At 46.6% G+C, this 67,767-nt stretch overlaps 2 protein-coding genes across 3 annotated transcripts in view; both read right to left on the reverse strand.

The window, feature by feature from the left end:
- Positions 1 to 7,898: 7,898 nt before the first annotated feature.
- On the reverse strand, positions 7,899 to 59,116 carry ARID3B (AT-rich interaction domain 3B). 2 transcript variants are annotated; one of them, XM_053402055.1, is made up of 9 exons: positions 58,990 to 59,116; positions 53,131 to 53,786; positions 37,131 to 37,202; positions 36,619 to 36,691; positions 16,131 to 16,314; positions 15,049 to 15,308; positions 13,416 to 13,676; positions 11,765 to 11,869; positions 7,899 to 11,232 (listed from the first exon to the last, which is right to left on the reverse strand). In XM_053402055.1, the coding sequence occupies exons 2-9, from the start codon at positions 53,704 to 53,706 to the stop codon at positions 11,075 to 11,077; spliced, it is 1,689 nt and encodes a 562-aa protein (XP_053258030.1). In that variant the 5' UTR covers positions 53,707 to 53,786; positions 58,990 to 59,116; the 3' UTR covers positions 7,899 to 11,074. The 2 variants fall into 2 exon arrangements, with proteins under 2 accessions (XP_053258030.1, XP_053258031.1); XM_053402056.1 differs by lacking the exon at positions 58,990 to 59,116 and adding an exon at positions 58,479 to 58,641.
- Positions 59,117 to 64,281: 5,165 nt separating this feature from the next.
- Positions 64,282 to 67,767, reverse strand: part of LOC128420837 (actin, cytoplasmic 3-like) — a 6,254-nt gene continuing 2,768 nt past the window's right edge. The window contains exon 2 of the mRNA XM_053402825.1: positions 64,282 to 65,623. Coding sequence (XP_053258800.1) covers positions 64,482 to 65,612 — 1,131 coding nt within the window. The 5' untranslated portion in view covers positions 65,613 to 65,623 and the 3' untranslated portion in view covers positions 64,282 to 64,481. The remainder of the gene's footprint in view (positions 65,624 to 67,767) is intronic.

The raw sequence follows: 67,767 nt of genomic DNA on the forward strand, positions 1-67,767 counted from the left end.
GTAAGCCAATCAGGTCGTGGATTCACTTCCATCTGGAGCTGGATTGGGTGGCTCCTGCAGACCAATCATACTGCTGCATTGTTCTAGGACCAATCAGACTGCTGCATTCTGAATCCTATTGTTCTAGGACCAATCAGACTGCTGCATTTTGGATCCTATTCAACTCAGTACATAACAAGCATCTTAGTGCGCATTTCACCTAAAAGGCACCTTTTTTTGGAAGCAATTTTGCCTAAAGCACATATTTTTTGCAAAGCACCCCCCCTCCTGCCAAATATAATGCATTTTTGGGTACCGTATTTTTTGCTCCATAAGACGCACCTTTTTCCTCCTAAAAAGTAAGGGGAAATGTGTGTGCGTCTTATGGAGCAAATGCAGGCTGCGCAGCTATCCCAGAAGCCAGGACAGCAAGAGGGAGAGCTGCGCAGCACCTCTTGGTCTGCTGGCTTCCCAGCGAAGCAGGATGAGGGATGGAAGGGGCTCGTGTAAGGGCACCCTTCTGTCCCTCATCCTGCTTTGCCGGGAAGGCAGCACAGCAAGAGGCGCTGTGCAGCTCTCCCTCTTGCTGTGCTGGCTTCAGAGATAGCTGCACAGCTTGCTCTGGCTTTTCAGGGAGGTGGGAGAAAGGACGGAGGGCAGCCCGTCAGTCCCTTCTCCCACCTCCCGGAAAAGCCAGCAAGAGCTGCTCTATCTTTAAAGAGAGTGTGTCTGCGGCTCTTGCTGGCTTTTCTTGTTTTCCTCCTCTAAAAACTAGGTGCATCTTATGGTCAGGTGCATCTTATAGAGCGAAAAATACAGTATGTTATTTTTACTCACAGTTTCATTTTTCTGCACACTTTAACCTAGTGCATACCTTTGTGTACACAATACCTGGCTGGAGAACTGCACGGCAAAATTCAGAAAAGGGCAGATCATGAAGGGTGGCTGTGCTTCAGTCCGTGGATTGTTTGTTGTTGTTGTTTAGTCATTTAGTCGTGTCCGACTCTTCGTGACCCCCTGGACCAGAGCATGCCAGGCACCTCTGTCTTCCACTGCCTCCTGCAGTTTGGTCAAACTCATGCTGGTAGCTTCGAGAACACTGGCCAACCATCTCGTCCTCTGTCATCCCCTTCTCCTTGTGCCCTCCATCTTTCCCAACATCAGGGTCTTTTCCAAGGAGTCTTCTCTTCTCATGAGGTGGCCAAAGTATTGGAGCCTCAGCTTCAGGATCTGCCCTTCCAGTGAGCACTCAGGGCTGATTTCCTTCAGAATGGATAGGTTTGATCTTCTTGCAGTCCATGGGACTCTCAAGAGTCTCCTCCAGCACCATAATTCATAGTGGATTGTTTGAGATGGTGCAAATGAGGCAGGTTTGCCTTTCAATGTGAAATGAGTCAAATTTCTCCCTGATCTCCAATAATGGGGCATTACTGGAAGGCGATTTTGGGAGGGCCACAATTGGGGACTGTGCCTTTAACAGACCTCCCCCAACTTTCTGAGTGCACATTGTATGCAGAAAGAAAAGCTGGCAAAAGGGCAGAGTGGGGGTGTTTCATGCTGGTCCCAATTCTCCCTGCCCTCATTTTGCAATGCACCCGTTTGCTTCCATAGCAAACTCTCCACCAGGGTACCACTGGCTCATTACTGAAAAAAGGAGGCACTAATTTGCATAAACTTTGCATATGCTGATGTATATGTACTGATGCAAATTTAGAAATGGCTATAATTTATATATCAGCATTCGTCTTGATTTGAGCACACAAGGCTTACACAGAGGTTAGACCATGGGTAGTCAAACTAAGGCCTGGGGGCCGAATCCGGCCCAATCGCCTTCCAAATCCGGCCCGCGGACGGTCCGGGAATCAGCATGTTTTTACATGAGTAGAATGTGCCCTTTTATTTAAAATGCATCTCTAGGTTATTTGTGGGGCATCGGAATTTGTTCATTTCCCCCCCAAAAAAGGTCCGCCCCCCCATAAGGTCTGAGGGACAGTTGACCGGCCCCCTGCTGAAAAGGTTTGCTGACCCCTGGGTAGACTATCTCTGGTCTTTGAGTTTTGACTTGTTTGCGGGAAGGTCATACGACAAGGGGTGCTCATTCGGCACGCACCCCGATTTCCCTTTTTATATTCATCCATCCCAGGTTTCAATTTATTTCCCTGTCACTTTCCAAACTGCAAAAAGAAAAGCCAGCTTCTTTTTAAAAGTGGATTTACTGCACAATTGCTGTAGTTTTAGTTGTTGTTAATTCATTGTAAGGTCCCAGGGCAGGATACAACATTAAGACACAGTATTAAATTAATTGTGGGGGTTAAATGAGGAGGCAGAGAATTATATACAGTGGTAACTCCGGTTGCGGACGGGATCCGTTCTGGAGCTCCAGTCGGATCCCAAGGTTTCCGCAACTGGAGGTGCCTGTTCTGTGCATACATGCAGCGCAATAGAGCGCTACTGCGCATGCATGCGCGGTGAACCCTGAAAATATACTTCGGGGTTTGCCACGTGCGTATCCCGAAGGATGCATAACAAGAGGGGCACATAAGTAGAGGTACCACTATACTTGAGCTCCTTGGAGGAAACAAAGGTGGGTTAGAAATGCAACCAATCAATTCATAGAATCATAGAATTGGGACCCCGCGGGTCATCTAGTCCAACCCCCTGCAATGCAGGAATCTTAGCTAAAGTGTCCATGATAGATGGCCATCCAACCTCTGCTTAAAAACCTCCAAGGAAGACAGTCTTCACTGGTCACCACCTTTATTGATTCAAGCCACCTTGATTAATTCAATCAGTCAAGGGAAGAAACATGGGTGCAAAAAGGAGCAACACTCCTAGCAGGAGTTCCTTCAAGTTCCTCGCCAGTACTGCCATCTAGTGATAAGCGTAGAGAACTGCAAGCCAAGAGGGCTTCTAACATGCTCTGAAATTGATCAGGGAAGAAGGCCTGCAAAGTAGGTCAGGCCCAAAGAGCTGGTCACTGGTTCGAGGTCACTCATCGAGAGCTGTGCAGCCATTTGGGGTTTCTGAACCAAGCCTTCCACATCCTCCTACAAGCCTCTTAACCACAGCACCGCAGGGACTCAGATCTGTGTTTCCTTATTGACACTTTCTTTTTGGCAATAAAGCCTAAGGCATGGGTAGGCAGGCAAACTAAGGCCCGGGGCTTTTACTGGGTTTTTTTATTTACTGACTTTAAAGTTGTCAGCTCATAAGATGTATTTATAGGTCAACAATTTTTGATAGAGATAGCTCTCTGCTTAGTCTATCTCATAGTTTTGGTGTGAAGATAAAATGGACGGGAAGTGGGAACCCTGGGCACCACCGAAATTTCCCAAGCGCAGGGCTAGGAAGCATGTGTCCGTCCAGACCATGGGCAGGCAAACTAAGGCCCAGGGGCCGGATCCAGCCCAATCGCCTTCTCAATCTGACCCGCAGACACTCCAGGAATCAGCGTGTTTTTACATGAGTAGAATGTGTCCTTTTATTTAAAATGCATCTCTGGGTTATTTGTGGGGCATAGGAATTCGTTCATCCCCCCCCCCAAAAAAAATAGTCCGGCCCCCCACAAGGTCTGAGGGACAGTGGACCGGCCCCCTGCTGAAAAAGTTTGCTGACCCCTGGTCCAGACGATGCTCGGCTCCAACTCGCACCCTCACTGGCCACTGGCTATGTTGGCTGGGGTCCAACAACATGTGAAAGTCCCCCCACTCTCTTAAGAGCGCAGAATGCAAATGCAATAGAGAGCAAATCAAGAGGTGGCAGCTCTGGCCATTGCTCCCTGGATGGGAGACCCCTTTGGGCCTCTATGGCACCTTGAGCTTCACGAAGAAGAAAGCAGGATGTTCTGCGCCTGGGAGCAGAGAAGAGGAAAGACTCATCTCTGTCCAAGACCCAGCTGTCAAAGCAAGCCAGGGACAGGGAACCTGTGGACTTTCCAGATGTTGCCACAATCCCGACCATCAGCCATGCAGAGAACGCCAATCCTGGCCCGACTACACTGGCTGCCAGTTAGCTTCCGGGCCCAATTCAAAGTGCTGCTTTTGACCTATAAAGCCTTAAACAGCTCAGGACCACAATACCTCAAGGACCACCTCTCTCCATATGAACCTACCCAAGATAAGCCTCTGAGGCCCTCCTTTGTGTGCCTACTCGTCTGGAAGATGGCAACATGAGAACGGGCCTTTTCTGTGGTGGCTCCCTAGCACCTCCATTACATATCTTTAGGTGCCAGGCAAAAGCTTTCCTCTTCAGGCAGGCCTTGGGCTAATAAAACAATTTATGGCCTTTTAAACTGTGTGTATGGGTGTGTTTTGTTTTGTTTGATATTATGTTATGTATTTTAGGTTCTGTGTTGTAAACTGCCCCGTGGTCTCCTGATGAAGGGCAGTACATAAATTTAAATAACAACAAGAACAATGTCCGCTTCCTGGAAGGGCTTTTAAATCCTTTCCCACAACAGGATTCTGCCAAAGTGTTGGAATGGAAGAGCTGCTGTTTGGCTTTTCCAGGGAATTACAAAAGGGGAAGCAGCAGTGGGGGGGAAACAAACAAAAAACGGCACAAAGAGGAAGCAGTGCATAGCCGTTGTATGAAGAGGTAGAAGTTTATTGGAATATAAACATTCAGATAACATGTAAGATAGAAAATAAAAACCCACCAACAACATATACAGACACTTGCTGGAAGGAAACATCTGAGGTATTTATTTATTCACCATCTAGGCTATCACATTTTATTTCTTCCTTTAAATAGTTAAGAGAGAGAGAGAGAGAGAGAAAACACCCCTAGCTGTGCAGCTGCTGCAAAAGTGGTGGCAGATTTCAGAACCACCTGCCTCCTTCCCTCCTTTGGATCCGCCTGGAAGAGGCAGCCGCTAAGAAAGGGCTCTGTGTGACAGCAAACCCGCTTCCACCTCCACGGCTGAAGGGACCTTGTCCTGGAGTCTTCTGGTGCCACCTGAAAAGCACTGGGCCCTCTTTCCCAGGGCAACAGAAAGGAGGGGTGTTTGTTTTTTAAAAGACTTGGTGAGAGAGGGGCTGTAGTTCAGTGGCAGAGCACAGGCTGTGTGTGTGCAGAAAGTCCCAGGTCTGCAACCCTTTGCACAATCCAGAGCTAAGCCAAGGGGGCCCTGGAAGATCCTTTCTTGTGGGGACACACCTCACCCACAAGACCAGCATCTCTGCTGTGGGATTTCGTGCTTGAGCTGGGGGTGGAAAGGAAACTGCCTCTGCAAATGAAACTAAGACCAGGGTGGAGGAGCAGCAGCCCTTTCTGTCATATCAAAAGCCCTGAGCGTCATACAATCTTTCAATATTCAGAATTGGGTACGGTGGAGTAAATGCCCCTCCTGCACCTCACCGAGCCAAAAATCTGCTGCTGGTTTCTCCACCGACCTGGCAAAGCACAGCACAAACAGCGATACAACCCAGCCCATCAAAAAGAGGGGAGGGAAGGAGAGGGGGTGGATTTCTACAACCTGGAATGGCTGACCCAGAAAACAGCCAAGGGCCTGAAGTTTGATGCTGTAGCTTATTTTAATGAGGTATATACTTACGTATGTCGTTACAAATCCCAAAATCTACCCTTTTCCCTGAACTGGATTCTGAACGACCCTTTAGCTCCCTGCCTGCTTTCAGTTTAGCTGAGTGAGGAAACTGATGGGCCTGGAGGGCAGAGGCCGCCCCAGCGCTCCAAGCACCTTCCTGTGCAAGAAATGCAAATGGTATTGAGTGCAATGGGACCAAACTGGACAGAGCAGTGAGAGACCCGTTGGCGGAAATTCAGCTCTGCCTGAAACTCCAGGTAATGCAGATGACTGGGAGGAGTGGGCTCCTTTTTAAATCAATTGGGGCACATGGGTTTGGAGGTTGCCCCACAGTTTATCCTTCTTCCAAGCCAGTTCCTATCACCCTGCAGCTGTTCCCCGTGCCCAGAGCCAAACTCTGACACCCAGGAGAGTGTGGTTGAGAGGAAAGTGCTGGAGGGTGAAGGTTCATCTCCCAGTAACTGTATGAACTTTTATGCTTTCAGTGATTTATTATTAAATCAGGCCCCTTACCCTCCCAAGCCTGCTTCACACATAAATCAGAACAGACCCAAGTTCTCTCTGCCACTTCTGTGTCTAGCTTGGTACACGTTAAAGCAAGGAATCTCAGAATCCACTGCTAACAGAGCTTGGGGGGGTGTTTAGGAAAAGCCTCTCCCTGCCTTCATCCCCCCTTCCCAACTTAGAACTCTGCACTAGGGTAAAAAAGAAAAGAAAAGCTGAAGCCACAAGTTCTGAAACCAGGAAACCGAGTTATGCAGATCAAGCAACTCTGCACAATATTCACATGTTTATATGGTTACAGGATTTTGTTCTGTGTGTTCCACTTGGTCAGGGATTGGGAGAGGAAGTGTCAGAGTCACGTGACTATTGGGGAAATTGGTGCAGGAAAGGTTAGAGCCGTATTAAATGCAGAAACCATACTGGACACCTTCAAGTGCTCATCCACCACCCCCACCCCCCAAAACTGAGGCCTGGAAACCTACGCTTACAAGACAAAAGCAGTCTTATCAGGATTCCTTAGAATTACTCAGCGGATCTCAACTTCCTAACGGAAGGGGAACAGCTCAGTGCTGCAGCACCTGTTTTGCTTGAGGCCTGCCTGAAACCCTGGAGAGCTGCTTCCAGTTGGTGCAGAGGATGCTGAGCTCAATGGACCCACGGCCTGGCTTTGCATGAAGCAGCCTTGTAGGACCCTAAGCTAGAAAACAACCACCACTGCAAATAGGACAATCTTCCATTGCTGGGAGTGGTGGTGGTGGGGGAAACACACACACACAATAAAGAAAGAAAAAGAATTAGCCAGCAAAACGCCCGAGAAGATTCACACCCAACCCTGGTTGTGGTGTAGGCTCTGCTTAAAAGCGAAGGAGGCCTGAGGCAATGAGCCAAGAGGCCCACGGGGAAAAATCTCATGCCAAGTTTGGCAACCTTCCTGCCTGCTAGAATAAAGTCAGCCAGCTGCCTTTACAACCAGACCATCTCTGCCAAAGGAAAGCAGGTGGACTACAGGTTTTACTGCTAACAAATACTTTACCCAGGAGGGCAAAATGTTTTTGGCTGGGGGCTTCCAATGCAAATGGGAGCAACAAGCAATATGCCGTTGTGGAAAGTTGAAGGCAGCCTTTGGATTTTCGACATCCCAGCCTCCAGCTGCCACTTCTACCTTCTCTGTTTCAAGAGGAGCAACAGCCATACTCTTGACAGTAAAGGAGCCAAGTAGAATCGCAAGGGGCCCTGAGAACTGGCCACAGATAAGGCCTCAACCTTATCAAGTCAGCTGGGGGTGGGGTGGGGGTCACTGCTGCTGCAGGGGACAGAGATGGATTTTGCTGCACAATCTGCAACACACCTTAACGTAGTCAAGTCTGGGATATTATTTGCAAAGCCCCAAACACAAAAAGAATGCTATTCTGCGGAATCCCCATCACTGAGTATGCGGGGAGAATTCCAGCCACATGTTTCATTCAAATCTAGCAAGGTTGTGGCAAGGGAGAAAGAAAAAAAATGTTTGCAGACTATTCGGTCCACAGCTGGCCAGATCTGACCCAGGCTTCTGTGTTCCCTAGAGCAGCGGCCCAGGGGCCAGAGGTGTGTTTTGACACACTATCTGCCCCGAATCATCCAGGACAAATGAGTGTCACAGTTTGGGAGCTATGCAGTCACTTGGGATAAGGCAATTGGTTGGGGGAGGGGGGCAGAATTGCTTCGCAAAGATCTGCAGAAGAGGTAGCCTGGGTGTGGAGCTTTGTTTTTCCCAGAATCTGCATGAGACAGCAATACAATGAAACGGGTAGGGAATCTCCTACAGTAACAGCAGTGTAAAACCTTTATCGGGTCAACCAAAACACCCCAAGTATGAGCAAGCTTTCAGTTTCAGCAGATCTTTCCTTCAAGGTTTGTTTGTATTCTGTGACAATTTAATAGCAGGATTATGCTGCTGTTGCATTTTTAAAAAGAAGATTCTGATGGACCAACTTGGTTCTCTGCAGTTTTGGTCTGGTGGAAAGCATCCAGTGTCCCATTGCTTTTCCAAGCAGCTGTTGGCTGAAGAGAGATAACACTGAAGTGTGGAATCTCTTTCTCGTCTACAAAGGCTAGACTTTTTACAATGCTTTGCTTAAAGTTTGGCAGGGTGACTGCAGGCCAGGTAAGAATGCTTTGCAGGCCACATCTGGCTTGTCAGCTGAACCTCCCTGTTGCAGACTTCAGGCCTTCCAGCAGGAATGGCATCTTCTCTTGCTCACATTCCCTATGATAAATCTGATTGGTGGAGGGACAAATGTGGCGTCACTTGGTGAACTTGGCACCACAGCAATTTCCTTGGCCCAGTGGTACATGCTCACATACACAGCGGTTGGGAGTGCCTTGGGTAAGTAACTGCAGAGGAACACGCCTGGGAGAAACATACTGGACCTAGAAATCCAGTATTTTTTTAAAACAGAAAACCTGCAGGACCGAGCACCATCAAAGACTAATAGAATTGTGGAGTTGGATGGGACCGTCGAGTCCAAACCCCTGCAATGCAGGAATCACAACTAAAGCATCCCTGACAGGTGGCTTTCCGGCCTCTGCTTAAAAAACATACAAGCAAGGAGAGTCTACTGCCTTCTCAGGTGGTCCATTCTTGTGCTCAAAGATGTGTCCAGAAAGGAACATTCTTATTTATTAACTCATAATGCATTTTAAATGCACCCTTCAAATACAAATAGTTTCCCTCCCAAGGGTGTATTTTTCCTCTGCAGGAACTTCTCCAAAAGCAACATCGTGGAAGGAAGAGGATTTAGTGCACGTGTGTCCCCCAATCTATTTCGTGTAGCCGGGGGAAAAAACATCACTTCAGCCATTCCCAGTAGCTTCACAGTTACAGATGTGCCTAGCTTTTCCAAGCTGGGGGTTCTGCTTTCCCTCTGAGGGAGCCTTTAAAAAAGAGGGGAGGGGAGAGAAACACCTGCACTTCGAGAGGGCCTAGCTGCCTCCAGAGCTCTGCCTACCATGCAGGACTTGGGTTAGAATCCCATGAGAACCAGCGAGCTCTCAAGAGGCCAGAAATAATCAGAATTGCAGCACAGGACTTTACTTCAAGGGTAATAAGGAAACAAAGTCCTCTTACTGTTTTGGGACTGAGATGCACCTAACATGGATTGTTTTGAAAATCCTGAACAACTAATAAGCCCTTCGAGGAGAAAGCAACATCAAACCAACAAGAAGGAAAGAGAGAAAGTCAGCCTGAGAAATTAACCTGCATCTTCCACCGCCACCTATTACCCCATGAGCCAAGTGCTTCCATGCTATCTTGAGGACATCAAAGGTTTCTGATCCTTCAACTCAGGGGGCTCCTTTTTTTTTTGGTGTGTCTTTGGTGCTACAATATATAAAATTTAAAATAAAAAGCAGTCAACAAGACATATAAAAAGAAGCTTTAACATATGCAAATCCTTCCAGAAGAGAGAGAGAAAAAAAAATCCCAACAACAACACAGCAATAAGTACATATTTTTGAGGTATTTCATCTGCTCAGGAGAAGCTGATGCAGGACTGTAGCATGACTGAGACTCGTCAGGGTAGGAGAGGGAGGGCGGATCCCTGTTGGCAAGGAGGTGGGGGCTGCCGGTGCAACAGGCAGGCAGCGGGCTTCTGCTACAAGGAGGAAGCAGAAACAGGCAGAAGTTCAAGGGGGGAGGTACAAGGAAGTGCGAAGTGTGTGCACAAGTCCGGAGGGGGAAGCAATTGAGGAGTTCATCTGTCCTGAGGAACAACACACGGCTCCCTCATCAAGATTTTAGAAGGGAAGGTGTGGGGGGAGGTGCTCAGAAGCCCCTGGTTGTTCCAGGGCTGTGGGGCAGTCAATTAGGGCTGGCCCCACCAATGCACAAGGAAGCAGCCAATCCGCCTTTGATAGGCTGGGATCACAGAGGATTCTCGGCAAGTGTTAAGTGAGTGGACACAGGCAGCAGCAATGCAAGAACAGCTTTGTTCTTTCAGCATCAAGGTGCCCAATCCCAGTTACATTTGGGGGAGGGAGGACAGGGAAGCAAGGGTGGGTGGAGCATAAAATGTGCCTGACCTAGATGAGCCCCTAACCACTTTCACCTTTAGCTTTCTGGCTGGTACGAGTTTTTAAAATAAAATTAAAAAATTCCATGCATCCCCACCCACCCCTGAGGCAGAAAGAATGGAGAAACAGAATTGCACAACTTGACCTCATGGGGAGGCTGGATAGGAGTGAAGCTGTGGAAGAACCTGCCAATGCTGGCGCCTGAGCCCCAGTTCTGCAGGGAAGGCTGGGCAAAGCTGCGAAGGGCAGCTGGTGCAGATTCCTCCAGAGACCTCTCCAGCCTCCCAGGGGCGCTTTGCTCAATGCTGCAGAAGCAGCACGAAAGGGAACCTCCATGCTGTCAAGACTCCTCCAGAAGAAGCTAGCAGGCCAAACCTAAGGCCAGAAGGAGAGAGGGAGGCAGGAGATGCACTGGCCCTTTGAGTCAAGGCTGGCTAACTGGGAAGAGGAAAGAGACCCAGTAAGACCTGCACATTAACATACAGAGGGATCAAATATGGGTCTGTGTGTAAAAGCAAGCTGGAGAGAGGAATTCAAGGATGTGGGGGTGGTATATGAGAGAAGAGAGCTATGTTCCCCCCCTGCCTCTGGGGGGTAGGATTGTCAATACACTGCAGTCACGTTAGGGGGGGAAAGTCGTTTGAAGCATGGAAAATGGGTTTCTTGCCTTCGCCTTTTGCTACAGTGGCGATGCTCAGTCATCTACAAAAACTCACACAGCCTGTCCAGAGAATCCCTGATTGAAACACGCCCTGTGTCCCCTCCCGCCCCCCCACCCCCGTCCCCTGCCCTCCTTTTCCCACCGAGGACACAGCAAGACCTGAAGAAAGGTGAGGTGGGCAGCAAGAGACCACCTCGGCAGGATCCTTGCCAGCACAGGATCTTTGCTTCTCTGCCACTGGCTGGTCTTCTAAGCGGGCTCCTCGAGGCGAGGTCACCGGTAGGACCGCTTGGGGCCAGGGAAAGAGAGAGCACCTCCTCCCTGCTTCCCCCTCAGAGAGACCAGCTGGTTGAGGGCTCAACACCAGGTGTGCCCCTGGAGGAGGTCGGGCTGGGAGAACAGTGGGAGGAACTGCTGCTGCCGCCGCCGGTGCTCTGCGTGCTGGATCCGGCAATGAGGTGGACGACAGGTTTCTGGGCAAACAAGACCCCTGCGGGGCAGAGAGAAGGGAGGAAGATTAGCAGGCCAAGGATAACATAAGAATGCAAAAAGAGCTCTGCTGGACCAGGCCAAAGGGGACCCATCTAGTCCAGCATCCTGTTCTCACTGTGGCCTTCCTGATGCCTGTGAGAAACGAGCTATCAGGATCCAAGCACAAGAGCCCTCTCCCCTCCTGTGGGTCCTAACAACTGGTATTCAGAAGTATTGGTGCATCCATCTGTGGAGGCAGAAGGATAGCCATCCTGGCTAGGAGCCATCGATAGCCCTCTCCTCTTTTAAAGCCACCCACATTCGTGCAGCTCCCTGCTCTGGCTTCCTCAGAGCAGCAATGGCGTATCAATAGCCGTGTGTGTGTGATCAGAGGATTGTTCTGAATTTATCTCCAGAGACCAGCCATTCCGCAGCTTGGCAGAATGCTCAGCCTGAAGCTGGATTATTCCAAATATTGGGCGGCTGATTCCAAGGGATCCACCTGCTTCAATCGCTTGCCCCATTTCAGAAGTGGACTCTTTCTCTCTCACCAGCATAGATTGTGCCATTGATTTCCACAGACATATTAATGCTTCCAAAGCCAGACGGGGTCCAGTTCAGTGCTGCTGATGTCGCTGCTGAATCTGATTTATCCTCTGGTGGGGGAGGACAAAAGAATAGAGTGAGTTGTGTTATTCTCATCCCACTACAGACCCGGGCATTTCTCTCTCTCTCTCTCTCTCTCTCTCTCTCTCTCTCTCTCTCTCTCACACACACACACACACACACACCTCCCCAGACCTGATAGTTGTAACATAGTTGGTCAACTGGCAGAGATTTCACCTTGCTCTGCACTACGCCTTGATCCACCATTAAAATAAATGGAAGGGAACAACGGGCCCTGAATGGCTCAAAGTACCAGCTGGAGAAACACTGGACACGGGAAGTCATGCACAAGGGGTTTAAACCAGGGGTGGCAATTTTTCTTGCTTGGACTGAGGGTCACATCTGGCGTGGAAACTGTTCAGCATGCAGGCCTGATCCCTGCATCTGGAAAACCCCACATCCCAGCTGGCGGTGGGCTTTGAGGCTGGGCAATGGCCCCCAGCATCCTCCTCCTCCAACATGCAGCTGACTGTGATAGACCCTGTAGACCTGCCGTTCTCGCCACCCCTTTGGGTCCCTTCCAACTACCATTCTGTACTCATGCCTCTCTGGCTGAGGTGATGAAGACGCATCAGTGGCAAAGCAAGTCCAGTACATCTCATGAGACTTCCGGCAGGCACCTCATCAGTGCTATTTTTCTAGAAAAAGAGGTGCCGGAATGCATCAACACCACCTCCCTCGTTCTCTTAGAATGGCAATGGCGCCCACCTGAGAGGTGCCAGAACTGAGTTCCGGCTGAAAAAAGCCCTGCTTGCACAGCCAGTTTTATTGCGAAGGGACAGCTCAGCTCTCTCATCCACTCCAAGGAAATCAGGATTGAGAAGGAGGAGAAGCCGGGTGATTCTCAAGGGGTAAAAACTCCTACAATGCCAAATGTGGTCTGAGGGCTGTGGTTTGCTCATCACTGGTTTAAACCAAGAAGTTGCACCTATCTGCCCACATCCCATTCTTGGGTGGGGGGGAGGCCAGGACATTGTGATGAGTACTGTGCTTCCCTCATGCATCAAGTCCCTCCCCTCCAAAAAGCATTATTCAGAATAGCAGTCTGCACAGCCCACGAAGGAAGATAATAACACAATAAGATTCAAAACAGAAGCAATTAATTGCACTTTTATTCAACATCCAATTAAAGCTAGTTCCATTAATTCAGCTTAACTGATGAACTTGATATGAGATAAGCCTGTCAGTCACTGAACAAGTCTTAGATACCACATTTAGTCATGGCTTCACTGTTCAGCAAACTCTTAATGCGATGGGTGGGCTTGATGGCGACACCCGTTTCCCAATGTCTGGTTTAAGGTCACTTAGCAGGAGATTTAAATCAGCACCTCCAGTGCCCCCCCCCACCGCTGCCCTCTTGCCTCTTAGAGCCCCCTAGGGAACCCCACCCCCAGGGGATGCTACCACCCACCAATTTTAGACTACAACTCCCATCAGCCTTTGCCAACCTGACGCTCTCCCGATGAACTACGTGCGCTCGCTGTGGCCGATGGGAGTTATAGTCCAAAGGCTGCAGCAGAGCCAGGGCGGCCTCACCTCGGCCGTTGATCTTGATCTTCATGGGCAGCTGCCGGGCCATGCTGAAGAGGTTCCGCTGAAAGGCCTGCTGGATGAAGCGCTGTTCCTCCTCCGTCATCCGCGCCACCTTCTCCGCGGGCTCCCCAGACTCCAGCCTCTCCCTCAGCTGGTCCAGGGTAGCGGTTCGTGCCGCTGCCGTCACAGCCGCCTGCTGATTCGCCAAGGCCACAGGCATGGCAATGCGGTTTGGCGTGGACACGGTCAAGGGGACGCCGTCACCTAGGAAAGCAAACGAGCCACTCAGGGACCTCGAGGCAAGCTGAGGTGGGAGCCATAGCTCAACCGGCAACTTGCCCAAGGCTGGAAGCACCATCCTGACAATGCTATTAGTGGCACTGCCCTTCTCTTTCCCCTCTCAGCCAGCAACTGCTTCATCTCTGGCACTGACATCAAAAAATTATGTGATCTTTGGGTGTAGGGCAGTATATACGCTAAATAAATAAATAATAGGCCAATGAGGAAAGAGACCGTAGGGGTTCTGGGGACAGGGAAGAGCTGGGTCCAGGTGGTCTGAAAGAAATCAGTAGGGTCCTGCTCCCTGTCTTTCTCCTGGCACAGGTCATCATCCATTGTGGCGATTAAAGTGGTTTTGGAAATAGGTCCAGAAATTTCAGTTTCATCTGACACAGCACAGTGTTGCCCAGCCACCACTTACTAAGTATGCTGCCCCAGAGGAGGATGCTTGAGACTGGCTGAGAGCAGTTATAAATCTCTGCCCCAGAGGATAGGACTCAAATCAATGGATTCAAATGACAAGAAAGGAGATCCTGGCTGTATGTGAAGAAGAACTTTCTGAAGGAAAGAGCTGTTTGATAGCAAAACAGTTGTGCAAGGTAAGGATTCGAGTGAAACCGACCACCTGCCTCCTTGATCCTTGCCCATCCTAGCTAATAAAAGCAAGCTGGGAAGGGCTAGTAGTGGACTCTGCAGGGTGGTGAATGCTTCCCTCTACGAGGGAGCCCTCCCAGACCCAATGAAAGAGGAGGTTATTAAACCGCTTCTTAAAAAAGCATCTTTAGACCCAGCAAATATGGCCAACTATTGCCCAGTCTCAAATCTTCCATTCTTGGGCAAGGTGATTGACCAGGTAGCTGCTGAACAATTCCAAGCACGCCTGGAGGATGCGGACCATTTGGATCCCTTCCAGTCGGGATTCAGGCCTCACCGTGGAACTGAAACTGCCTGGTCGATGATCACCGATGGGCTAGGGACAAAGGTGAAAGCGGTTTCCTAGTTCTGCTGGATCTCTCAGCGGCCTTTGATACCATCGACCATGACATCCTTCTAGACCGCCTTGAGGGGCTGGGGGCACTGTTATACAGTGGTTCCGCTCCTTCCTCCTGGGCCGTGTCCAGAAAGTGGTGTTGGGGGATGAATGTTCAGACCCCATGGCTCTCACTTGTGGGGTACCTCAGGGTTCTGTCCAGCTGAAATGCTCACATCTGTTGGAGGAAGTGGCCACTGTGAGCCACACTGTGCGTGCATGTATGCATGTGCAAACACACCCTCACCCACTGTATCCATCTGACTGCTAAACCTGAGCACCTGGCCCTTCAGACCACCCAAATGACGAACCAGGTAAGTGGCTGACCTTTCCTGAGAGCGCCTGCTGAAGACAGGTGAGGGTTGCTGGTTCCGCCACCAGGGGTGAGGCTAACGATGGGGAAGCGGATCTTTGGAGGGCACAGGAGTGAAGGAGGCCCCGTGGCAGCAGGGGAGTAGCTGAACAAGGAGGAGCTGTAGCTGGGCCGCCGGCCTTCCCGTCTGTTGCCGTCAATGGCAGCCTGCAGCTCAGCGGGAGAACTTAAGGACTTCTTCTCACATTCATAGGCGTAGAGGTACTTCATATACCTAGAAAAACAAAACAAAGAACGGGAGATGCAGAACCAGACAGAATGCAGCATTTGGTACAGCAGAGATGGACTCTAGTCAACACTCAGCCCAGGCCCAGTCACAGGGCTCATTCAGACATCAAGCCAAACCATGGTTTGTGCTAACCATAGTTACAACAGACCCCACCATAATTTGAGCTGCTTGTCTGTTTAGTTCTCATCTGATCAGGACTCCGCTCCTGTAAGTTTGTGTTCATGTCTTTGTGCCCTGTCATTTGCCAATGATCTGCGGATCCAAACATAACAATGAACCACAGTTAGCACAAACTGTGGTTTGACAGGCCAGCTTGGAAGTTCTTTTTAAAGCATGGTTCATAAGCAGACAAAATTTCAGATATAATGCCAGAACATTTCATCTGACTGCAGTTATACTACATAGGGGTTGCAGGGGAGGGTGAGAATAAATGAGATAAAAGTAAGTAAAAAATGGCATTATGGAAATGCTATTAAAAGGGTGAAGGAGATGGCAGGCTTCAATTTGGTGATAACTTCAGTAAATCAACAGTTCTATCAGCTGCTGGAAGAAGGCACAACCCAAAATACAGAAGAAGCTAAGCAAAATAGTATGTTTTTCTATAACTAATTACAGCAGGAATGTAGAAATCCCAGGGTTCTGAATCACAGTTTACTGAGATGGGGAAAAGTTGTGATGGGCCTCGGATTCAGGTGTTCCCCGTCTCCTTTCCTAGGGTAGTTGCAAGGAAACTACACCGTTTAGAACTCAGCCACAAACTCTTAATCTAGTTCTAGACTGAGAACTTGTGGAAGGTCCAGGACTTACTGGGTGCGAAGTGTAAATGCAGCACTGGTGATGGAGGTGGGTAGGTTAAGGCCTTTGGTGATCTCCCTCCAGATCTTCTTGTTGATGATTTCCACCAGCCCTCCCTTGTCGGTCACCAGCTTGTAGAGCATGTAGAGGTCGAGGATCTGCTTTGCCATGATGGGGATGCGGTTGATTGGCGTCCCTGCAGCCAAAAAGAAGGAAGCAGGAAAGAAAGAAAGAAAGAAAGAAAGAAAGAAAGAAAGAAAGAAAGAGAAAGGGAAGAAGAGAATGAGGGCAAGGAAAAGCCACTTGACTCCAGCTGGACTACCTCTGTGATCCCACAGTTCCTGTAAAGCCTTAGCCTTAACCACTCAGTCCCCTCCTAAATCTAAATCCAAGTATGTGTAAACCCAAGTGCACATGTATTCTTCCCATCTCCTCTCTCTGTTTTTCCTCCTTCTGTTGCCCTGGTGGACCCGAAGTTAAGATTGTAAGTTGTGTTCCATCTAACATTTGTTAAAAAACCTGAAGAATTTTTGTTAGGGATTGTAGGGAAAGTTCTGACAAGGAAATTGAAAAATATATTCATGTATGCGACAACGGCGGCAAGAGTCTTAATAGCACAAGGATGGAAGAACGAGGAAATCCCGACTAAAGAACTATGGCAAGAGAAACTGATGGACTATGCAGAATTGGCAAAATTGACACATAAACTATGGGACAAGGATCACTGTGACTTTAAAGATGAATGGGAACCTTTTACAAAGTACTTAAAGAAACAACAAAATGAATTGGACTCCTTGGCAGGTTTTGAATAAACACTCACAAACTTTTTATTGATAATAGCTAGTTAGATAAATTAAGGATCTATACAATTTTGTAACATGCAGAGAATAAGATTTGTTGATAAACCAGAGAGAGGAGCTGAGGGAAGTCGGGGGGGAGGGGGGGTTACTTTATGGGGATGGGGAAAATAGGGGGGAATTAAGGAGGATGTGTTTTTTGATAAAATGTCTTGTTGAAATTCCTAATAAAATATTTTTTTTAAAAAAAAAGATTGTAAGTTACTGTGGGCAGTGACTGAGAGGTGATAGGCTAGCCATCTTGAAATATCTGAACGCCAGGCGAGGGCATGGAAGATGGAGCAAGCTTGTTTTCTGCCGCTCCAGAGAGGAGGACCCTAAGCAATGTATTTAAATGACAAGAAACAAGATTCCAACTAAACACTAGGAAGAACTTTCTGGTGGTAAGAGCTGTTCTAGAGTAGAACAGACTGCCTTGGACGAAGTCGGACTCTCCTGCAACGGAGGTGTCTAGACAGAAGTTGGATGGCAACTTGTCAGGGATTCTTCAGCTGTGCTTCCTGCATTGCAGTGGGTTGGACTAGATCACAGAATCATAGAACTGTAGACATGGAATGGACCACAAGCGTCATCTAGCCCAACCCCCTGCAATGAAGGAATCTTTTTGCCCAAAGTGGAGCTCAAACCAACAACCCTGGGATTGAGAGTCTCACACTCAACCAACTGAGCTATCCCTCAGATGATGACCCTTGGGTCCCTTTCACTTCTACAGTTCTATGATCCTATGAGTGACCTGTCCTTTGCCTGTTACTCAAAGTACCATTCACATTGTTGGTGCTGTGTGCATTCTATAAAATATAGGAATATCCCCAGCTACCCAGCAAGAAGAAAAGGGTCCCTATTTGTGACAGAAGTGCAGTAACACCACTAAAGTTCTCCTCCTGGCACCCGCTTCCCCTTAGGGCAAGCAAAAACACCCGACCATACGGAAGAGCTCTGCACCTAGGCAACGGACAGAGAAGAGGCCCGGCTTAGGGGGAGAGGAACAGCCGGCATTATTATGTTTAGGAGGCCAAGGTGTGAAAACTCAACAGTTTTGGGTCATGCACAGGATTACTATGGCATTTCTGAGCATGATTTTAATGCTCTTCCTCAGGGGTTCCCATGTACCAGTACACCAGATATGGGCAACTTTTTCTGTATTTAACTGAATTTATTGTGGTTTAAGTTTTGCCTTCCATTTCCCTGAGCGTGGCAGAAGTCAAATTGCAACCACTGGGAATTGCATGGCAGTTCTGCAGAGCTCACAACCTGGAATGGGGGGGGGGGGGGAGAGAGAGAGAGCTGAAAGCATCTTCATTTTAGAAATGGAAACAAAAACAAAAACTTTGTTTTTTGAGCTGGAGTGAGGAGGGGAGAGAAAAGCACCTGGTCCTCTTCTTGTCTTATTTTTATATAATTAAATACCGTATTTCACTACATAATCACCGCCACCGCATAATAGTCACAGCTCTTTTTTCAGGCCCTAAAATTGATCCCAAAGTTTTCACCGCATAATCGTTGCAGAAGGAACGCTGTGATGCCTACTGTGCCTGTATAAGTGTCAAGTTTTTGGGTAGCACAGCTCAGGGGAGAATACAGTCGTACCTTGGTGTTCAACAGCTTAGCTCTTCAGAACAGATTCCATTCAACTTCCAAGGTATGACTGTATAACAAGGTGGTGTTTTGTTTCTGATTTGTTTCATTAGGAAGGAGTGTAGAAGAGAGGTTTTATGGTGCAATAGTATTAACTATCTGAACAACTCTTTTGAAGTCTGGCCATGGTGCCGTTCCGGATCTATTTCCTAACCACTCAAGACTTTGGCAACCAAAATGACGCATTTATTTCCCACCCCGTCATGGGCAGCCGGTGAGCATGCAACATCTTGGTTTCAACACTGACTGGAGGCTGCATGTTTTAGGGCAGTTGCCTCTAACTTTCCTTTCTGTTCCAGCACAACTTCCTTCTGTCAGCCAGCAAATATGGTCTTGTTAAGTCTCCTAATATTTTGAAGATGGAAAGAACAAGCCAAGCATCCCCCCCCCCAATGTGAAAATGGAACACAGGCCAACACCTTTGTCAAGGAACGAAGCTCAGCTGACATGCTGGAAACTAGAGGGCCAAATTCACAGTAAGGTTTGGCACGTTTTAAAAAAACACACACAAGGAAGCAGAATTCAATTGATATATACTTAATGACTAGAGGAACACTACGAAACCCTCAAATGGAAGAAGAGCCCTTTTCAGCAGGTCCTCTTTGCTGGATGGATTGTGAACACAATGCTTAGCTGAAACAGAACTCCCAACCTATGGTTCTCCAGGAAGCCCGATACTGGGCCTGGAGTAGAGGCTGGAGCTCAATGGATGCATTAGAAAGGTGGATCATTATCTCTTGCCACCATGACTGTGTTTATTTTGGGGTGGAGGGTAATATGGAGTTGAGAAATGCCCCTCCCATGCCATTGCTTCTTTGGTCTAAATTCCCCATCTGTTTTTCTGGTGGCTTTGTTTTTGGAGAAAGAGGTGCCAGGACACTTGCACACAGTTAGATCCAAAGCTTTAAATCAAAACTTCAACCTAACCAGAAAGTTTGCAAGCCAGGGATTTCTTGGCAACATTAGCAAACCCTATTGTGTTATATGGCAGTTCATAAATAGCAAACCATGGTTTGGTGTTGTCTTTAATGAGCATAAGGGTTCAGGTACTCCCTCTTTCCCTCCCACAGAGAGATTTCTCTCCCTCCGATCCTAGTGTGAAACAAACCATTGCCAGTTTGTAAAAAATAGCAAACTATGGCTTACTTCAAGCCAAAAAAATGAGTGGGAGGGTTGACAATCATGAGAGAGCTCCCGAGTTCCAAGGATTCTGGCTGCTCACTCAAATAATGCCAAGCCAGGCTGTGGCAACATTTCTGAGCTGTCTTCACCTGTCCGACAGAAGCAAAACACTTGCTTACGGAAGTCTTAGCAGCCCATGTTGCTCCCAGATAATTAGTAAGGGTCTGAGACACGTACACGTTATTAAACTAACTGTTCCTTAATGTTAAAAGAAAAGGTCAACTTTATTACACCACCAGGCCAAAACATTAAAAAACAAAAAACAAAAAAAAAACACCTAAGTTGGCTTTTCAGTCTAAGCACTGCTGAATAAAATCAGTCTCCCAATAATTAAGCTAAAGCTTTAAATCAATCAAGCTGATTAAAGCATGCAACTCTCATTTTGATTGTTTGAGGCAAGCAAAAAACGGCTAAGAATAAAAAAGTGTCCTTGATTTGAAGGATTACTTTGGTTTTTACAACCTCAGGAGTTTTAAGCCTCTGTAAGGAAATTCCTCTTCTGGCAGGGATGTTTTTAAAAACTACTTTATCACTTCTGAACTTAAGCTTGCTCCTTTTCTTTTCTTTTCTTTTCATATACATTGTAAACAAATCTAGGCAATGGAATACAACAAAAACAGGCCAGCAAGGCAGAATAGGAAATGCCACAGTGGGTAGATCACATATTAAGGGCCAGTTTGACAGGAAAGGGCAAGAATCCCCAACCAAAGATGACAGATGCTGCCCAGAGGACAGATTTCCTGCAAAATGTTGTCAGGCTCCGCAGCAAAAAACATTCATAATCCTTAGGAGTTTGCTTTGCTGCTCTTCCTAGGATAAACAAAAGTTCCTGTTAACCAATTCTCTGGAATTCTTTTATGCCACATATTTTTAATGTCAAAAAGCCTGACAAGTTAACAGGGTATGTATGCTTGTGTGCGTGTTTCAACCCTTCATGGGTGATTTGCAACTAAGTAGACCCACTGGAATGAATGAACTGGACTAAGTTAGGTCCAAGAGGTCTACTTTGACCAAAATATAGTTGACTACCATCCCATATGGGACGCGGGTGGCGCTGTGGGTAAGAGCCTCAGTGCCTAGGGCTTGCCGATCGAAAGGTCGGCGGTTCGAATCCCCTCGGCGGGGTGCGCTCCTGTTGTTCGGTCCCAGCGCCTGCCAACCTAGCAGTTCGAAAGCACCCCCGGGTGCAAGTAGATAAATAGGGACCGCTTACTGGCGGGAAGGTAAACAGCGTTTCCGTGTGCTGCGCTGGCTCGCCAGATGCAGCTTTGTCACGCTGGCCACGTGACCCGGAAGTGTCTCCAGACAGCGCTGGCCCCTGGCCTCTTAAGTGAGATGGGTGCACAACCCCAGAGTCTGTCAAGACTGGCCCGGACGGGCAGGGGTACCTTTACCTTTACCATCCCATATGCTTAAAATGTAATACTCCGGGGGCTGCAGCAGCCTTACTGGTGCAGAATAATGGTTGCTCCAGCCTAGTGCTTCGTCCTTCCAAAAGTTAAGAGATCCAGATGTTTCTTGCTGCTTTTATGGGTCTCAAAGGCAGCTGAGTCCCACAGTCAGGCCAGTGACCCATCCAGCTCAGAACTGCCTATACTGACTGATGGTGACTCTCCAGGGCTTCAGATGAGACACTTTCCTAGGCCTAACCTGGAGATGCTGAGAATCTTTAAGCCTTCTGGCCACTGAACAAGCACCTTCCTCACTAAGCTGCAGCCCTACAAGAAATGGTCTGCTGGATCGGACGAACAGCATCTCATTTCTGACAGTGGCCAAGCAGCGCCTTCTAGGGACCCAACAAGCAGAGTATGAAGGCAGCAGCCTTCTCCCTCTGCGGCAACCTGTACTCAGCCACATACCTCCTCAGTGGTACTCTTGAGGAAATATTCCCAACACTACACTTTTGTACAGACAGGGCCATAACATTTGAAGAAAGACTAATAAGACTCAAGGAGAGTAGTTAGCATTTGTACAGTGCTGCTGAATGTTGTACAGAGCTTTATGTACACTTTTGGAATGTGATCTTTGCAACAGCCCTGCAAGGTATGAGAGTATTATCATCTCCATATTGCACATTGGCTTGAGACAGAGAATTCACCTTGCATCAAACAACTTCACGGCAGAGGTAGATACACCAGGCCAGTTCTCACAGACAAGGATACATGGGTTTGGCCTAAAACATAGTTTGGTTGAGATGTTCTACTTCCAATACATACACCAGTACCAAAAATGCAGAAGCTGCAGTTTGTGCAGAATGTTGCAGCATGATTGCTGACACAAGTCAGGCTTTGTCAGCATATAACGCCTGTGCTCAGAGATCTCCCCTGGTTGCCAGTTTGCTACCAGGTCAGGTTCAAGGTGTTTCTATAAGTATATAAAGCCCTTAACAATGTGGGACTACTTGAGAGATTGCTTTACCCCATAAGCATAAAGGCTCACTTGACCATTTCAATCAGCAGAACTGGCACTATTACAGGTGCCACAGGTGTTCCGAATTTGTAAGACATGGATCATTTAGCGTAGCAGCACCTACACTCTGGAACCTCCTGCCTATTGATATCAAGCAGGTGCCCTCCCTGTACTCGTTCTTGTGTAGACAAACCCACCCAGATGCTTGGAAAGTTTAGATTAATCTTTAGTATTTTAACTTTTTGTATGTTTTAAAGTATTGCTGTATGTTTCTTGATTTTCTTGTTTTATGTTTTTTAAAATCAAGCAGTGTATAAATTTTATGAAATAAATAATACATAAATAGGGGAATCAGTTGTGAGAACAAAGAGGAATCCAGCCTCTGCGTGAAATGGTTTTACAAGTATCCGACAGACCTCCCATTCCTCTGTTGAACCAGTTTTATGGCAGCCCACTTAACATCTGTGCTAGTGGCTCCGTGCAAGACATGACATGATTCAAAAGGCACTGCAGAGCTTTGCAGAGCCACCAGCTAAAACTGCAAATAAAGAACAAGGCCAACTACCCATCGTCTTGCTTTCACAAAAGCAGAAATAAAACTGATATGCACATTTGTGTGTGCAAGTGTTTCCTTTCACTGATGGGTGTCATTCTTCTGCCCTGGTGAATTCTCTGTGAGAAAGGCAGGAGAGAGCTGGGTGCGTGAAAACATTAATAAAGATTAAGCCCAGAATGCATGCTTTGCGTATCCAGTAAATGCACTTTTACACTCCCCTGGGGCCTCCTCTGGGACTAATTACCCACCCACTCTTCCCCAATCCAATTTAGCGTATGGTATTAACTTATCCCTAAGCATGCTTGATCCAGTGACCAGATGGGGAAGGCAGAGAGTGAAAGGGGAGGTACCGTATTTTTTGCTCTATAAGACTCACTTTTTCCCTCCTAAAAGGCAAGGGAAAATGTGTGTGCGTCTTATGGAGCAAATGCAGGCTACACAGCTATCCCAGAAGCCAGAACAGCAAGAGGGATTGCTTTCACTGCATAGCGATCCCTCTTGCTGTTCTGGCTTCTGAGATTCAGAATATTTTTTTTCTTGTTTTCCTCCTCCAAAAACTAGGTGCGTCTTGTGATCTGGTGCGTCTTATAGAGCGAAAAATACGGTAACTAAGAAATTTTCCCAGGAAAACGAGGGGCAGGATTGAAGGCTGGTCTATGCAACCAATGGATAGATGTAAGGTGGCTGCAGGAAGACAGTTTGGCAAGTCCTGGGTCCCTGAAATATACATTGGATGCTACATGCAGAACATATTGTCAAATGCTCAAGACAGCAGCATTTACAGTGGGATGCCAGAAGTGAAAACCTGAATTTGCCTGCACTGATATGATTTCAGTGCTCTACAGTTTTAAACTATTGTGACTTTCTAAACGAATGGGAAGTTGAATGTGGGCTGTGTTGTCGGCTTATTTGCATTATTATAGTTGCATTTTTAGAATATGTTTGCATGCTGCCCTCAGACTGCGGATCTGAAGGCATCTTGCCTATGAGGCGCTTCCAAACCTGGACCCAACACCAAATGCACCGCGTACAAACACTGAATGGGGCACAAAATCACCATACATTATTATTTATTATATATATATATTACTACATTATTAGATTTAGATGTAGACTTAGATTTTTTATATTTGAATATCACTCTTCATCTCAGGGCAGTTCACAACATAAAACAGCAATATATGAAACACAATATATGTAATAAAAATAAGAACAAAATCAATGATCCCCACTCTCACAACACATTCAATCAGCCAAAGGCCTGGTTGAAGAGGAATGTTTTTGCCTGGTGCCTAAATGTGTATAACGAAGGCACCAGCCAAACCTCCCTGGGGAGAGCACTCCACAAATGGGGAGCCACTGAAGAAAAGGCCCTGTTCTCGTGCTGTCAGCCTCCGGACCTCTTGTGGAGAAGTCACACAAAGAAGGGCCTCAGAGGATGGACTCAGGGTCTGGGCAGGTTCATATGGGGAGAGGCAGTCTTTGAGGTATTGGGGTCCTGAGCTGTTTAATGCCTTACAGGTCTACACCAGCACTTTGAATTGAGCCCAAAAGCTAATTGGCAGCCAGTGCAGTTGGACCAGGATCGGTGCAATATGCTCAAACTGCCTTGCCCCAGTGAACAAGCTGCCTGCCATCTGTACTAGCTGAAATTTCCAAACCATCTTGAGAGGGTAGTTAGGCTGTTTTACAACTTCAGAGTGTTGCTTCTTCCAAGGAGTAGGGAAGTCAAATTCACACTGAAGAAACAAGATGTTGAGGACATAGCCTCTCTCACACTTGCAAAGGGCCATAGAATGAACGAGTGACCATCTTAAAAGACAACGGCAGACATCCTACCATCAGTCTATACAAGGGGTTCCCAAATGTTTTTGGGACACTACCCACTTGGTTCCCATAAACTCATCCCCAATTCAAAACAGTAACAATTAATTGCCATTTTATTAAAATCCAATTCAAGGTATTTAGTTTAATTCATTCAACAAAACTGATCCACTTTTCAAAGTTTGATAGTCATTTATACCTCCAGCACTCTCCTGCCCCCCCATGCCTCTTACCACCCACCCTAGGTAACCCCAACACTCCCCAGGGACTGTTACTGCCCACTTGGGGAACCACTGGTCTATACCCTCTGAGGGGAAGAAACCCTTTTATTACATGGAGAGCTAAAATTAAAGACTCTAGCGTGTGTGTGTGTGCGCGTGCGCGCACATGAGTACACACACACACTCCATTCAGAAGGGATCTAAGTTTTATTTCTTGGGGGGAGGGGGTAGAATAAACCAGCCCTATCTGTTTCCTGTACTCTGTCTAAAAAATCTACAAATCTGCCAGCTCCTTGATTCTTTAATCTTAAGATCATTAGACTCAAATAGGTTAACATCATTCTCAACTTTCTTTGCTCTAAATGCCTATGCCCAAAGAATATAGTTCTGCAACTAAAGTGGCATATTTCAAGATAAGTAGGTGCTCCAATCAAGGGGGCATTTATATTGCTCTGTTTACCCTTCCAAAAAGCTTTCCAGAATTACCCAGTTTCCTTTTTGCTTTGGTGTTCCCTGGGGTTGAAAAGCGGTCTATAAACAAAATACCAATCAGCCAGCCACCAATAATGCCTAAAAAATCCATCTGAAATCAGAGGAGGTCCAAGGATACGTTTGTGATTCATTGTCTTTGTGGAAGTCACTGCTCCCTCTCACTAAATAAATAAGGACCAGCAAACATATGGAAATGTTATTTGTTAGCACTGTTTCTTTGTGCAGAACTTCTATATAATAACAATAACAATAACAATAACAACAACAATAATAATAATAGTAGTAGTAGTAGTAGTAGCAGAAAGCAAAGCCCAAATAGCACTGCTCATTTTTAAAGAACTGCATCAGTATTTGCTTGGCCTTGGGTAACAGATGTGAACAGTGCATTAACTTCCTTGTATACAGTGAATTTTTAAAAAATAAACCACATGGGCTATATGCGTATTTGAAATCCATGATACAAATATGTGTTAGGAAAATAGGAAGTTTCCTGTACAGAGTCTACACCAGGGTTGAGGAACTCCAGCCCAGGGACCAATCTTGGCCTGCCAGGGAGTCCAATCTGACCAGCCGGTTTCCCCCACACCACACCCACCTGTCAATCAGCTGTGTTGGGAGACAGCAGCTGATGTGGGGTGGGGTCAATTATGTGTTGGCTGCCCCAGCCACTTCCCAACAGGGAAGTAAGCAGCAGACAGCCAAAGCAGGATTTAACCTCTGTCTCATCAGCTGATAAGCGGGCATTAAATCCTGCTGGATGCTGTTTCTCCAGCACATGCCCGGCATCTGCTTGCCTAGGTGTTTTTTTTTGGGGGGGGGGGGGGTTTGGACAATTTTATTTGACAATTTTATTTGATCAGTTTTATTCTGGTATTTCCTCTGCTTTTAGTGCTGGTTTTCCAGGTTTTAATACTGTGCTGCATTTACTTAACATGAACTGCTTAATTTTAAATGCACAGTTTGGTGCTTATTTGAAAGGCTGGACAAAAGCCATTTAAAATAGATTTTAAAAATAGATTTAACAGTAAGGGAAAGCAGACTCCATTTTCCATCCCAGCGCTGTTTCGGATGCTCGAGCCTTTCACAGGTGGAGACTGAGAGAAGCAAACAAGACACAGTTAAGTGTGGAAAGGTTCCTCGTACAGCCCTCAGCCGCCTCCCTTCAAAGCCCCCTGGTAGGAAGAGAAAGGCGTTAAGTCTTTATTGGAAGCCCCCAGTGCTGAACAGGAAAGGCTGAGAAATGAGCATCATGGGACAGAAAGAGAGAGACGGAGGCTGAGCAGATCCTTTCACGGCCGGCTGCAAGACTTGTCAGGGCCCATGATGGATTACTGTCATCTGGCAGTGGGGGGATTAATGATCTGGGGGTCAGAGGGGAGAATTCCAGAGGGAAAGGTCACTGACCGGGGGCACGGGGCAGGACTTGTTGCCTTTTGATGGCAAGCTCGTTTCTACTGTACTTTCCAGTGTCTCTCTCTATTCCGACAGCACGCAGGGACCTCTTGGATTGCGGCGGTGCAGACAGAGGGCCCAACCTCTTGCCAGCAAAGGGAGTGGGCTGTTTCCTCTGTCCTTACATTCTGCATGCACTTCCCCTTTTCACTAAGAGAGGAACCCTCCCTGCTTCACCCCTGCTGCTACATGATCCCAAGCCACCTCACCTCTGATACAGGGTAATCAAAATCAGATGGAGCCCTGGGCACAGATAATAAACAGCAGCCCAAGGAGTCTGCTTTCAGGCGCAGGGGACTACAGAGGCTTTTCTGAGTCCAGAACTGGAGATGACAAAATGTCTATAGCCTGGAGAGAGGAATAATTCTCCAGGGCTCTGTGCCAGCAATTTAAAATATAAACTGTCCCGGGCTCTGCGTTGATCATCCGAGCCCCTTCTTTGTGTGCCTCCTCCACGTGAGATCCGGAGGGGGGCAACATGAGAAAGGGCCTTTTCTGCAGTGGCTCCCCATTTGTAGAATGCTCTCCCCAGGGAGCTTCAGCTGGCACCTTCATTACACACCTTTAGGCACCAGGCAAAAACAGTCCTCTTCAACCAGGCCTTTGGATTATTAATAGTCTACACCCTTTCAAACGTGTCTGTGGGAAGGGTGGCGGTATTGTTTTGCTGTTTTGTTTCACTTATTTATTTGTTTTTATCCTGTATTTTCTTGTGCGAACCGCCGTGAGATCTTATGATGAAGGGCAGTATATAAATCTAATCTAATCTAATCTAAAGAAAATAAACGGAGCTCAGTTGCTGCAACGGACTTGCATGCATGCATGACTCCCTGCCCCAAATCGGCATGTTTGGGACCTTGGTAGAAAGATCTCCAGGACGGCAAAGGTGCTACTTGAACTGTGGTGCTTGGTGCCCAACTCCAGAGGTAGGGCAAAATTAAGAAAGGTATTTGCTGTCACAAGCAAACAGGCTGGTGGCAAATATTGTGCACTCAACAGGATGTCCCCTGCCAAATAAGGTGGCATGTCTGTGGTTCCTAGGCAGCTGTCCTTCCAGGCAGCTTAGCTTCAAGATCATGACTCTATTTTAAAGGAAAGGAGAGTCCAGTGGCTAGCTGACACCTATCCAATTTACAGCAGAACATAAGAACACAAGCTAATTACCACACACTGCTATGGGGTAGCCAATGTGCTGCCTGGCAGTTGCTGTGGGCCTACAGCTCCCATCCAACCCAGCCAGCACAGGTAATAGTCGAAGGAGGTGACAACCGTGATCCAGCAATATTGGGAGGGCTTCGTGCTGACTGCACCTCTGCTAAGCAGAGGGGCGAGGCCTGCCTCTTGACAGACGTGTATTCAAATCCTACCTTTGCCATGAGCTCTATGCATGGCAGCCTGGTGCCCTCCATACAATCTGGAGTACAATTTTCATCAGCCTTGACCACTGGCCTGGTGGCTGATAGAAACTGTAGTCCAGCGACAGCTGGAAGGCACCAGGGTGGGGAACACGCATGTCAGGTCTTGGGACAGATGACTCTAGCCATCTGCCAGCGATACTGCAGTTGAGATTTCTGCATTGCAGGGGGATGGACTAGGTGACTCTTGGGGTCCCCTTCCAACTCTACTATTCTATGATTCTATGACTCGCTCTGACCTCCAATTATCCATCCACAAAGTACAAACACAGTTAAGACTGCAAAATGGTCCTAGAGAGACATGGTAACAAAGGCCTGATAGTCCTATCACCATAGGACAGAAAAAAAGAAACTCTGATAACACTATGCCCTTCCTTCTCACTGCTCAGCAGCCTACACACTTTGCTAAAAAATTAAAAAACTTCCTATTGAATCTCAACACTGGCCAGGAAGAGAGTGTGGTAGTATTAATGGGCATGCAAAAGGATCACGACCAGGAGACCTGGATCCTTTGCTCTCTTGTGAGCCTGAAAATTTACCAAAACTCCACTCTTCTGCTCTGTGCCACAATTCTGCCTCCCCAAAATGGAGTCAATGTCATAGTACGATCAAGTCTTACACACATTTAACTTGCACAATTTCAGGCAGACATGGTTATTATTATGACTATTTACTGAATTTATATACCGCCCCATACCCAGAGGGTAAATGTCGCCAGTTGAAATCCAGCAAATTAACACAAGCAAGGCAGAGGACTTAAAAGTTATTTTTGCTCCAGGGTTTCCTGGTGCAAAATAGCTTTGTTGGGATGCTCTTGCGAGATCTCGCAGGGTCATCAGAGCTTCTGAAAGATGTCACACAAGCATCCTTAGCCTTCTGGAGCAGGTGTGCTGAGCAGCCCTTCCCAGCAAGCATGGTAAAGAGTTTAAATACTCTTTTTGCACTGGGAAAACTGTCTCAGATAGATTTAAAAAAGTACTAAGCAAACTGTAGGCGGACTGGCCGATCAGTGGCTACTCTAGCTAAGACAGAAGCTCCATATTCAGAGCTAGTGTACTTCTGAACACCAGTTGATGCAGTAGGGAGACAGTTATGGTGTCGGGGGTGGGGATGGGGATGGGGGCTAGGGTCTTTAATTCCTGCTTGTGGGCTTTCTGGAAGCACCTGTGGGGAAACTCACTCTAATTTGTCACCTCCCAAATCTGTTGTATGCCCCAACCTTGCAGAATACCTTGCTGATGGGAACAGCTTTTCAGTGGCAGCACCCCAATTTTGCAGTTCCCTTCCAAGGGAAGTTGGCCCCATGCTAGACTCCTTTTAGGTCTCCCCTCCCTCCACTTTGAATGGTATGAAATTATTAAATTCTGCTCGTTTTTGTTTTAACACTCTGGTTTATTTCAAGTTATTGTTTAAAATTTGTATTTGTGATTGGCTTTTAAAATAATCTTGGGGGTCCTCATTTGGGCCCAAATGTGGTTTTGAAAAGCTTTAACAAGTATAAGAAATATGGTGCTTGGGGGAGGTGACTGGAGGCCCTGGAGGAATTGCCACCATCTGGTTTTACCAGTTGCTGGAAAGCACAGGAGGGGAGAAGGCTCTTGTGCTCCGGCTCAGCTTGCCTGTTTCCTGGAAGAGGCATCTCTTTGGCCACTATGAGGCATCTCTTTGGCCACATCCTGGACTGGATGGGCCACTGGCCAGATCCAGAAGGCTCTTCTTATGTTTTTATGTCACAGGCGGCAAAGAGCAACCGATCCTGCATACTTTTCCAGGTGCTACCTCAACGTTTCAATAAAGGGCCAGAAATGTTCCAGATCAGCCTTCTACAACCTGGTGCCCTCAGATGCTCTGGACTTCCAACTCCCATCAGACGCAGCTGACGTCTGTTGCCAGAATCTCTGTGCATGTGGCAAAGCAAGAAGTTACAGGCTCTGCCCTTAGGACTTGTTTGAAAGGTAAGAAAATACAGTCCGGAGAGAAAGAAGGCCTCTCTGCCTGTCTCTCTCTCTCTCTCCCCCCCCCCCCCGGGCCATCCCATAGCAGCCCTCATCACTCATCCCATGCCCCAAGCCCCTTGTCTAGTTCCACAGTGAATCTTCACACCTCCTGATGTGATAGTCATTACCTGATCTGTGGGCCCTCACATATGTTTATCAAAGCGGGAGCTGGGAAGGAGAGCAATTAATCATGTTCTATTTGATGTGAGGCCCGGTTCTTATCTGCACCCATGGAAATGCCATTGGGATCCGCTTCCCCTTCACCCCTGAATAACACAAGACTGACAGATTGCTTCTGCTTATTAGATGAGCTGCCAAACTGAAGGCAACTTAACAGGCACATGTGTCCTTGTGTCAAGGCGACCCACCCAGTCAAAGTTGCCTAATCTGCCCCGATGCGCCCACTGTGTCCCAATGCGCCCACTGTGTCCCAACACTACTCCCTAGGCCTGTTCTCATGGAGTTTGTTCACGTTAAGCCTCGCTAGTGTTCAGTTGCTCGATGGCTACCGGCACAGCTGGGTTCAATATACTTCACGCTCATAACATCTTTACCAGATGTTCAACAGCTCTGCTACTGGTGGGGTTCTCACCCCTCTGACCCTTGAACTAACTCCCCCAGTGATATCTGAAGCAGAAACACAGTTTTTCAAGAAGTAAAAGCAGATCCATTGATGTCTTAAAGGTTTAAATGGGCAGGCTTGAGCCCACTGGCTTCAGATATGAAGTAAAGGCCTCCACAGGCATGTTGGCGAAGAGGCCTGCTTCTTCCTTTGGCACTCAGGAGACTCGGCCTCATCATGTGGCCTGAGTGCCCAGCATTAAACTAGTAAAACACATTAACTTAAGCATCTGAACAGAATCCACCAGCTCTTAAGCTGGATGGGGAAAGGGCCCAAGGGTATCCCTAGCAAGACAGGAAGACGGAAGTATCCTCATGTGACTTACCTTAAAGAAAGCTAAGTGTGGATGAATGGAAGTTCAGACTCATAAGGAGCTATGCTAACATGAGAGGTATGCTGCTATGAAGTGAAACAGGGCATTGAGATTTCTCTGATGAGCAAGGGCCCACAAATGTGGAAGACTGGCAGTCGTCAACAACAACAACAAAATGCACAGTCCTGTAAGCTCCAGAGAAAGGCGGGAGATCTTGCTGGTATGAACCATTGATACCCTCTCCAAAAGTCCTCCCTGCTCACACCTAATTCACACTTGGAAAGAGACTGGCACTTCTACATAGTTATAAAAGGCTCCTTCTGAGGGAAATTCCAACAAAGAAGGTGCAGGCTGTTTTACAGCACTCCCTTCTGTATGTTCCTTCATTCTTACTTAGTAATTAAAGTATCCGAAAGCTGGAATCGGTGAATGGCTTAACTCTCTCTGAAGCCATGACTTCCTTTCCAAATTCCTCAAGGCAGTGCCACAGAAGGTTCCACAGACAAAAGCCTAATGGAATAGCATCTTCCAAGCTCAGAGATGGAAAAAGTAGCCAATAACAGTGTATATGGTAAAAGAAACTTCCGCTTTTCATCAGTATTCTTCTCTTATCTTTTCCATACAAATACAAATACTCCAAGTTCATGATATGGACCAATTTGCCCACAGCAGCAAATAACTGAATTTTAGTGTCACAATAGTTTGGAGCTCAGGAGTTTGAAAAGGCATGGGAATTTTTCACTAGTTTTAGTTCAAAGCAACAGAGCACAATTTCCTTATTTCTTTGCTCATCACTAATCTCCTCCAGGACCCGCAACAGAAAGTCCACAACACCATTGTAAGGAATTTGTATAGTGGAATTAGGGTAAACATGCTCCTGTTAGCTCACTTGATTTGGCCTGCTACTGAAGGAGAAATATTGGCAATATTCAGACTCTAGGATATCCTCCAGGTAGCAAAAACTTAGTGGTGAAGCTGCAGGAAAGAAAAGGGGGGGGGAGGAGGTATTAAGGGTATTCCCTAGATAGGCTTGATAAGTGCCACTGCTGCCTGGAGATAAAAGAACCCCCTGCCAAACGCTTTCATCAATATCAGTATTTGCTGCAAGCTTTTCCACATCTGAAAACATGCAGATAAGGCATACAACAGCAGGAAAACATTAAAACCACACGCTTGGGCTTACAAAGCCTCTTCTATGTATATATACATCAAACTCAGAACGGACAAGCCATCTGGGAAAACTAAGGTCACGTAGGAAACCTTGAGCAGCAGCAGAATGGCACAATCAGAAGCTTTTTATGAGATCTTCACAAAGGAGGAACTTAAATGAACAAAACAGTTTTCCTGGCTACAACACCATTTGCAATCCAGCATCCTTGCCTTCTTGAAAATTGATGCACACCCATATTCCCTATGTAGCATAGTTTATTCGCCTGGAAAACAACCTACCTTTTCCAGAAGATTTCTAAAGAAATCCAGACAATGGTATTCTGATATAATGGATCTGTTGGACACTGCGAGAATAAGATGCTGAGCTAGCAGAAGAATGGAAAGGGAAAGCTAATGCTGTCAGGCCCTTCTTCATGTGTCTCCTCCACAAGAGGTCCAGAGGGTGGCGACACAAGAACAGGCCTTTTCTGTGGTGGCTCCCCATTTGCGGAATGCTCCGGCCAGGGAGGCTCACCTGGCACTTTCATTACATATCTTTAGGACCCAGGCAAAAATGTTTTTCTATAACCAGGCCTTTGGTTGATTAAACATTCTATGGCTTTTAAAAAGTGTCTTTTTGGGGGGGGGGGTTATTTTGTTTGTTCTTGCTCTTGTTTCATTATGCATTTTGTATTTTTATGTTGTGAACCACTACATGGTCTTCAGACGGTATACAAATTTAATAAATAATAATAAATAATAAATGAACACAAATTCTATAGCTTGAACCTAAGACTAATTTCACAGGATGTGGAACTATCTGCCACTGGAGATGCTTGCTCCCATTTCCCCCTCAAAGCCTACTGAAGAAGTTTAAGCAAACTGACAGCTTGCCTGCTGAAATTTGAGGCATTGGTCCCTGTTGCTTAGACTATTTTTATGGTGCTTGTCTTACTTTAATTATTTACTTTATTGTGTTCCTGTTTTTACTATATGATTACTACATGAGCCACTCAGAGCATTTCCTCAGATGTGGACAGACAGGATAGAAATATCTTTCACAAATAAACACTTGATCAAGGTGACTAGCTACTAGCCATGATGACCATGTTCTACCTCCAGCTGATGGGACTTACAAGTGGGGAGAGGCCTGGAGCACCTAAGTCCTGCTTGTGGGCTTCCCATAGAGGCATCTAGCTGGCCACTTTAAGAACAGGATGCTGGACTAGATGGGTCTGATCCAGAAGCCAGGCTCTTATATTCTTACAATGAATTACCTTGTTTAAGCTTTGAACTAGAGCTCAAGTTCCGTCACAGGCAGCCTCGATAAGCTGAGGAAAACAGCTGTTGGGGCGCATGAGTATAATAAGTGAGCTCCCAAAGTCATGATCATCACATGTCAGTTCTCTCACACAACAGCCACCAAATCATCCAGGAGGGTTGTAAGCAGAAACTCTCTCCCCCAGGCCCCACCTCTAAAAATCCCTACTTGACACAGGGAAGACAATACTAGGAAGGGGGAGGCTGCCTACACAATTTTCGTGGAGGGTCTAACAAAGTCTGGCCTTTTCTCTCTCCTTAATAAATTACTTTTATGGCATTGTCCCTTTCTGCATTTATTGTGTGCTTTGAGATTCTCTGGCAACAGCTCTCTGACAAGGGGAAGTGTATGACAGCATTGGGCACTATCGGAAGGGCTGTCACATGGAAGATGGAGCAAGCATGTTTACTCCTGCCCCAGAGGGTAGGACTCAAACCAATGCCTTCAAGTTACAAGAAAGGAGATTCCTACTAAGCACCAGGAAGAACTCTCTGGCAATCAAGAACTGCTCAGTAGTGAAACGGTCCCCCTCGGGAGATTGTGAACTCTCCTTCCTTGGAGGTTTTAAGCAGAGGTTGGATGGCCAACTGTCTTGGATGTTTTAGTTGCAACTCCTGTATTGCAGGGGCTCGGACTTGATGACCCTTGGGGTCGCTTCTAACTCTACAATTCTATAGAAACAGAGGGGACCACGAGGGTCATCTAGTCCAACCCCCTGCAATGCAGGAATATTTAGCCCAACATGGAGCTTGAACCCCTGACTCTGAGATGAAGAGTCTCATGCTCTACAGCAGGCATAGGCAAACTCAGCCCTCCAGATGTTTTTTTAAGACTACAATTCCCATCATCCCTGACCACTGGTCCTGCTGGCTAGGGATGATGGGAGTTGTAGTCCAAAATCATATGGAGGGCCGAGTTTGCCTACGCCTGCTCTACAGACTGAACCATCCAATTTGAATGATTCAGTCTATCCCAGGGGTCAGCAACCCGCGGCTCCGGAGCCGCATGTGGCTCTTTTACACCTTTGCCGCGGCTCCGGGGTGGATACTAGCGAGGGGAGGAGGCGCATTGTGCGCCCCGACACTCCCCACTGTGGCGGGCGCTGTACTGGCTGTGACGTCGCATGGGGGCGGTGCGTGTGTTAGTCACGCACCGTCCCGACGTCACCTTCCCGCCCGCTGTCAGATCGCGGCTCCGGAGATATATTTGTTTTAAATGTCGCAATGGTTTTGCAGCTCCCAGTTTTTTTTCCCTTCGGAAACGGGTCCAAGTGGCTCTTTTTGTCTTAAAGGTTGCAGACCCCTGGTCTATCCAGAGAGACCCCTATTACTTTGATCTCCTTCTTGCTTCCTCTCACTCAGTCATTGCAGGATCAATCCAGACACCGATGAAAAGGAATTCACCATGATAACTCTCATTAAGCTTATAGAGCAAATCCCTCCCTCTTTTCTGGCATGCAGCCTGTGCCTGTGGGTGGGTGCACCAGGTAGCAGTACCTCCACTCCTCTGAAATTTGTTGTTTTAATCCATTTTTAAACTCATGTAACTTTATGCGCAAGGGACAAGGACCTCGGTTGCTTAACCAAACCTTAGCCATAACACCTGAATAGCTCTCAGGAAGTCTGCTGGCCCTAAAACAGATGAGAGTGCTTTTGCAGAAATGCAATTCTCCAAGGCAACCTTTCATCTTCAGGACAGCCCAAGAAAGGGACGAGGTCTTCATGAATCCAAAACAGAGTCCTATAATTTGAAGGCATGGGCTAAAGGTTGATGAACCAGCTCCATTTTTTCTCATTTCTCTATTTTAGTGTCACAGAGGGGGCAATCTTCCCCCTCCCCAGTGTGTTAAAGCCTTCCTCTCCTCTCTCGTCATTACTGCCACTGGAGAGGCGTTTTATCACTTGCAGGTGCAGCTGCTTTGTGGCAACCTGCTGTGCTCAGAGAAGGCCCGCACATTTGATCTGCATTAGGCCTGATGTAGCAGGGCACTGGACACAAATAGCCTGTCAGGGGATGGTATCCAGGGCCAGGGCTTTTCATCCTCAACTCTTTTTTCAGGAGCTCATGTGAAATCTGCTGTTTGTCTTTCACACTGGGCCTCCAAGATCAATCCTCAACTTACCAGCCTGTGCTGATTCAACCTTACAATACTGGTGCCACCTAGGAAAGGATGAGCAGCTTGTTCAACTTCAGAAATCTATCTAGAGCTAAAAGGGCCTCACGGCAACCCTGAATTTTGTGACTGACGCAAGCAAAACACACTACAGACAACAGAGGTTATGTTTTTGCTTCCAAATTTAGTGGCACTAAGCAGGGAGGAGATTTGTTGTATTTATTTGACAGTAACAGAAAAACCTGTTTTTTATGGGTTGCCTTAGCTGTTGAGATCGTTTAGAAGCCTCTTTCTCTCTCTCTCCCTGCCCCCCCAGCGCTCTCTCTCTCTCTCTCTCTCTCTCTCTCTCTCTCTCTCTCTCACACACACACACACACACACGTTCTTTTCTTTGCTCCATTAAGAACATTTGCTATTTAAACACTTCAGCATACCATGAGGACAAGAAACTTGTGGCTGCAGAGTGAGGCACATTTACCTAACAGACCTCTTGCTTCTTTCTACTTGGGTTGGCGTAGGGGAAATGGAAACCCATGTATGCGCAAATGCTGCCATTCCTGCTGTTTCCTTTCCTCCTATCCTCTTTCCATTCCCGCTGTCAATGTTTACACAGCAACCGCCTTGCAAGAGGTCTCAATAATAATGAATCTATCCTTGTTTCAAACCAAGTCTGGAAGGGGGGGAAACGACAGTATCTCTTTTACTTAAACTTCAACTAAGCTGCCTGTTTCATGGGATTCTCTTTCATAACTCTCCACCTTCGAAGCAGCAGGTACTGTTTCCTCTCCTCCCCACCCACCAAGAAACAAAATCTCTGAAGCCAATCCAAGCAGCAGCTTCATTACAAGGACTCCAATTCTAGCAGAGGACACTAGCAGGTGTATTCCTCTCTGTGACTTTTCAGGTTATCGAAACAAAACTCAGCGTAAGAGTTCTACTCACCCCTCTTCTGCATAAAAATGAAGAGGTCATCCAAGAACTTCTTCCGTTCAGGATCACCATCCAGTTCATACAACTGGGGAATAAAGCAAGTAGATTATAATTCATGCTGGGTTGGGTTTGGAAGGAAAAACAAGGCAACTCAGACATATGGTGAATTTGGGCTGTATCTTTTGGACCTTGAAGTTTGCTGGATTCTTTTCCAGCTGCAGAACCATACCAGGGATTAACACATTCTTCACTGCAATGGGCTGCATTGAGCACTGCTGTTTGTGTAACAGGACTACCCCTTCCTCTTATCCTCCCCTGAAGCCCACCCCACCAGTGCCCCCTCAAATTCTGCTCCAAACAGATTTTGGGGTGCATGGGGAGCTACAGTGGGGAGGAGAGGATAAAGTCTTGTGTGAGTGAAAGCAGGCTCAACGCAGCATCAGATACACCCTAAAGACTGCAACTCAAATGTTGTTTTCCCACTAGGCTCAAATGCACACTCAAACTCGAGTCATTGTACTGACCTTGGCAAAGTCTCGGGATACCTCTCTTCCTCTGCTGCCATCAGCTTCTTCGTTCCAGCTCAGGCTCCCATTCTAAAGAAGAAAATGAACAAAGAGGCAGTGACTAAAAGGTAGAACGCTAATGGGTTATTTACAACAGAGGAAGCATTTAGGTCAAGAAACAGGAAATCCTAACTGCTACAGCCACCTTCTGTGGGTCAACATCAGCAAGAACTAAGAGCTGAATTCAGAGAAGACCTCCCCCTGCTCAAGGAAGGGCGATTTCTGGCTCTGTTCTGGAACAGTGCATTTGAAAAGCAACTCTTTTTTTTTAATTTGCACAAACTCTTTTCAAGCCCTTTACATGGCCTGCTTGTGTATATGGGTTACACGCCCCCCCCCCCACTGTAATGGAACCACAAGACACGGCATGTGCACCTTGCTTCAGCCCTATATTTAACATCTTATGTGCAAGCAAACCCCTGAACACCGTTTAACATGTATCCACTTTGTGATTATGTGAACCTTTAACTTCATGGGACTGAGGTGCAGTTGCCCTCCCACTAGGATCTGCTCCCACTGCAGACACGTTCCAATGAGAAACTCGTCATCCCAAGGAGTTGCCAGAGGAGGAAGAAGTGGCCAAGCAGCATTTGCTTCTAATGGTTGTGGGAACGGAAGGACAAATTCTGCTGCCATCTGAACTGCAAACACCACAGTGTAAAAGGTAGCCTGGGCAACAGACAAAAAGCGAACCGGGGGAGGTCAAACACCACCGGCTGGTTCAGATCACCCACCCACCATCTGGTGGTGAGCACATAGGATCTTAAATCAGATAAAAAGCTACTGAATTCACGAATGGAATTCCAAACAAAAACAGTTTTTAATTAGAGCCACTTTAGTGTCTACAGTCTTAGTGTCATCTGGTAGTGACACATACACTGAATTACCAAGATGAATAGTCCCTGTCAGAGTCAGGCAAAGCTACATTCTCCCTTTCGAAACAGCAGCAGGCTGCCCTAATGCCTGCTGATTTAGTTTGAGCCAGTAATTCCTGCTGGAAAGTCAATTATCCGGTGAGCCCCATCAGCTGAAAGATATTTAATGGAGGATTATTGCCACTTCTGTTATGTCAGCTGTTTATCACAGCACACTGCTTTCCCAGCCCTTCTTCAGAAAGAGCTCAGAAAACAAGCTTTGTATATATGGAAGGTGACCACTCCATCTACCCTTTGTGCAGAAATCATCTGCAGAAATCATGCACACCTTTCTTCCACGCTCATCTGCACCATTGGTCAACAGATGCTCCAAAATGTACTGGTAAGCAAGTAGTTTACGACTACCACCACCCTGTGAGGACTGTTTGACACACAAGCTGGAGGAAGATCCCCCACCCCCACCCCTAAAATAAACAGGAGCTGAATTGTTCCTTCGTTTGTGGACTGTTGGCATCCGTCTGTCTTGAGAGACAATGGGAGTGCACCTACAGGGGTGAATTCAAACCACTGTTTTAGCAGCATCAAAGTAACCTCCCCTGGACACAATCCTGCGCAGTTAGTATGAAGGTCCCAGACTACAGATCAGGACTTTAAACATAAACAGCTAAAACTGATCAGCAGAGATGCACGAAGACATAGTCAAAGGCAGTCAATGAATGCTCATATTTTACTGGTGAAGAACACAGAGGCAGAGAAAGGCTCGTTCACGTCTCACCATAGTTTAGCGTGACATCTGAAGGCAGCCACTGAATTAAAACCTGCTTTTCTTGTTAAAAGTGGTGGAGAGAAAGAATTGGGGAAAATATTTGTCTTAGGTTAAAGGTATGATGCAACTGGGCGTGCATTAATTTTTTGTATTGTTAATGTATTTATTGCAACAAATTAAAAATATGCATTATTCAAACAGACAGGATGGACATTTACTTTCCATTTCACTAGAGAAAACACTTTTGCTCACTAACATTACGCCTTGTTTCTGTAGAGTTCTGGGCACTTAGCCCAGAATCCAGCGCATCCAATGTGTTAGTAGCACTTGTCCTTAAATAAGTGATCTTGCTTAGTGTCCTTAAGTATATAGAGAGCCAAGAAGAAATATATGAATTTTATAACTGCACCCCTTATTTCTAAGCAGAAACAACTGTGCAGTGGCAAAAGGGTTGTGAACTGCAGAACCAGAGGTTTTAGTTCATGCTCCTCAGTAATACTAACGTTCCATTTGGTTGCAAACAACTATTTTGAATTCTTACAGCAACCACAATTATATGATTCTACGTACTCATATTCAGGGAATTCATGAATCACAAAAAATGGAAACTTTATTTATAGCATACCAATACACCAATCCACTCTGACTTCCAGCAGGTGGGAAGGCTTCAGGGCAAGACATGGCTGCTTGCTCTTTCCCATGACTGGCAGAAGGAAAATATATAGATGTATGAAATAGTGAAAAAGCAGAATTATACAGAGAGAGTTGTCAGACAAACTTGCTTCATTTACCTAAATCGTACAAGTTGCAGAATTTACTTAATGGTATAGAGTTGGGGAAGGGACGCGGGTGGCGCTGTGGGTAAAACCTCAGCGCCTAGGACTTGCCGATCGCATGGTCGGTGGTTCGAATCCCCGCGGCGGGGTGCGCTCCCGTCGTTCGGTCCCAGCGCCTGCCAACCTAGCAGTTCGAAAGCACCTCCGGGTGCAAGTAGATAAATAGGGACCGCTTACCAGCGGGAAAGTAAACGGCGTTCCGTGTGCTGCGCTGGCTCGCCAGATGCAGCTTGTCACGCTGGCCACGTGACCCGGGAGTGTCTGCGGACAGCGCTGGCTCCCGGCCTATAGAGTGAGATGAGCGCACAACCCTAGAGTCTGGCAAGACTGGCCCGTATGGGCAGGGGTACCTTTACCTTTATAGAGTTGGGAGTATTTGGCATTATATTAATCATAGAGTTGGAAGAGATTCATCTAGTCCAACCCCCAGCAGTGAGGGAACCTCAACTAAAGTATAAAAGACAGATGGCCATCAAACCTCTGCTTAAAAACCTCTAACAAAGGAGAGTCCACCACCTTCTGAGAGTGCTCATTCTACCTTTGAACAGCTCTTACCCTCAGAAAGCTCCTCCTAAAGCTTTCCCTTGCCTGTATAAAATGAAACACAAGACAACATGATCACTTCCTCCCAACTTCCACTTCGTCAATCAGTTCTTCTCTGTTGGTGAGAAACTGGTCCAAGATGGATGATCCCCTTGTTGTTTCTCCCACTTTCTGGGAAATGAAATTGTTGGCAAGGCAATGGAAAAATTTGTTCAACCTTACATTCTTGGCAGAGTTTGAGTTCCAACAGATATTGAGGAAGTAGAAGTCTCCTATGACCACTATATGACCACTATATTGCTCCTTTGTGAATGTCTAGTAATTTGCTGTAGGAAGGCATCATCTAAGTCTTCAGTCTGGCTTGGAGGTCTATAGCAGACACCCACAGTAAGGTCACTGTTGTTTCCCTCTCTTACTATTTTTATCCATATATTCTCAATCTGTCTTCTGTGCTCCAGGTCATGGATCTGTTCACAAGTGGACACTTCCTTTACATACAATGCTACTCCTCCTCCCTGCCTGCTTGGTCTATTCATTTTGAATAGATTATACCCCTCAACTTCTACATTCCATTCATGAGTCTGATCCCACCAGATTTCAGTAATACCTATTAGGTCATATTTGCCATCCTGTATTAAGAGCTCTAATTTGTCTTGCTTGTTTCCCATGCTCTGTGCATTAGTACAGACAACTGAAACCAATAGTCATTCTCTCTAGCTGCTTCCTTATTGTAGTTTCTTACCCTTTGACAGGTTTTTGGAGCACCACCTCAGTTTCCTGTGCATCAATGAAGCTATTATCTCCAGAACCAGGTGTTCTTCTGTCATCTGTAATGTTGTCTCCCTCCCTCTCAAGATCTAGTTTAAAGCTCGCCTGATCAGGTTTGTGAGACTCTTAGCAAACATATTCTTGCTACCCACTGTGCGGTGCAGCCCATCTCTTGCCAGAGGTCCCTCCTCAAGGAACTGGAGATCATGATCCAAGAAGCCAAACCTTCCTGATGAGACCACCTACATAGTCAGTGGTTTACCTCCAGTATTTTCCTCTTCCTTCCTGGGCCATGACCTTCAACAGGAAGGAGTGATGAAAAGACCACCTGTGCCCCAAGGCTCTACAGCTTCTGCCCAGAGTCTCATCGTCCCTAGTTGGAAGGCTGTCTGTGGCAGTATTGTTTGTATCCACATGAATCAGAAGGAGCGGTTGTGGTCAGGGGGCTTTATAAGACTCGGCAACTTCTCTGTCACATCGTGAATCTTTGCACCTGGAAGATAGCACACCCCCTGGGACATCCTGTTTCCTTCACACACTATTGCCTTTTTCCTCCTCAGCAGGGAGTCACTTACCACCACCACAAGTTTCTTCCTCCTCGGGGGAATGGCAGGAATCGTTCTATACAGTGTGCCTTCTAAAGGCTCCTTGGAATGTTCTAAGGTCTGCAACTGCTGTTGAGTCTTCCCCTCTTGTATATTGGAGCTTAGCTGGATATTATTGGGATAGGTTACAAAGCCAGGAGCCTAATGGCTCAAGTACTTGCTGCTACTTCCTCTCGGCTTGTCTTCTTCAGACTGCAATTCTCTTTCTCAGAGTTCATTTCCTTGAAAGGTAGCAAGTGGGTTATCATCATACTCATCCACACCTGAAGGGTTAAGGTCAAGAATAAAAATGACTCCTCCAAGTCCATCTCCTCCAGTCTCTTCGTCTTCTGGGGGGTGGCAGGAATCATTCTGTGCACTGTACCTTTCACAGCCACTTTGGTATATTCTGAGGTTGGCAACTGCTGTCCTAGCTCCTCAGGCCCAGAATCGGTGTCTGAGATGAGAGCATGAAATTGCTTTTGCAGCTCCAATGACACAGCATGGACCCTGACAGTCCTACTTGTGCGTGTCATGTTCCTCCAGGGGGCTGTCTCTTGCAATGGGCAATCTTTCTCCTCTGTAGTGGCACCCCACCTGTGCTGCTGTTCCAGCACAGTCCACTCAGCTCTATCAAGAAACTATGCATCTTGTCCTACAGCTCAAAGTGTGACTAGGTGGGCCTCAAGTTGCTATACCTTCTCTTCCAGCAAGGCAACCAGTTTGCACTTGCTACAAGTATATTTACATGTTCTCCAGACAAATATGGCACAGGTGCTGCAGGTTACTGCAGCAGCTCTCTCACCCTTCATGTTTCTTGGTCCTTTGCACAACATGAGACATCTTAATATTTATTATTATTAATAATACACAGAATACAAAAAGCCTTGGCACTAACCAAGTAAAAACGGTCATACACTCCTTCTCCAGACACACAAACAAAAGCTTCTGGACTTCCTCTCCCAACCGATTCACCCTAGCAGTCATTTCCCCTGCCTGTCTCAAGCAACTGAGCAGGTAACTGAACTCCTGCCTGGTCCTCCACATCTTGTTCCTGCTTAAGTCTTTGCTCCCATCTGATCCCACTTGCTGCACACCGGCAACTTGTAGTTACTCTAGAAGTTTCTTTTCCTGCATATTTACTAGAATACATACTTGGCTATGGTGCATGCTAGCTATGGCATGTTTTGGATCAACACCAGCAAGGTTTTACAAAGCAGAGGGCTGTGTTCCTTGTGTTCACCTGAAATCTCCAACAGACATATCACAGATAAGGATTCCTCTCTCTCTCTCTCTTTCTCTCTCTCTCTCTCTCTCTGTGTGTGTGTGTGTGTGAGAGAGAGAGAGAGAGAGAGAGAGAAGAAAGAGAGGCAGCTTTAGGCCTCAGGGGCATCCCTAAAACCTGCTGGCGACATTCCCCTTCATCTCTGATCCACAAACACACCTTCTAAGGTTAGTCAGCTATCAAAGCATGCCAGGGAGCTGTTCCTCCCCAGAGATTGCAAGCCTGACTTTACAAAAGCAATTAAGAGCTGCAGCTATTTTAGGATTACTCCCCAGCCACCTGGGACATCTTATTAGAGTGGAATTCAGATGTCCAAAACAATTTCAGTTTCCCTAGTACTGCCCACCCCCAAAGCCACTTAACCCTTTCCTCAAAGACTGAAGTGGAAATTCCTGACACAACGACACTTCTCCATTTCTATTTCTTCAGAAGCCAAACTTGTAAATGGTTGGAGGGCCCCTCCCATGGGGCAGCTTTTCCCTAGGAAAGGATGAACCATTTCTTTCATTTATGCACCGTGGGCCCTGCCTATGCAGAACTCTAGTCTTCAAAAGGCTGCCTTTTGGCAGGGGATGTAGCAGCACTTAAGATCTCTCACATCAAAGTCCTATGACACCTTCATTCTGGAGGAACATGCCAAGGACCATCAGAGGCATCTATTACCGTTATTGCAATATTTGCTGCTGCAAACCTTATAAAAACTGGTGCAACAGAAAACTGAAGCATAAGACAAAAACCTTTTGCCTAATACTGTGCAACTCTTTCAACAACTGCTGTCAAATGGGCAGCCGCCCTCGGTTCCATTTCTCTGTTGGTGCTTCCCAAAACTGCTTTCCTCCATGCACCCACTCCACAGAACACTTTGGTTCCAATTATTTATTACACTTGCAGTTAATTTTATCTGTGAGACTTTATATCCTGCCCCAGCCTAAAGGGGGGCGGGGAATCACAACCACCTGAAAACAAAGCTAAAAGAAAAAGATAAAAATCTAAAGCAGGTCATCCAAATAAAAACTGCACCAAAACCTAAATATAAGGCTGAACTGACAAACTCCAGACTGGCTTAGCTTCAGCCACCAAATGCCAGCCCAAAGAGCAATGGTTTTGCAGCACCTCCACAAGAAGTTCAGGCCATGGAAAAAGGATTCCAGCACTGCTAAGCCTTTACCAACTTCCAGTAGACTATGCCCTTTGGGCCCAGATATGATTGTAATAGAAACACTCAATCTTTCAGAGAGGGAAGTAATTTCAGATATTTGTGCACTAGATTCTTATAAAATCACTCCAAGAGCTCAAAGCAACGTCTACAAAGGCATCTGATATTGCTATATGCGGCACCCAAGCTATTTAGGGCTATAAATGTCAGAAACAAACTTAAGAGCAGAAAGGCTGCAAACATCCCCTGCAGTTGCTTAAGTTGCTGTAATGCGTTTCACCCTGTCAAAGAAGTGCCATGGCATTTAATGCGGAACAACCTGTGACTAGTCTTAGAATCATAGAATCGTAGAGTTGGAAGGGACCCACGAGTCATCTAGTTCAACCCCCTGCAATGCAGGAATCTCAACTAAAGCATCTATGATAGATGGCAACCCAACCTCTGCTTAAAAACCTCCGAGGGTGGAGAGTCCGCAACCTCCTGAGGGAGACCGTTCCACTGTCAAACAGCTCTGTCAGAAAGTTCTTCCTGATGTTCAGTTGGAATCTCCTTTATTGTAACTTGAAGCCATTGGTTTGAGTCCTACCCTCCAGAGAAGGAGAAAACAAGGTTGTTCCCTCTTCCATGTGACAGGCAACCCTTGATATATTTGAAGATGGTTATCATACTTCCTCTCAGTCTCCTCTCTTCCAGGCTAAACATACCCAGCTCCTTCAACCATTCCTCGTAAGGCTTGGTTTCCAGACCCTTGATCATCTTGGTTGCCCTCCTCTGCACCCGTTCCAGTTTGTCAACATCCTTCTTAAATTGTGGTGCCCAGAATTGGACACAGTATTCCAGGTGGGGTCTGACCAAGGAAGAATAGAGTGGTACTATTACTTCCCTTGATCTGGACATTATACTTCTGTTGATGCAGCCTAGAACAGCATTAGCCTTTTTTGCTGCTGCATCACATGGTTGACTCATGTTAAGCTTGCGGTCCACCTTGTTCTACATGAGCAAATCGCACATACAGATTGCTGCTGTAGCCTAGTCTCAAGGCCCTCAAGTACAAATCACAATGGCTGAACCAGAATCTCAGGCAGGGAAAGGCCAAAGCCTTCTCCAATCATCAGCCTGAATTTGTGAGAATTGTTCTTACCACTGAGAGGTTATGGGAGCAGCAGTGAATGTAGGACCATTTGAAAATGTGAGTGCCGTGAAAATTAAGAGGTTCAGCCATATCTGAAGATGGCTCTTCAAATCACAGACTAACCATCTTCATTATTTTAGTCCTCTTTGATTTGTAACGCCCCCCCGCCCTTTTCTATTCTATTTATTTAGAAAATAGCAAGGCTTGAATATCTAAAGTGGTGGTTTCTCCAGGAAAAAGCACTCATTTTGAGACAAGGAAAGGTTGACCAAGGATCTGTTCTGGTTTTGCCCACCAGCTTTGCCACACACACACACATACACACACACACACACACGAGAGAGGTGGTGGTGGGAATTATTTGAAGATTACTGGGGAAGCAGCAGAAATTCCTTCTGTGGGTGGAGAGAGGAGCCCTCGGAAGTGAACCAGATGCTGTTAAAAAGAAAAACTGTTGTAGTACAACACTATGATAAGATCAGGTTTACTATCCTGTGCTGGAAGCTCTTAAACACTAGCGGAGAAGAATGCTGCAGTAATTCTCTCTCCCACACATACACCGCCCCCCCCCCCATGTACACCTTCTATTGCCTGTTATACTTTGCATGAGCTGCCTTGAGTCCCTTTCTGGGGAAAAGGCAGAAGATAAAGAAATAAGTATAATAGTAAGAGCTGGGAAATCCTACTCCCCCCCCCCCCACCAGCAAGTGGTGTGAAAGCTCCTGTGGCTTTCTAAATGCTTGAGAAACATGAAACCAATCAAGGTTAAGTGTGACAAAAAAGGAAATACACTAAATTTTGCATGTGTAGTTGACCAGTTGACTTTTTCGTTAGACTTCCTTAACAACTTTAAAATCCATGGTTAGGCAACGCCTCAGTTGGGACCAACCAAAATGTCACAAAAATGTGGCAAGCTGCTTAGTTCTCCAGAGTGGGCAGGTCAGCAGTGGGGGCAACAAATACTAGGTTTACGCTGTAACCATCAGCTCAGCTTAGAGACTCATTTTCAAAATGAAGCCTGCAGGCTGACTAAGTCCCTCCCAGATGCTACACATATCAGATTACACACCTATGATAAAACCATACAAACTAGACACTCGTGGCAAAGACCCATTTAACCAGCTGGAACAAAAATGTCTCCAATTGTTTCTGGAAATTGCAGACAGTGGGTGCCTGTCTTATTCTGACAGGAATACTATTCCACAGAAAAGCCCTGCTCCAGGTTACTATGGAGCAGGATTCTGAAATCTTTGGAACTTGCAGGAGAAACTGTCCTACAGACTGCAACTATCCCCTGAGCATTTAAGGGATAAGGCAGTTTCTCAAGTAACCTGGTCCTGAGCTGTAAAGGGTACCAACAAAGGGTACCAATATATTGGTACAAGCACTTTGAACTTTGCCCAGTAGCAGATTAGCAACCAGCACAAATCCTGCAAGCAGGCTGAGGTTATTTTGCCCCCCGCCCCAGCAACCTAGTCATTTGGTTTTGCACTAGCTGCACCTTCCAGCTCAGCCAAAGGCTGCCCCACACATGGTGCATTGTAGTAATCCAACCAAGAGATTAGCAATGCATAGACAACTGTGCTCAAGCTATTCCAATCCAAGACTGACCGTAGTGATCTTACCAATTGAAGGCCGTAAAAGGCATTCCTAGCCACCAAGAACGCCTGTGCATTCAGCAACAGAGCTGGATCCAGGAGCACCTCTTAACTACACAGTTACTCCTTCAGGGAGAGAGCAACCCCATCCAGCACAGGCATCTGAATTACTTCCTAGACCTGGGAACCACTCACTGACACAGTGTCCGTCCTGCTAGGATCCAGACATAGTTTATTAGACCTTATCCATCCCACTACTGCATCCAGACACCGGCTTGATCACACATCTTTGCACACACATCCCTCACTTTCCACAGCAACCGCTACAAAACTGAATCTAGGATGTAGCTCAGAAGACAGAAGCAAGGTTGATTTTCAGGGACTGGGACCACTCATGTCTCTGGGACAGGGCACTTGCCTCTACCCCAGCAGTGCTCCAAGTACCACCACCTCTATTATTTTCTCTCAACTAAGTAAATAGTTGCTGCGCATCTCCACACTTAATGGCATTCTTGGTTACAATCTGTGCTATTCTTCTAGAAAAAGAGGTGCCGGAACTCACCACGGACACCTTCCTTGTTCTCCTAGAATAGCAAAGGAGCCCCCTGAGAGGTGCCGGAACTGAGTTCCAGCAAGTTCCGGCTGAAAAGAAGCCCTGGTTGCAATGAAGGCTAGACTTGCTGTCCATCCTTAATACTGGCCACTGGGATAGATGCAGGTGTCCTGTCCCAGAGACACGAATGGCCCCAGTCACTCAGAATCAACCTTGCTTCTGCCAGCTTAACTACATTCTAGATGTTTTAGTCACTATACAGTGACAGAACTTTGCAAAGAGTGCAACAAACAAGGCAGCAGTTTCTGTCCCAAGCAGATTAAAATTCATATTATCTAAGCAAATGGACTTGGGACATCAAGAGAAAATAAATAACAAATTTGAATGCATGGACATGACTATTTTGAACACTGTCCTAGGAGCATCACATTTTCTCCTCCAGCCATAAATTTATGTGTGTGAGAGCGTTCGGAGATTTTATGTTCATGGCAGAGATGTTTCAGATTCCAAATTCATCATCAGAATCTAAACTGAGCATTGTGCTGCATGTGCAAGGCTTAAAATAATAATAAGCCCATACCATACTGCATTCAGCTTCCGGACTTCAAGACTTGTTTCTTCACTTTTGACCTCAATCTGACACATCTTAAATGAATCTGATGGAGAACTCAAACATCCACAAGTGTACACATATTAAGATAAACTTATCTGCTTGAAAATCTGTGCCACTGTTTCTATGCAACAAAGTCATATAAATGTAAACACAAGTATTTTAAACATGCAGTGGAAGAGTTATGTAACTTGCTGTGAAATGTTACCCCAAGTGAACAGAACTTGATGCAATTCTCTCTGCACTTCTTCTTCTCCCTGGTAACCTGAGAAAGTATTCAGCTATGCCTACAACTGGAGAGGGGCCCACACGTCTGCAAGGAACAGCCTTCCCCTACAAAGTTTTCATTTCTCCTTTGCTCAATTGCAGCCGGCCATAATAACCTTCCTACTGCAGCCGACTGAGCCCAGATGGATCTGGGAAGCTTAGGGGAGATAACAAGCCGAAATGGCTCCCTCTGCTTTCCTTTGGGGATTTGCCAGTCCCTTGACAAGCCGCCAACCCTTCCCTCCTCATTTTGTGCTGACAAGATTCTCACCGCCCCTGTGTCATAAGCTGAGCCAGCTCTTTTGTCTGCAAGGGTGCTCTACAATTATTTACTTGACTGTGGGAGGCTGAATGGAACTCCAAGCAGCCAGGCATCACCACCTGCCTGCCTTCCAGTAGTATTTAGCAACTGAAAGCAGGACTTGCCTACAGTGGGATGGAGCTCGAGTTTTAAAATGAGGTTGAAGAGCGGGGAAAGTGGCATCATGCCAAAAACACATTTTGGTTCATAGTGTGGTTCATCAAGTGAAGTTAATGCAGCAGAGAGCCATTTTTAGATCAAACATATGTACTGGTCAATGTAAAATACCATTTAAGGAGAACTTGCTAACTATCTGACAGAAGAACATTACCAAGAGAGATCAAATGATTCCATTTCTTCCACCTGCACAAGGGTAAGCATTTGATGTTGTGGGACTACAATCTCATTAGACTCTGCCAAGGGTATGGGGTGGGGAGAGCTGGTCCACCAGATAGCTTAAGGAAGCCGATAAGCAGGGTAGGATGGCAAAAGCTCTCATCTTTGCCTCCTGATCAACTTCTAAATCAACCTGGAGTTTACATATGACGATCTATGACCAACAGTCAAAGACAGATGTTTCCTGCGAATTTACCTAGCCTTCTTTCAAAGCCAACTAAGCTAGTAGCCATCACCATATCATGTGGCCATGAATGCTCTGGAGCGACTGCCCACCATAGCCTGAAACAGGGTGGGTAGCCTGCAGATATGGGCAGATAACCCCCATGTTCCCTGATGAGTAGCCATGATGGCTGGGGCTGCTGGGAGAGGGAGTCCCAATAGCAGGCGGAGTACTGTAGGCTGACCAGTCCTGGCTTGTAACACTGTCCTTCTTGAGACACATGCCTCATCAAGACTGGATGACTGGTAACAAACTCCACGTGGGCTGATTTTGGAGGGCATTCAGGAACTTCGGTTATACCTGTGAAAAGTGCTGATCAAACCCAGGCCTTGAAGCATGTTGCTCGACCTGTGGGTATGTCCACCTTTAATGGACATACTGAGCAGTTTCAAGCACAGCTGAAACTGCTCAGTATGTCCATTAAAGTCTTAAGCAAGATGGGCTTGGGAAATGGAAGAGAACCAGCTTTCCCCATACACACCAGCTGTCCACTGAAGTCAGTGAGAGAGATCCTTCTGTGTATCCTGCCACTATCAGAAGCACAGCTGGTGGGCACACAGGGAAAGGCCTACTTGAGTGCAGTGCCCAGATGTGGTTTCCAGATGTGGCTAGAAACCACGTCTCATGAGCTACATGCTTCACCTGGAGAAGAGGAGACCGAGGTGGTATGTTCAAATAGTTAGAGGGTTGTCCCATGGAAGATGAAGCAAGCTTGTTTTCTCCTGCTCCAGATGGGAGAACCAAACTATTCAAATGACAAGAAAAGAGATGCCGACTAAAGATTAGGAAGAACTTGCTGGCTGTAGGAGCTGCTCAACAGTAGAACGGACTCTCTCAGAAGGTGATGGGCTCTCATTTGTTGGAGGTTTTCAAACAGAGGTTGGCTGGTCCTGTCAAGGACTCTTTAGCTGTAATTCCCGCATTGCAGAGTTGGACTAGATGGCCCTTGAGGACCCCTTCCAACTCTACAATTCAACGATTCTGTTAAACTTGCTTAGCCCCCTCTCTGTGGACCATCCAATGTAGGCTGAAGACCTTTTCATTTTTGTTTGTTACTAATGTGACACTCTCCCTAGTTTTCAGTTTGCCTGATATCTGCTATTTTATTGTTTAGAATGTTTTTATTTTAAAGGTATGTATTGCTTTTAACTAGATATTAAAACTCTGTAAAGTAAAATGCCAGAATAAAAATCCTAAAATAAAGCAAACAAGCAAACACACACACACACAAACACCTAGTGGTGCAGCAATAAAACTGCTAGCCCATTTACAAAGCTAAGCAGGGTCCAGTATGGTTTCAAATTGGATGGGGAACCCTGTATTGAGATTCCTGCATTGCAGCGGGTTGTACTAGATTACCCTCGTGGTCTCTTCCAACTCTACAATTCTATAGTTCTAAGTAAACAAACAGGAATGCAAACCGCTGGCACCCAGCACTCCCTTCACCATTGGCTATTTATAACATTAAAGGCCAGAAATTTCTTGAATTATTTAGGGATTGCTCACATTGAACACAGCACAGCACCTTCACATAGCATGACAGAATAGTGACAGAATTCACATCACACTATTTACAATGACACAGATTGCACACCTCTGTCAGGGTCGGCTTATATCGAGCAGGCTGTGATATGGCAGAGGGTAATTGTCCAGTAGGATTTCTATACATCAAAAGCTCAATTGAGCTGTGCAGTTTATCTGAGGAGGGCCAATGATCATTTGCCATATGGCTTGCCACCACCTGACTGACACTCCCCCTGCTCCTTTGGCAAATGTGCTCACTGCAACACCAGTTACTGCTGTTGTGAATGGTCATGGGACTAATCTGTATACATTTCATCCATGCACAGAAATGGCAAAAGCTGAACCTATTGCATTCTATGACATTTTATTGCGTTTTCTTCCCATATGGGTACACAAATCTCAATCTCTCTCTCTCTCTCTCTCTCTCTCTCTCTCTCTCTCTCTCTCTGTGTGTGTGTGTGTGTGTGTCATCTCTCTCTCTCTCACACACACACACCTGAGGATGACATTTCATTAGCAGCAAGAAATAGACTATACTTCACAAACACTGATGCTACTGCAAAACTGCTTAACTTTAAGGTACCACAGGTTTCCCCCCTTTTTTGTTTTGTAAGGTAAAGGTAAAGGGACCCCTGACCATTAGGTCCAGTCGTGACCGACTCTGGGGTTGTGACACTCATCTCACTTTATTGGCCGAGGGAGCCGGCGTACAGCTTCCGGGTCATGTGGCCAGCATGACTAAGCCACTTCTGGCGAACCAGAGCAGCGCACGGAAACACCGTTTACCTTCCCGCTGGAGCGGTACCTATTTATCTACTTGCACTTTGACGTGCTTTCGAACTGCTAGGTTGGCAGGAGCAGGGACCGAGCAATGGGAGCTCACCCCGTTGCGGGGATTCGAACCGCCAACCTTCTGATCGGCAAGTCCTAGGCTCTGTGGTTTAACCCACAGCGCCACCTGCATCTTTTGTACTTGCTGTAAAATACCAACATGCTAATTCTCTAGAACCGTTTAGAGTAATCACTCCTCAGCAACAAGCAAAGAGGATGTGCAACTAAAGGTCAGTCAACCCCCATGCAAGATGGTTCATGAACACCTAGAGACCAACTTACAATTGACTCAGCAGGCTGGCTGAACTTCTGCCAGTTGCATCACACTGCATGATTTGAATTGCAACACCCGAAAAGCTCTTTGACCACAGAAGAGTCACACGTAGCAGTACAGAGTGCCCATTACTCTCCAGTCAACAATATTAAAGCTGGCAGCATTAGCTGCAAATGGAAACTGTTAAGGGAGCAGGGGAGATTTCCCAGAGTATGCTCAGAGGGTTCGCCACATTCCTGCCATGCACTTCACCTTCCCTTCTTGGGCCCACAGTGGCAGGCAGAAAGCAAAAGGCTCCCCTTCTGTTTCTGAAAAAAGCTACAAAGGGGCTGCTTGACAGCTCACAGGTACCAGCTGCACAAATATAAGTCGGGGGACACCTGGATTGCTAGTAGTAGATGTGAAAAGGATCTAAGGGTCTTAGTAGACCACAAGCTTAACACGAGTCAACAATGTGATGGAGCAGGGGGAAAAAGCTAATGATATTCTAGGCTTCATCAATCGAAGTATAATGTCTAGGTTAATGGGAAGTTATAGTACCACTCTATTCTGCCTTGGTCAGACCACATCTGGAATACTGTATCCAGTTTTGGTGCACAATTTAAGAAGGATATTGAGAAGCTGCAATGTATGCAGAGGAGGGTGACCAGGATGAGAAAGGGTCTTGTGGGGAATGGTTGAGGGAGTTGGATGCGCTTGGCCTGGGAGGGAGGAGACTGAGAGGAGATGTGGTGGCCATCTTCAAATGGCTAGGGGGCTGTCACATGGCAGATGGGGCAGGCTTGTTTTCTCCTGCTCTGGAGGCAAGGACCTAAACCAATGGATTCAAGAAAGGAGATTCCAACTAAACGTCAGAAAGAACTTTATGACAGCAAGAGCAGTTTGACAGACTCCCATGAAAGGGGGAGGTTTTTAAACATAGGTTGGAGGGTCATGTGTCCTGGATGCCTTAGTTGAGATTCCTGCATTGCAGGGGGTTGGACTAGATGAACCGCCAGGGGTCCCTTCCAACTCTACAATTCTATGGTTTACCTTTCCCCCTTTTCAGAACTGACATTTCTCAAGGGATTGGACTGCAATAGCCTTCACCACAGTGCCGCAGTCTTTCCTATTATGTTATAGGCGGGTAAACTACTTGATCTGCCCTTATGCTGGTCTATGATCGTAATAAAGATTTAATTGATTGATGCTTGATCTGCCCAAGACAGTCATTTGGCAAGCTCTAACACCGCTTTCTGCCAACCTACTACCTGCAGGTGCTTTTAGACTACCACTCCCATCAGCCCTGACCAGCTGATGGAACTTGCAGTCCAAAACATCTGCAGGGCACCAGGCTGGCAAAGGCTGCACCAATGGAATCCCTCAAGGGAAGTGCCTGCTTCCAGGACCACCAACCGTCAACCCGAGTGGCAGGGGTAACAACCACTATTACTGACCTGCTTGAGTTGCTCATCCAGCCTCCAGGCCTGCCTTCCAGATGATGAACCACAATATGGAGGGTTGGCAGACACATTACCCTGCTCATCCTTTCCCTGCTGTCCCCGCTGCCCCCCTAGAATAGGCAGAGGATTAGAGGAAGAAGCCACTCTTTGGTTGTGGGGGGCAACTTTGGAAGCATGAAAATACTTCAAAGCGGAACATGACTCTTTCCCAGTTCTTGGTGCGTCATCCTCAAGGTCACCATCTTCCAAATCTTCTTCTCCTCCCTCCTCCTCCTCCTCCTCCTCCTCTTCTTCCTCCTCCTCCGAGTTCATACTGCTCTGATCAAACGTCTGGGCAGCCCCAAGCACAGGTGGGACTCGAGCAGAAGGACCAAGGAGGGGGCCACCTGGAGCCTTTCCAGATGTGGCACCGAGAGCAGCTTGCTGCACCGTCAGCTGCTGGGCATAATGCAACTGGGTTTCCCTCATCTGCCTCTGTTGCCTCTCCCTGGAATCCATCTGCAGAGGGGCCGCTTGCTGTTGCTGCTGCTTCTGCTTTTGCAGCTGCTCCACAACAGCCTCCAGTTTCATCCTGCTGTTAACATGGCTGCGATAAGGTGAGAGTTCTGCTGGAGAAGACTCCAGCCAAAGCCTTTGGAGAGCAGTGGAATCTGAAAAACAAATATTGACCTGTGTAAGCTACTTGCCGCTGTCCTCCCACCAGGACAAGAAGAGAAAATGCAAAGCTCATATTCCCCCACCCCCTGAATGAGAAACCACGCCATTCAGTCCCAGATTTCACTGCATATTTGGCACCTTTTCATTTACAACTCCTCTCCCTAATGAAGTGTAGCCTCTGAAGCAGCTTCATGATCTGTGCAAAAGGAACATCCTCCCATCTTGTCAAATTTACGACATATTTGAGTGTTAGGTTTTATTTTTATTAAGTCCATACCTCTTGTCATCTCTCCACAATGAGACCCAAAATACTTAAATTTTGCACAATTAAAAGGAAACAAAATCCAATCCAAGCAGTAAAAAGCAGCACTGAGACCTATTTAAGTACTCAAGAGTCCTATCCTGAATCAAGTGCCCCAGATGACTCTTTATTCAGAAGCTTATTTGCATACAAAATAAACTTTTTCCTTTGCCTGCTATTTTACTATGGACTGATCTGATCAGTCAATAGTATTTAAGGAACATAAGAAAATCTGGAGCTTTGTTTGTATGCATTGGCAGTCAAAACCCAGGCAGGAGCCTTTTAGACTCAAGGAGGGGCTAACAAGGGCTGTTTTAACTCTCTCTGTTCCTTTTCTCCAGCCTCCAGTTATGTCAGTGCATCAGATTAGGCTGGCCAAAGCCAGCGTGGTGCAGAGTTTAGAACATGGGCCCAGAAGTGAGGAGCCTTGCTTGGGGTACAATCCCTTACTGAGCCACAGAGCTCCCTTGGTGACACTGGACCAGCCACTATTTTGCAACCTAACCAATCTCACCATTTTAGGATAAAATGGGAAGGTGGGAAGAACATGTGTCACCCTGAGCTCCTAGGTGGGAGGATGGGATAAAATGTCATAAAACAGATACTTCTGAATTCCATTTGCTAGAAGCCACCGGAGGGGAGAGTGCTGTTGCGCTCAGGTCCTGCTTACAGACTTCCTATAGACTTCTGGTTGGCGATTGTGAGAGCAGAATGCTGGACTACATGAGCCACTGGCCTGATCCAGAAGAGCTCTTATTATGTTTTTAAACAAGAAACTACCTTTGCATCAGTTTTGATTAGATCAAAGATGTGGAAACATCCTTAAGGTGACAAGGCATCCAACACAAGAGTTTGTGTGCCCAGTCTGCACACACACACTCTGAAGAGGGCCAGTTTCATTTTTTTCAGCAGCTGATTGTTTACGTGACTACTGTTTATGCTAGGGATTTCACTACTTGTGTATTCACACAATTATATACTCATTTGGACTCTGTCTCCAGTTGCAAAACTGTTGCAGCAACAGCCCCCCCCCATTCATACAACTTGGGAAGCAAAATGTGTGTGAAAAGGGATGGGGGGGGGGGAGAAGAGGCGAGAGAAAAGCCTCAGCACTATCAATCAACAGGGCAGCAACAACAGGGTGCCAAGAAAGAGTTCCACTCTCCCTTAGCAACTGCCCCAATAATAGTAAGACCTGCCTCACAGTTTTGGATGCAGGGAAGTACAGCACAATAGCAACCTGCGAATATCGAATGGTTCACAAGATACACCAAGAAAACTTGCAATTGGTAATTATATGATCAACTCTCTTCAAGGAAAGTTACCTCCTGATCCAGAACTAAGCTAGCGATTGCAGGTTTTAAATGTAATAGTGGTCCTGATGAGATCCCTTTTGTACAAGAGTAAACATAAGCTAGACATGAAGCCCCTTTCCCTGTCCCCTACTGTAGCTGTGCCTAATACACATAGTTGAACTAATTATGCTCCCATTTTCTGCAATACTTCAATTTTCTTCCCCATATCAAATTTTACATTAGAAAGTATAAGAGGAACAGCCTGCCAAAAGTGCCATATACAATGATGGCACTTTATGAAAAAAAATCACCTCCCAGTGTGAATTTTGTACACATCATTTTTACAAAGGCAAGAGGGATAGTCAGGAAACAGAATTTCAATATACAAGAAGGCAAAATGCAAACAGCAACTGAGAAAAGTGTTGACCTTTTCCTCCCCCCCACCATCCATCTACTGAAACTTTAAAATAAACTTGCTTCTTTTTCTTTGCCTCTTAAGATTGTATTCTGACATTTGGCAAAATAACTTCTCTTTAAATGAAAGAGGTTATTTTGCTAAGACTAAGTATGCAGTTTCAAGAACAAGTAGAACAAGCCCATATCTCATTTTGGAGAACACCAAACAACCAAAAGAAGACCAAGAATTTCCAGTGTGCGTCTCAAATCTTCTGCTAAGCTACAGTAAATCAAAATCAAACTAATCCCTTAGCTATAAGTGAGGGAGAAATGCTCAAGAGCTCATAGTGCAATCATCCCATCAATCCCAACCCCATGCTTTCAGTTAGATTAGAATGCCACAAACAATCTTGTAATGCCTGAACTAGTACTTGACATACTGTTTACATACTGTTTATAAACTGCAAGGACAACTATGGATTTTGGATAAAAGAGCTGTGACATCTATAAAATCTCTACTTTTCTTGGAACGTGCTTTAAGGACATTACTGTAAGTTGTCTACAGTGCCTCAGGTGAAGATCCACAAAAGAACAGACAGGGAACATGTGCTACAGGTCCAATACTATAATTCATGACCTGGTATTCTCTTGCTGTGTCCAGTAAACACTTCAGGTGTGGGAACATTTGCTGTGCTCTCTCTCTGGTTCCTGCAGGTCTCACCCAGGTCCAAAACAACTCTATTTGGCAGGTTCCAGCAAGACGGATGCATTCTTGCCGAAGGCTACAATTTGAAATGAATGCAAAACCCTACCAGCCTCCAGTGCTAAAGAAAGGGACCTTAGCAAGGGCAGCCACACCTTAAGTATTCAGGCAACCATCAAATCCCTATCATAGCAGTTCAGTCCCGAGAGTGCTTCCCCCAATTTTCAATGTGCACAATCAATTTCAGATTGCATGTGCTGGCCACACCCTTTGTTTCATTGAAATATCCCTGTCCCCAGCAAATACAGGTTGGATTCGTAGTGTTCATTTGTGGACATCCAGTTGCATCTGCATTTCAATCTTTGAACAGTATCTGTGCACTGACTTTAACCATGCTTATGTGCAGAGTAAACCCCACCAAGTCCTGCATCCTGATATGTGTACTTCAGACTGCAGCCTTAAAGGAGAAAGAAAAGCCTGCTGACGCCGTACCGCCACTTCTTCAGGGTATACCATGAAAGACCCTAAAGATCAAGATACACTCCCCAATATACTTTAAAAAACCCTCTGCACAATGTTATGAGAAAAACACACCCAACATCACTGCCCATTCCACTTAATACTCTAGTATCATATATGTGGGGACGCGGGTGGCGCTGTGGGCTAAACCACAGAGCCTAGGACTTGCCGATCAGAAGGTTGGCGGTTTGAATCCCCGTGATGGGGTGAGCTCCGGTTGCTTGGTCCCTGCTCCTGCCAACCTAGCAGTTCAAAAGCACATCAAAGTGCAAGTAGATAAATAGGTACCGCTCCAGCGGGAAGGTAAACGGCGTTTCCGTGCACTGCTCTGGTTCGCCAGAAGCGACTTAGTCATGCTGGCCACATGACCCAGAGGCTGTACGCCGGCTCCCTTGGCCAATAAAGCAAGATGAGCGCCGCAACCCCAGAGTCGGCCATGACTGGACCTAACGGTCAGGGGTCCTTTATCATATATGTGTGTACTTGTTTCCACCACTCACATCCCCTTCTTCACGTAACACGTAATCAAGTTGACTACTAATGATGAATAAAAATAAGAAATTTCACTAACAGTATACATTATCTACAAATGTGTACGTTCAAAAACAGCAGCTCACAGCCAAAACAGTACTAAAGAACTTGGTAAAACCAGAGCTTTTGTCAGGGGGTACTCAAAGGTGTGCAGTACCGGCATGCGCGCACACCCCACCCACTTTCTCTCTCTTTTGTTAAAAAGTGTTGCACTTACTGCAACAACTTCATGGTGAGTACAGGCACCCTTTCTTGTTAAAAACGGACACTTACTGCAACAACTTCTTGGTGAGTACCAGCCCCTATTTTTCGGGGGTTGGGGGAGCACTGGGTAGAACCACACCTGAAAAAATATATGGGGGGGGGGTAAGAGTCACAGCTGCTTGCTGGAAATTGTGCTACAATGGGATTGGATGTACACATAACTGGAATGCTCTGATTTTAGGTGTCCTGGTAGAAAAAGCCCTGTTATTCTTAACCTTTCCCCTACCTTCTCTCCTATAGTCAGCTTTACCCACATCTGATGAATTAATGGTTTGTATTGGCACAACCAGAGTGTTCAACAGTCACTTCTCCATAGACTTCTCTGTGCTGCACCTAACCTAGCTTCTAATCACAGAAGCTTTATAATGTTATAGGTCTATAAAATTACGGCCACAACTAAAAACAGTTCTCTCACCCCCTTGACACTAGATCCCAAGTGGAATTAAATTGGTGGCAGCAGATTCAGGACATGGTGCATTCAACTGAAGCAGAAAACACAACTGAGCATCCGGAATTCTTCAACTTCAAAGTGTGGCAATGGTGAAAGTTTGTACACTTCCCTTCCCAGAAAAGGCATTTCTTACACCCTCTGAAGTTCACTACGAAATTCTATGCTTTCCACACAAACAGACCCTCTCTGAGAAAATAAGTCCCGCTGTAATAAATAGAGGGTTACTTGATTCGTGTGCAGGATCTCTTTTAACTTTGCTCTTTTTCACACAGACTATAGAGAACTTTCTTATCCCTCCTCAAAAGTGGCTCCCGATAGGATGGGAGGTGGAGCAACCCAAAGGCGCCCCGAGGCCCTTCCTCGAGAGTAAGACCGCGCAGCAGGATAGGATTCCTCTCAGTCAGGGTCGGAAGGAAACAGCGGCCTGAGGCTGCGGGCGAGCTCCGTTTCCCGGGGGCGCCCAAGGGCCCCGCCACGGTCCCGAGAGAAGCCCCGCCGAGACCGCCAGGTCGACGCGCGCCCGGAGCCACCAGCAGCTGCTCTGCAGCCCGAACCTAAGGGAAGGAGCGCCGCCGGCTTACTCGCGAGGAAGCCCCTTCTCGCCGGGCGGAGGCAGCGCCAAGACGCTCCCCGGAGCCAACTCCGTGCCTCACGAGCGGCCGCCGCCCGCCGCGCCAACTCCCGCAGCCCCGCGACTCCCTTCACGCCCGCCCCCGCCGACAGGCCGCCTCTTTACCTCAGCGCGGCGACCTCAACAGCCAGGCAGCCCAGGAGGCAGGCAGGCAACCGCCCGCTCCGGCGGGTCTCGCGCGCAGCAGCAGCAGCCGCCGCCTCAGCCGCGCCCCCAACACCCCCCCCGCCCCGTCCCGTGGTCCCTCCCTCCCTCGGCCGGACCGGAAGCGGAGGACACAGGCGGTGCGGGGGACCTGTTTGACAGAGCACCGGAAGTAGCGTCACCAACGGGGACTCGGGAGGCCAACAAACACTTCCGGGTTGGGGGGGAAGACGGTTTTTTAAATTATTAAATGAATAACCATTAAGATAATCGGGGGGGAAGGGAGGATGGGAGGCCCGTTAGGTTAAGTGGAGCTTATTCCAGGGAGAAGCTCCCCCCCTCCCTGCAAATGGAACGGCTCGAGAGGCGCGTCACGCGACTTCGGAGACGACGCTCTGTTCCGTTTCTCTATGGCTCGCTCTCCCCGATACCCTTCGGCACTTGCCATCTCTATGCCTCTCCCGCCATAGAGACGGCAGCTAGAGTGACACCATCGCGGTCATAGACGGGACGCTTCCGACCGGAAGTTTGGACTAAAATGTGTGAAATGTTTGCTATTTATTAACTCCGCCTGAGGGTTTTTTTGTGTAAATGTTCTCTGTTTCCACAGGAAAAGGGGAGGGGAAAGGAAAATGAAGGTGGCACTAAAAAGAAAAAGAGGGAAAGATCCCCACCGAGGACTCAACCATAGAGACTGAGATTGCGGGGCAGGCGCCTCTTTTTGCAAAATCACCATAGCAACCGATAAGAAGCAGGCCGAGGAGGGAGAGGGGCGGGGCCGAGGAGTGGACGGGCGGGACTCCATAATCAACAGCCAATCGGCGTCAGGATTAGTCCGTTCTGGGAAATATGAACGGCTCGTGGCGCAGCAGCGTTGATAGCCGCTCCTCAGAGGTAGTGCGCACGCGCGCCAGTAGCTCTTAGTTCAGATTATGGCGCCCCCTTGGGGGGGGGGGCCCGTGGCCTGGAGGCAGAGCGCCTGAAACTCGCACTTGGAAGGCTGCGGGTTCGATCCCCAAGAGGGAGAGAAAGATATGCGATGCTAAAAGGCCCGGCATGGAGGGCAGCCAGGATCAACCGGTTCGGTGTTTGCAGCCAGCATGTTGTCCAGCTGATTCCTGCATTGCACAGGGTTGGACTCTAGACCTTGCAGGTCTCTGACTGTAGGACTTCCGCGGATCATCTAGTATTCCAACCCCCTGAAATGCAGGAATCACAATACTACTACTGCTGTTGTTGTTGTTGTTTAGTTGTTTAGTCGTGTCCGACTCTTCCTGACCCCCTGGACCAGAGCACGCCAGGCACTCCTGTCTTCCACTGCCTCCCGCAGTTTGGTCAAACTCATACTGGTAGCTTCAAGAACACTGTCCAACCATCTCTTCCTCCTTCGTCCCCTTCTCCTTGTGCCCTCCATCTTTCCCAACATCAGGGTCTTTTCCAGGGAGTCTTCTCTTCTCACGAGGTGGCCAAAGTATTGGAGTCTCAGCTTCACAATCTGTCCTTCCAGTGAGCACTCAGGGCTGATTTCCTTGAGAATGGATGCGTTTGATCTTCTTGCAGTCCATGGGACTCTCAAGAGTCTCCTCCAGCACCATAATTCAAAAGCATCAATTCTTCGGCGATCAGCCTTCTTTATGGTCCAGCTCTCACTTCCATACATCACTACAGGGAAAACCATAGCTTTAACTATACGGACCTTTGTTGGCAAGGTGATGTCTCTGCTTTTTAAGATGCTATCTAGGTTTGTCATTGCTTTTCTCGAGGCGTGGATACTAGGCTCCTTTTATTGTACATATATCAGGGCAAAGAAAACATGGCTTCTCTCCTTGTTGTTCTTCTCAGAGAGAGAACACAAACGCAATACAGAGCAGATGTTCCGTGCTCTGTGCTGGAATCTGTGCTGGAATGTAAACAGACATGTGACATGTAACAATCCCACACATCTGCAGCGCGGGAGGAGTGGAATTCTCCAGGCACAGTGGTTGTCTGCAAGGGATTCCCACCCAGCGGGGTTGATGTTGCCAGCCTTCATGTCATATTTGTTGGCAAGGTGATGTCTCTGCTTTTTAAATGAAATAAATAAAATGTGCCCCGTGGCTATCGGAGATAGGGCCTTTCTGCTGTGGAACCCAAATTCTGGGGCTCTCTCCCTGCACCTATTCTCCCAGGTATTTATTGTCATCAATTTCACCGGTTTTCACAGCAGACTTCACCCTTTTTTAGAAAATGGTGTTCTAATAAGGCACAGTATATATGATGGTTTATAAGAATTTGTCTGTTCCGGTACTTTGGGGGCACTTGTTAAAAGGCAGATTAAATCCAGCTAATAAAACAAACAGATATTGCAAGGTGGGTTTGAGTTGGATGGAGGTTTCCCTGATTATGACGTTTGAGGAGATGCATAACTGTAATCTATAATAAATAAACTGCTCAATGATGCTGACTGTTGACTCGCATGGAGCTATATATTCAAGGTTACCTCCCAGAGGTTGGTACTTCCTCCAGCTGCTGCCACCTTTTTTTTTTTATTAAATATTTATTAGCATTTTCAAATAACACACAACAAACAAAGACAAAAAATAAACAAAACAAAAATCACAAAAATACATAACATTCAAAACTAAACAAAAAAATGAAAAAATAGAAAAAACACATAAAATTTCTAATACTTATTATTCTTAACCTTATTTCTCAGACTTCCTCACACCTCCCCTTCTTGTATTCCAATTTAAATTGTCAGTTCAGCAAGTCCTTAACTTATTTCTTTACCTTAGCTTAAACATTTGTTCTAACATACTATTGCTTTACTTTACTTCTTTTTTCCATTTCTTCAATTTATTTTTAACAGCCTTATTTTCAATTAATTTAAAAAGAAAAGAAATCAATTTTACCTTATTAAAATTACACATCAATACTTATACCTCATTAATTATTCTTAAACCTTTTTCCTAAAGTCGACCAAAATTTCCCTTCCACGATTTACCCAATTTCCTTACCACTAACAAAAAATATAAAAAGCAAATTATCCTTATGTACCCTTTGAATTCCCAACCTCCACCCACCCTTTTCCCGGTTCCAGTCCCCAACCAATATCCATCAGTCTTTATGTTATTAATTTAGCCTGGAGATCTCACGTCCGAGGCCCTTATATCTCTCTCAGTTCCTTTCTGCCGGTCTCTTTGATAGTCCTTGATGTTAAACCCCAAGTCTCGGAGGGGCTCCGGCCCAACAGAATCCATGATGCTTCCAGCCAGTCCTCCATACTTAAAGGCAAAGCCTATGGGGTGCTCCAACTCTTGTTTCAAATTTCTTTCAGATCCAGATGTCCCCAAAGCTCCAGCTTTCACCAACAAATTTGTAATCCTCAGGTCTTCAGATCTCCTCCAAAAGGGATCTCTCCATTTTCCAGACTCCCATTCAGACCAGGCTTTCCACATCCAATTTTTATTGTCCTTTTTTATCATCATGTCAGGCCTCATATTGTAACTCTCCTTTGACTCCTGCAAATCTCCTGCTCCTCCTTCATTTTCTTCAAAAACAACATATTGCTCCATCGTATCTACACTTTCAGTTTCATTTATTTGTTCAGTTAAATGGGCTTCCTGTTTCAAGTCCTTATCAGGCTCAAAACTGTTGTTTACTGTCCAGTGTAATAATGATACCTTTGTAGACAAAGCATTGTACTCATCTTGCAAGTTTCCCAAGAGAACGAATGCTCTGTCCAATTCTGCTTGGATTTTACATACTCCAGCCATTTTTGTGATGTAATGTCCCTATTACCCCTCTAGGGGGATTTTAGTTCCTTGATGTTCCTTTTAGCTCAAAACCAAAAGTCCAGTTATTTTGTATCAGCCCTCCTTATTTTCAACAAGTTATACCAAGTAAACCAGCAAAAACAGCAGAAACAATGTTCTCTTTTTCCAGCTGACAACTAGCTGACTAGCAGCTCACTTGACAGCTGTCAAAATCTTCAATGCAACAGGCTTTCTCATAGGACGTTCCCGGGTCTCGGGGGGGGGGATGAAATTTCAGCTCCCAAAATTCTTTTTATCCTCCAGTAAGTCTTCTTATAGTGTCAAAACCGTGAAGTCAGGATCTTTCATTAAAAAACAAAAAACAGATTCTCTCGACCTTAGCTGCCCAGTCCTTTGCTTTAAATTGTTTACAAAGGGGGGGGGTGAACTTCCTTTTTAGCCCCTTCCCGCTCGTTCCAAATCCAAAATTAAGAATTTTTAAGGTTCCAATCTCCGTATTACTCACGGGTTTATATTTTAGAGTCCAATCGGTCTTGGAAGAAGTTGGCGCTCTCTGTCAATGGCTTGCGGCTTCACTCCGTAGGCGAGGAGTACTCTCAGCACCACGCCTCACCCTGCCTCCGTTCCGAAGCCTTTAAAAAGGCTCCGTCACGGATTGGGGGGGCGCAAATGGTGCCCGCCGAGTCTCTGTGTTCACAGGCATCCGCGCCTGTGATTTTAAGGGTCCCCGCTTCGCCGCAGCGGCCAGACCCAGACGCTACGGAGCCGATTCCCTCCGGAGCTCAGAGGGAATCCGCCATTAAACAATGGCGCCAACCCGGAAGTGGCTGCTGCCACCTTTCCCAGTGATCAGGGATGATGGGAGCCAGAGGTCATATTCATAAGTTAGGCCTCCCCTTTGCTAAATTCACATCTTAGCATTCATTTTTATCACATTCTCGAATTTTTAGAGCAGTCATGTCTCAGATTAAAGCTGGGGAATGTGAGGCGTGATCCCTTTAGGGAGAAAACTGCATTGGGGAGATTGCATTTGTAGCCATTGTAACCCTGGGAACTTCCTAAGAGTAAGCCCTGGGTCAGTGCAAACAAGCAACCCTTGGCTACAGCTCGTGGTCTGTTTGGAGCAAGACCAACCATAAGGCCCGTGTCCAGAGGGGACGCTCAGCCAAACTACCGCTCAGCTCTGGACGCTGTGGCAACAGGACATGGGGACAAGTGAAGCAGAACCACAAGTGTGGCTCCCTGTACCCCCAATCTGACTCGCTGCAACGCTGAGAAGGAAATTGGCTTCATGTTATGTGTTTGCTCCAAAAAGCTGTGGTTATCAAGAGAGTCATTTACTACAAGAAGCACACCAATTTTTACTTCATTTAGCATGACTTTATTGGCTTGTTTTCTTTGACAGAGAAAATGGATAGTAATAAAGTACCGAACTCCACATGAATCAGAAAAAAGAAAAGGCAAAGGTGGTACACAATCAATCAGAGTGACTGGGGTATAAATAATATATTTTTATTATTATTTAGAGTGCAGCTGTGGACAAGCCTTGGCAAAGCGGTGGACAAAAGTTGCCGCATGCAGGAGCCAAATCAAGAACTGGATAAATACTAAATATCCTGCAAGAGGACAGAATTCAACAGATAAAAACAAGGCCCCCCAAAATTGGACTTGGCCAGAAGCGGTTGGCTGCTTGGATTGTTAGAAGCATTTGCGGTGGACGATGGATGGGCCAGACTCATCGTACTCCTGCTTGCTGATCCACATCTGCTGGAAGGTGGAGAGAGAGGCCAGGATAGAGCCCCCGATCCACACCGAATATTTGCGCTCTGGCGGGGCGATGATCTTGATCTTCATTGTGCTGGGGGCCAGGGATGTGATCTCCTTCTGCATCCGGTCAGCAATGCCAGGGTACATGGTGCTGCCGCCAGAGAGCACCGTGTTGGCATACAGGTCCTTGCGGATGTCCACATCGCATTTCATGATGGAGTTGTAGGTTTCCTCATGGATGCCAGCCAACTCCAAGCCCAGGAAGGAGGGCTGGAAGAGGGCCTCGGGGCACCGGAAGCGCTCGTTACCAATGGTGATCACCTGCCCGTCCGGCAGCTCATAGCTCTTTTCCAGGGAGGAGGAGGAGGTGGCCGTGGCCATCTCCTGATCAAAGTCCAGGGCCACGTAGCAGAGCTTCTCCTTGATGTCCCGCACTATCTCCCTCTCGGCCGTGGTGACGAAGCTGTAGCCCCTCTCAGTCAGGATCTTCATGAGGTAGTCAGTCAAATCACGACCAGCCAGGTCCAGGCGCTTGATGGCGTGCGGCAGGGCATAGCCCTCATAGATGGGCACCGTGTGGGTCACCCCGTCCCCGGAGTCCATGACAATCCCAGTGGTGCGGCCAGAAGCATAGAGCGACAGTACGGCCTGGATGGCCACGTACATCGCTGGCGTGTTGAAAGTCTCAAACATGATCTGCGTCATCTTCTCGCGGTTGAGCTTCGGATTCTGGGGGGCTTCCGTGAGCAAGACTGGGTGCTCTTCGGGGGCCACCCGCAACTCATTGTAGAAGGTGTGGTGCCAGATCTTCTCCATGTCATCCCAGTTGCCGACGATGCCATGTTCGATGGGGTACTTCAGGGTGAGGATGCCCCTCTTGCTCTGTGCCTCATCCCCCACATAGCTGTCCTTCTGGCCCATCCCCACCATGACCCCCTGGTGCCTGGGCCGCCCCACGATGGAGGGGAACACGGCCCGTGGAGCGTCGTCTCCCGCAAATCCCGCTTTGCACATTCCAGAGCCGTTGTCCACGACCAGAGCGGCAACCTCATCCTCTGCCATTTTGAATGGATCTGTAGGGAATGCAAAACGGGACAGACTTCAGGCAGCTGCTTTAGGACAAGGGTGGAGACACTTTAGACAACAGAGATTAGAGACAAGCTATGCAACACTAATGTATTCTCCAGCTTCATCCACCGTGAGAGTGCAACTCTCTAAAAATGCACTTTAGAATTAGCCGTATGAGTCAGAAGTAAGAAACAAGTCAAGCTAAGAAATCTTCCAAATGCAAACAAAGCTGGCGTTTAAGTACATACACATACAAAAAAAAATTTACTCCTTGGAATGCACGTCAACTTTACACATTTAGAGAGGCTTGCCTGACGGAGAAAAGTGCCAGCAGGCTCCGAGAACAATGCAGCAAAGGTGCCTTCTGGTGTCAATACGAATTAAGATGGCACCACTCAATTTGCCTCTGGTTTGGTCAAATTACCCAGCACAGACAGATGCATTTTGCCTGATAAATCAGTGCTGCCCGTTTTCTCTGTGCATTGCCATTTTTGCCCAAAGGCAAGGCAAGAAAGCTGTTATTTCCCCTTTACGCCACTCATTCTTATGAGTGAGGAGTCACAGTGCTTCTCTCCCTAAAACTATTCTGCAGTCACTTTCAAACTTCAGCCCATTCTAAAGAAGCAGAGGTTTGATTTTCTGAAAAAGTTTCACATCACACTAACAAGCATTTTCTTTACCAGGTTGTTCCACCATTTTAGGAAAAGAGCATGTGTATTTTTTACGACAACTCAGCTCAATCAATTTTGAATCTCGGGGTTGTGGGTTCAAACCCCACATTGGGCAAAATATTCCTGCATTGCAGGGGGTTGGACTAGATGACCCTACAATCTTCCAACTCTACAATTCTATGATTCTATAAAGCCGCATTTGCCCCATCTGTTACATTTTTACGCAGTCGTTTTAATTTTTCTTGAGTAGCCAGTCATTTTCTTTGGGACGTGGGTGGCACTGTGGTCTAAACCACAGAGCCTAGAGCTTGCCGATCAGAAGGTCGGCAGTTCGAATCCCCGCGATGGGGTGAGCTCCCGTTGCTCAGTCCCAGCTCCTGCAACCTAGCAGTTCGAAAGCACATCGAAGTGCAAGTAGATAAATAGGAACCGTTCTGGCAGGAAGGTAAACGGCGTTTCTGTGCACTGCTCTGGTTCGCCAGAAGTGGCTTAGTCATGCTGGCCACATGACTGGAAGCTGTATGCTGGCTCCCTCAGCCAGTAAAGCGAGATGAGCGCCGCAACTCCAGAATCATCCGTGACTGGACCTAACATTCAGGGGTCCCTTTACCTTTAGCCAGTCATTTTAATGATAGTTCTGAACTGCTTAATTTATTACTATTTTAAAAATCTTTTTCTATTGCTGAAGTATTTGATATTTCTGTCCTATGAGAAAATAGCATTAGGGCCTTTTTTGGTTTAAAGAAAGAAAGAGGCAACATGATATACTTCTAACAAATTGTGCATAGCGTGGAGGAATTGGACTGGAAAAGTTTTACTTCCTCTCTTGTGACATGAGAATTTGTGGACATCCAATGAAGCTGAATGTCGGAAGGTTCAGAAGAGAAAACAAAGGATTTATTTGATGAGGGTGCCGGTATATGAATAAATAAAAACAAATTGGAAACAGGGGGTAAGTAGACCGCACAATTTCACTGTTGCATGTTTGCTAAACCAGACCAGATGTTCTTGGGAGCCACCTGCATCTTGTTTTAGAAGACATGGTGCTAGATCTTCTCCATGTCATCCCACCTGCCTCTTCAGAGGGTGTGCAACTCCATCCAGAACAGGTAACTTGCCAGTTTCCCGAACATGGGAGCTACCTTTGCATAGAGCCCCCATCTTCCCAGGAGTCAAGCACAGATGATGGGCCCTCGCCCAATCCACCACTGCATCCAGACACCGGTCCAATGTTTTCTCCTGATCCAGATGTTATGTTGGACCAGGACCAGGAAGATCTGGGTTCAAATCACCGGATGACCTGGAGGCAGTCACTGTCTCTCAGGATAATTTACTTTGCAAGGTTGTTGTGAAGATTAAAGCAGGGGAGGGGGCACGTATGGCACCCTGTTTTTTCTTTTTTAAAATAATTTTATTAAGTACAAATTAAAAAGACATACATATTCACAACAAAAGAAAATACAAAAGAAAAAGAAAAT

The sequence above is a fragment of the Podarcis raffonei genome, chromosome 9 (assembly GCF_027172205.1).
Source record: "Podarcis raffonei isolate rPodRaf1 chromosome 9, rPodRaf1.pri, whole genome shotgun sequence".
NCBI lineage: Eukaryota > Metazoa > Chordata > Lepidosauria > Squamata > Lacertidae > Podarcis > Podarcis raffonei.

Excerpts from the sequence above, each read along its gene's own strand:
- ARID3B (XM_053402055.1), bottom strand. The coding sequence starts at position 53,706 with ATGAAACTGGAGGCTGTTGTGGAGCAGCTGCAAAAGCAGAAGCAGCAG. Across the intron at positions 37,203-53,130 it reads TGGATGAGCAACTCAAGCAG|AATGGGAGCCTGAGCTGGAA; the intron begins GTCAGTAATAGT and ends TTTCTTCTTTAG. Across the intron at positions 15,309-16,130 it reads GCATTTACACTTCGCACCCA|GTATATGAAGTACCTCTACG; the intron begins GTAAGTCCTGGA and ends TTGTTTTTCTAG.